The following is a 72,089-nucleotide window of genomic DNA, read 5'->3' on the forward strand; positions in this document are numbered from 1 at the left end:
ATCTTATAATGCTGAAATGTCTGAGGTTTCTGAGGAAGATGAACGCTCAGTCCACTCAGACAGAAAAAGGCATGATTTTAGACCAGTGACCCACTCTACAGCTCGACAAGCCGTGCCTAATGATAATAGTGAAGCGCTTTATGATAACTGGGTATGATCTGAATTATGAGTGGCAACAAAGTGAAGGCTAACCACACCTGATTTACAAAAAAGGCTGCGTCCCAAACAGGCCAGTGTATAAAGGTTGTAATGATCACTGGAGTGATTTGGGTTCTTGAGTGTTGGAACTGTTGTCGTGTGATGGTTGAACAGACATTGTGGATACTTTGGTGATTGAGAATAAGCAAAATTTATAAGCTGATTTCTGTATTAAGTTGATCTATGTCTCTCATGAGAAGAGGACAGTTGAGTTGTGTACAAATGTGTACAAAGGACATTATTGGTTGTGTCCAAAAGGTCAACAGTGAATGATTGTTTGTTGGCAGCTCCAGTGAATGAGCAATGTGAAAATGACACAGTGAAGCTATTGTCACCTAGCAAAGATAAAAAACAGCCTTTTAAAATTACAGTTAGTAAAACATGAAGAAGATGAATTCCTAGGTTAATTGATCTCTGTTAAAGGTAAAAGATTAGAAAATAGCAGAATAGAAGCCATTCGGAAAAAAAACCCGATGTTAATCACAAAAATGTAATAATGTCTTTCTAAGGTATGTGATTTTATTGCAGAACTTTCATCCCTAAGTTTGAAGTCCTCGAGGCTCCCTTAAGCGAAATTGCTGATGGGAAGGGCCTACAGGCCCACAGTGCACTTAGTTGGAACATCGAAGCGGACAAGGCCTTTGAAACATCAAAAAAAAAAAAAAAAAAAAAGATCTCTGAAGACAACAAGATGTATGACGGCAGTATTACTTAAGGGTCATGGAGGTAAACTAAGACCAATGAATTATTATATTTTAGCTAAATTACACCTTATAGAAGCAGGTCTCCAATGTGTTTGAGAGCTGTGCCAGCTGAATAAAAAAGTGGTAAATTATTTAATAAACTTAGTAAGTTACTGAAATTTGACCTTGTTGGTTGACTATGTTTCTCAATTGCTAAACAAAGAAACAAAAAATTGATAACATGACGGCAGCCAGATGGCGGAGGTATAACAATGTATTATTCGAAATGCCTAATATTACACTGAAATATGTAATGAATTTAATCCTGATACTTTTCTTCCTACAGAAAATGAAGGTGAAACAAATGATTGTTTTAATGTCGTTAATGAAGTTTGCTTTCCTAGACCAGATTTACAGGAAACTGCAAAATCCAGATATGGAGCTGTTTGTTGATGAATCTTCATACAGAAGCACAGAAACAGGAGGAAGCTGTGTGGGGTATGATGTAATGACAAAAATTGAAACCATTAAAGCAAAATCACTAACATCTCATCTAGCAGCTCAAGCTGATGAATTAGTAGCATTGTAAATTGGCTGAAGGGAAAAATTGCTAACATTTTTACTGTCAGTAGATATAAATTTGAAGTAGTAAATGAGGCTTTTTGACCGATTTAGGTAAACCTATCACACATCACAACCTGATTTCTGCACTCCTGGATGGAATCCTATTTTCCAAATGCTGTTGATGTATGTAAATGTGAAGCTCACACTTCATGTTCTGATTCCATTTCACAGGGCAACAACAGAGCAAACATGGCCAGGAAAAGACAGCAGTGAAATGTACAGTAGATAAATATTTTTTGTTGTGGAAAAATGATTTCTGTTTCAGCTGACCTGACAACCATCGAGTCCATCACCAAGGTGGAAGAAAAGGCCAAGTGGAAGCGAGCTGGGTGTAACAAAAAGGACGAGGTTTGGTATGGTCCAACTGGTAAACCGTCTTCCCAAAAAATTGATTGTAGATTAAGATAGTTTGCCACATGGTCGAGACCATGTGTCAAAAAGCGGGGATGCAGGTAGTATCTCAAGACATTGGTAGATACAGTGTATCACAAAAGTGAGTACACCTCTCACATTTCTGCAAATATTTCATTATATCTTTTCATGGGACAACACTATAGACATGAAACTTGGATATAACTTAGAGTAGTCAGTGTACAGCTTGTATAGCAGTGTAGATTTACTGTCTTCTGAAAATAACTCAACACACAGCCATTAATGTCTAAATAGCTGGCAACATAAGTGAGTACACCCCACAGTGAACATGTCCAAATTGTGCCCAAATGTGTCGTTGTCCCTCCCTGGTGTCATGTGTCAAGGTCCCAGGTGTAAATTGGGAGCAGGGCTGTTAAATTTGGTGTTTTGGGTACAATTCTCTCATACTGGCCACTGAATATTTAACATGGCACCTCATGGCAAAGAACTCTCTGAGGATGTGAGAAATAGAATTGTTGCTCTCCACAAAGATGGCCTGGGCTATAAGAAGATTGCTAACACCCTGAAACTGAGCTACAGCATGGTGGCCAAGGTCATACAGCGGTTTTCCAGGACAGGTTCCACTCGGAACAGGCTTCGCCAGGGTCGACCAAAGAAGTTGAGTCCACGTGTTCGGCGTCATATCCAGAGGTTGGCTTTAAAAAATAGACACATGAGTGCTGCCAGCATTGCTGCAGAGGTTGAAGATGTGGGAGGTCAGCCTGTCAGTGCTCAGACCATACGCAGCACACTGCATCAACTCGGTCTGCATGGTCGTCATCCCAGAAGGAAGCTGACGCACAAGAAAGCCCGCAAACAGTTTGCTGAAGACAAGCAGTCCAAGAACATGGATTACTGGAATGCCCTGTGGTCTGACGAGACCAAGATAAACTTGTTTGGCTCAGATGGTGTCCAGCATGTGTGGCGGCGCCCTGGTGAGAAGTACCAAGACAACTGTATCTTGCCTACAGTCAAGCATGGTGGTGGTAGCATCATGGTCTTGGGCTGCATGAGTGTTGCTGGCACTGGGGAGCTGCAGTTCATTGAGGGAAACATGAATTCCAACATGTACTGTGACATTCTGAAACAGAGCATGATCCCCTCCCTTCGAAAACTGGGCCTCATGGCAGTTTTCCAACAGGATAACGACCCCAAACACAACCTCCAAGATGACAACTGCCTTGCTGAGGAAGCTGAACGTAAAGGTGATGGACTAAACCCAATTGAGCACCTGTGGCGCATCCTCAAGTGGAAGGTGGAGGAGTTCAAGGTGTCTAACATCCACCAGCTCCGTGATGTCATCATGGAGGAGTGGAAGAGGATTCCAGTAGCAACCTGTGAAGCTCTGGTGAATTCCATGCCCAGGAGGGTTAAGGCAGTGCTGGATAATAATGGTGGTCACACAAAATATTGACACTTTGGGCACAATTTGGACATGTTCACTGTGGGGTGTACTCACTTATGTTGCCAGCCATTTAGACATTAATGGCTGTGTGTTGAGTTATTTTCAGAAGACAGTAAATCTACACTGCTATACAAGTTGTACACTGACTACTCTAAGTTATATCCAAGTTTTATTTCTATAGTGTTGTCCCATGAAAAGATATAATAAAATTTTTACTCACTTTTGTGATACACTGTAGTTAGATAGCTTTTAGCCTGAGTTTGTTTTGTGTCATTACTTTTAGCTGCTGGTGTCACTAGGTGCTCAATTCCAAATACTGTGGCCACCAGTATTATAAATATTGTCATAATCACTACCATAGTTATGAATTTAGTTCTACAGCCCAGTCGTTTTAACGACTGGACCAGCACATCACTCTCAGGATTGAATCTACAAGCAAAAAGGAGTTGTAGACCCTGCAGATGTGATGAGACATCACAGAGTCACCCGAGAAGTCAAACCTGGAGGCTCCTTCGACAAGACTGTCTGGATCGATCGTATAGGTGTCCCAAGGGGGGTGCCTGATGAATTCAAGGCCAGAAATCAAATAGCATCTGGCTTTGAGAGTGTGTTCTTTTGGTGGGCTACAATTAATAAAAATGTTGATTGGATTAATTACTTATACTATAATCAACAAAGATTTGTGAATTTTAGCATCCAAGCCATTGACGGACTAAGAGATCAATTGAAAAGACATCTCTGATGACCATCCAAAACAGAATGGCTCTGGATATGCTCCTGGCTGAAAAAGGAGGAGTTTGCCAAGTTGTAGGGACCTCTTGTTGTACTTTTATCCCTAATAACAGCACCTGATGGTACAGTCTCAAGAGCATTGGAAGGTCTAAAAGCATTGTCCAAAGAATGGAAAGAAAATTCAGGTATTACTAACCAATTCACCCAATGGATGGAGAACGTTTTTGGCTCATGGAGAGGTTTGATTACACAACTAGCTATGGCAGTTTGTGTAGGACTATCAATCTTGGTAGTATGCGGTTGTTGTTGTGTTCCATGCTTAAGAACCTTAACCGAGAAATTTATTGTAAGTGTGATAAGGAAAGGAGACCCTACTACTCAGGATAGACATGTCACTGAATTGCTCTTGAGGAGTCCACCTGATCCTGAAGACTGGAAGGAGTTGGAAGGGGGGTGGGCTTAAGAAGTAGGATTGTGTTTTGTTCACAGGTCTTCCAGCTGATCGATAGAGGGTCCACAACAAGGAGTGACAACTGCTGAGTCTGGTTCCTCTCAAGGTTTCTTCCTGTAATTTTCAGGGAGTTTTTCCTTGCCACAGTCGCCCTCGGCTTGCTCAACAGGGGTTTTTTGTATCTGTTGGTCCTGGATTTAGTAAAGTTGCTTTGAGACAATGTCTACTGTAAAAAGCGCTATATAAATAAAGTTGACTTGACTTGAGTGAAGAGAGAAAGCCAAAAAATTAATGTTGTTGTTATTGTTGCTTTTTCTTATTTAGTTTTGAAATGCTTAGCTCAAGACACTGATTTTCATATACATAACATTAGTTTATTAAGGTTAATTGCATACACATAAGCACATACTGCACACATACACCGCACCTGCTATTAAAGGTGTTAATCAAAGCACATTTGCATATGTTGTACTTCATGGAACTAAGAGTCTTTTGAGCTGATCTCATAACCATGTAATGTCAAAACTAACTGAGTGGAGGTGGCTGGCCCACTCTGGTTCGTCAAAGACATGGTTCATGCCAGTGAGTAAGTTCGGGGCTCTGACATTCTGAGGAGTCTAGCTTATGGATTAGGGTTTGTTTTCTTTGATTTTTATTAGTTTGCATAACAGCTGTTTTATTGTTCTTCAGTCACTGTGACCATGTAACCTAGCAGGCACCCAGTGATGTACAGTTTGGTCAGGGTGTTTTCTCTGTCCAATTTAAGTGTGGGAATATTTTATATTCCCAAGGGGGGAATTGTTAGGAAATTAAAATAATAGTGAACTGTTAAGAAATTAAAATTATAGTTGTTGGGAAATTAAAATAATACCCTCTAAATAATACCCTCTAGCGCAAAGTCTCGAATATCCGCCAGCTCCGTGATGTCGTCATGGAGGAGTGGAAAAGCATTCCAGTGGCAACCTGTGAAGCTCTGGTAAACTCCATGCCCAGGAGAGTTAAGGCAGTTCTGGGAAATAATGGTGGCCACCCAAAATATTGACACTTCAGGAACTTTCACTAAGGGGTGTACTCACTTATGTTGCCGGTGGTTTAGACATTAATGGCTGTATATTGAGTTATTTTGAGGGAAGAATAAATTTACACTGTTATACAAGCTGCACACAGACTACTTTTCATTGTGTCAAAGTGTCATTTTGTCAGTGTTGTCCCATGAAAAGATATACTTAAATATCTGCAGAAATGTGAGGGGTGTACTCACTTTTGTGATACACTGTATATATTTCCAACACTTTCCTTTGGGATTAATAGTTCTATCCATCTATCACACACATAAAATTTACAATTTCTTAAATGGTTCTATTGGATTTCCCCATCCTGTCTCATTAAACCGCAAGAAATAAAATTAAACCTTTCTTTCATTAAACCTTTAACACTGGTAAATATGCTTTTTTCGCACTTTTATTCACACGTGATTCACGTTTGTTCCAAATTAGTGCATTGCAATGAGCAAAGAAATAAATATTTTATATGTTGACAAGGGAAATTAACCATGTGAGCTATGCACATAATCACTCTAAAAAATTTCCTGAACAACTGCATTTTCCTTTCTGTATTATAGAGGACAAGATAGTGTTTACTTTTTCTGAAGAGCAGAGACTAATGGTACCATCTCAAATTATATCCACCGCCCTATGTAGTGCACTATGTTGGACATGATATCATAGAACTTTTACAAAAATCGTCCTTAAAACGGCTGGTTTAAAGCCCCTGATATCCAACAGTAGCTTAGATAACTACTTATTAATCATTCAGTGACTGTTAAAAGAAATGTTTTGTACTGTTAGGAAGTACCCTAAGTAGGGCATAGGCGACATTTGAGATGGGCCCACAGTCTCTTCTTAAATGGCGTTACTAACGAAGCAGAGTCACTGAACACTAACTTTTACTTTTCTACTCTTTGGCTATGCTGTAGTTCCTCACTGCCAAACAGGTTGTCCAGTTTCCTGCACTTTTCTGCATCTGCTTGCAGCTTTTTCTGTTTTTTATCACGGGCTTTTTCTGCACCTCCTTTACGCTTTTTCGAGCCTTTCTCTATCTCGCACTTATTCATAGTACTGGTGCTTGTGATTACGGTTTATCCTGGGGAGGGACATTTCTGTGATTGGCCAATGGACATGCAGTGAGGATACTGTGGTGGGCCAATGCACACTTCAGGATTATTATTCAGGAATATTTAAAACAATTTATTTTTCACTCCCTCAGCGGCCCACATAGAGTGGCCCACCGGGAAAACTCCCGACCCTCCCGATGGCCAGTCCATCCCTGGCTGTGATGATCTACAGCACTCGCCTTCGGCTTGTGCCTGCGACCGAATCACAGCCATGATGTTATTCGCGATAACACACTCCCTCTCGTGTTCTATTGCTTAATTATCACGGGGAAGGTCGTTTTGGCACGACGCGAAGCGGAGTGCCTAAAACGTCTTTCCCGTGATAAAATCATAGCAGTAACGCACGGTCTCGAGTGGCTTATTGCTTTTATAAAACGGCGGTCAACATAAAATATAATAAAATACAACAATGTTCAATAAATAAATGTTTTTATTTACAAAAACACTTACAAAAAGCATTCTTCCGCGAAATCACATAGTCCGTTAACAGTGTTGCTAGGCAACATGAGGGCGAACATAACATTAACTTTTTCTTTTCAGTGGCGTATTAATATGGAATGATGTGAGGTGATCATAGGTGTGCGTTTATCGGGGATTATACAACAGATAGTTCCGACCTTACAATCTGATTGGTTGAGAAGCGTTCTAAACGTGCTGATATTCGTGATAACAGCACGGTCTTTTCACACCACAATGGTATTACTCCGCTGACGTGTTGCCTTTAACGACAAGCTTCATGCACACAAACGCGCACGCAGGCAACACAGCCTTTTTTTCCCGGTCGCGTTTTAAATCCGTTATCTGATATACAATCTAGCGCACTGTGTAGGGAACATAACCAATTGTCTAATTCACTATCTAGTGCACTATATAGGGAACATATATCCATGATCTGATACACAATCTAGTGCACTATTTAGGGAACATTAATGTGTTTGTAACGCGAACAGTTAGTTAAGCCAGTTAGCAGCTCCTAGTAGTTCTGTTTTCATCCATAGCCTTTGGTGTGTGCGAGAGGTTTTTTTATTTCTTTTTTTCCCTTCGGAGGTTCTTGCTTTCTTCTTCTTCTTGTTCTTACCTCCCTGAAATGAGTTTTTGCAACTTGGGATGTCTGCTTTGTAGTGTTAAACTTTATATTCGTTGTGGAACTACTTTTTGGCGGAAGGTATTGTCAATATTAAAGCATATTTAATATGAAATTCAGGGCTTCTTTGATTTATTTTCTTTCTTTATTTTGTAAAAACTGTTGTATAAAAGCAATAGAACACGAGAGGGAGTGTGTTATCGCGAATAACATCACGGCTGTGATGATCTACGGCACTCCCTTAAAAGAATAAATAAAACAGCTAGAACTAAACCTTGAACTAGCGCGTACATGTGAGGAGATCCTACATCCTGATTTCTTCATGTTGTTGTCATAGGAGAGCTTTGGTAAGAGGAATTCTTGAATTGGAAAAGTTAACAAAGAACATGCTGAATGTATTTAATGTGAAGTCTTTACAGTTTTATGGTGTGATGCATAAATATTGCCTAATTTTAGCATTTTATGTTATATTTTGGGAGATATATAACATGTTTGTTTTAATTGATCTTGTTCATATAAAAATGGCGGCACCGCGTTATTCCTCGCTGTGCCGAGTGGAAATTCCAGAATGGTGAAGATGCAAGGGTGCTTGTTTGGTTTGTTTACAGTTCGTGAGAAGTTGTTTACTTTGTTAAAATGGTTATGGATGCGTTTTGATATTCATTTAAAAAGGAAAAAAGGGTGATCTTAAATGTACAGGGAAACCAATATAAATGCTATTAATATTTTATTGTACTTAATTTGTATGATTTGTGAAGCTATTTGATTTAATGTAAATCACAGATTCTTCTTTTAATTTTACTTCCATTGTGTTTATGTAAACATTTGACAAAGAGTTGGCAACCCTGATACGAAACACTCAATTGATTGCCTGTTTAATGTACAGGTCAGGTTTTTGGATTGTGGAGCCTCTTTCTGTGGCTTCGACGAACTTCCATGATTTTGATTTCTCCAGTAAGGAGTGGCGAGCCAACCAAAGACGAGTCAGTTGCATGCAGAGGATTGAAACTCCACCAGGACTTAACAAGTAACATTTACCCAATACCACTGGGACTGAATTGAAACAATACCACTGGGATTGAACTGAAACAATACACTGACACACACACAAGAAATCTAATTCAAACACGTTTTTTTTGTTTGTCTATTTACTCCTTTCATTTTCTTACAAGTTGTAAAGTTGTGAATTTAACATTGCTACTTAAATTAAACGTAAATATTCCCTGTCATTTGACTTTGGTCTCAGTCATCTGTTATTATTGCTACCTCTACACCGAACCTAGATTTGGCCCTAGTAGAGTAGCAGTATTTAGAATCATACCTGTTACATAAACTAGGAATATTCTTATTATTCTTTATTAAATATAAAGACATGGCTTTAAGAAGGGCATGTTAACGCTCAGTTAAGGCATCTTTCCATGCTAGCTTATACACTTTTAATGTAGTGGGCTGCCATTTGCACTCTTAATTGCAGCTTGTTTTAGAGCATGTGTGCGATCATTATAACATGGAGCAAGCTTTTTCTTTCTAATTGTTTTAATTTTGCTACATTATCTAGGGTTGTGTGAAATATGGACTCTCTGTGTTGGGTTACCTGTTCAAGCTTTTTGGGCTTTGTTGGTTACTTTGTCGTTAATTCTGGTAGACTGGTAATGAACGCAGCTGCAGTTGCAGACATAACAGTGTGCTTAAATTGATAGCAATGTGGTAGACAAACATAATTAGACAAACACAGTTCATGTATTAAAAGAGAGTGATCTAAGATTGAGTCATTTTGTGGTAAAAATAACCAGGTTGTCTATGTCAAGTCTAAGATATGTTTACAGTGGTGAGTAGGTTGCATTACATTCTGGGTGATACGAATATATTTTAAAATAAAATCAAATGCAGGTTTAAGTGGCTCATGCTTATTTTCATAATGAATATTAAAGTCTCCAACATGTCTTTCCGATTTATAGGACTAATTTGGAAAGAAGATCTAAACACAAAAATAGTTTTAAATTATATTTTATTGAAGAAAATATCTTTATTCAACACAAAAGTGCTCTGTGCAAAAAAAAAGATTTAAAGAGTAAGTGCTTTTATCTCTGATGAAATGAAAAAATCTTGGAACACTCATGAATAATCCCAGAAAAGACAGACATACCAAGATTTTTCCTGGAACTCAAATAAACATCTAAAAACCTTCAGGACTTGCCTGCCTCCTATAAGGTCAAAATGGATGATTCCACTGTGAATAAGCAGTTTTATAAATTAAGCAATTAGAGCCTGACTGCTGTTCTTTGCTGCTGACATAAAATAAATTGAGCACACTTGGGATTAGTCACACAATATGCAGCTGGATTATGGACTTTCTTACCTCCAGACCACAATCAGTTAGGATGGGCGACCACACCTCTCCCGTCCTCACACTCAGCACAGGATGCCCACAAGGTTGCGTCCTCTCACCCATGCTGTACACACTGTACACTTATGACTGCATAAGATCACAAAACACAGCTCCAACACCATCATCAAGTTTGCCAACAACATCACAGTAAGCAGCATCACCAACGATGATGAGAACCCATACAGGAAGGAAGTGAGGATGCTCACAGAGTGGAGCACTACTAACAACCTCTCCCTCAATGTTAGCAAGACCAAGGAGATGGTCATTGACTTGACGGGGGAGTAGAGTGCACACACCACTGAGCATCTAGGGGACAACGGTGTAAAGGGTGAGCGACTTCAAGTTCCTCGGCGTCCACATAGGTGAGGATTTCACCTGGTCACTCAACACATCACACGTTGTCAAAAAGGCACAACAATAGTCATTATGAAATATATATGCATATGTATTTGAATCTTTTTAAAATGTGCTGAGACTTTCTAGTCTGCTTCCTAGCCTGCTTGTCAGATAGGTTCTACCTAAGCAATGATTAGATTCAACAGGTCTGACAGTAATCATGCCTGTGTGTGGCTTGTAAAACCTAAATCAATTGTCAACTGCAGTTAAATTTTTGGTGGCAATCCCCTTTTTCACATAGGACCAGGTAGTGGAGTGGTTGAGACAAAGTTCTGACCTGAATCCTATTAAGATGCTGTGGCAAGACCTTAAACGATCATGCACAAATTCATTTACAATTATGGTTTTAGATGCAAGAGAGCTTAAAGTTAATACCCCTAACCTTAATCTCACTTTATAGTTGTTTTTATTTTAATCTAGATAATTAGCTTATTACAAATTACTTGTGTTGTTGAAAAAATGTGTTGTTTACAAATGGCATGGTAAACAGACACACCGTTTAAATAGTTAGACCTAGAAAGTTATAGGTAACGTCTGCTGCAGACTGTCAGTTTAGCTCAGGGGATTACTGTTCTTCAGTGTTTCAGGGGGCCGGACCGCAGATGAAATAGTAAACACACCCCAAAAAAAGCTATTTACTATGTATACTGGATGTATTGTCTGCTGTGTATAACTGTAGTATAATTTTACTTCATAATGATAATGCAGACATTTTATTTATTTTAATCATTTCCATTATCCCAACTCATACAGTGTTTCCCCAAAAATCAGTGTGAACTGTGAGTCTGCTTTTGCCTGACGAGACAGTAAGCATCAGGTTCCATATTTGTTACTGCCAGTCATAATAGGTAATAAGTGTTGATGAATGAGTCTGAATCTGGTTGGAGATTTAAGGTGTTTAAACTTCGATAAAGTCTGCTCACAGGTACAGTGGTTCCTTAATCCGTTCCAGATCCTTGGATTCATACCAAACAGGACGTATACCAAACAAATTCTTCCCATTAGAAATAAAGGGAAAATGATTAATCCGTTCCCATAAAAAAAAATCCTATTGTTATTGGCATATTATACGTTGATGGAGTTGTATAAAATAATGTATAAAACGGATAGTTCCGGTCCTAAAATCTGATTGGCTGAGCCGCGTTCGAAGCCGTTGTAAAATCACCGATATAAGCGCACCTGTGACCACCTCACATCATTCCATATTAATACGCCACTGAAAAGAAAAAGTACAAACTTGGTTGAACACTATTTTAAGTCATGTACTATACATGGAAATGTCCAGATTAATATAAACAGTAATCCTGATCATTAAACGGGTGTTTCGTCCAAGAAATAGTGTAATAATTTGCGAATGTTATGTTCTCATGTTGCCTAGCAATACGGCACACCGTTAACGCTCGTGGCTTTGTCTCGCGAGAGGTAAACAAGAGTAGCGTGCGGTGTTGTGACTCATTTTGACCCGTACAAGTTCTAGCACGCGAGTCGTATTCCAAACAAAGGTCGTATACCAAGTAAAATTGTTTGCGTCCAAACAGGACAATAATTTCTGAATCTGCATGTAGTTAAGAGCATTAGTTTTAATGAAATCAACACAGGACACAACGATTTTCATAATGAAATTCCATTTAACTGCTTTGCAACACAGTGCAGTTGCTGCGGTCAGTCATCTCTCTATTGATACGCACAATCACTCCTCTCGCCGAACCCACCATGCTTGGAGCGCCACCCGTTGGATCGCTGCCGTATAATCTACGGAGACTCCAGGTGGCCGATTTTTGTTTTTTCTGTTATTTTTTTCCCTCTATAATACTGTGAGTTTAAAGATGAACAGGGGCCAGACAACATGTATTGCTACTGTGGTTAAAGGGGCCGGTCAAATGAAAGCATCGGGCCATAGTTTGATGACCCCTGGTTTAGCTTGTCTGCTGCCTGCTCTCAGCTTTGGATAGTCAATTACCACTATCTGTGGCTACACTGACACCATAGAGCCTACCAGCTATGCTACAAAATTTTTTAAAAAAGGACCCTCCCACGAGGGGTTGACACTGTCCCACTTCAAAAGATCAGGCCTCCCCTCAAAAGTAGACCAGTTATCTACAAAAGCAGTGTTGTATTTTGAGCGCCATTTAGACATCATGCAGTTCAGTAACAATAACCTTCTGTAGGTTTCGCCACTGCTCAAAACTGGTAAGGAGCCAGAGCATACTACTGCATCTGACATTTACATTTTTTGCATTTAGCAGATGCTGTGGTTTAACATCACATTCACTGCCAATCATAACCTGATCTCAATACTTGTCATAATACAGGATTTGATTTGCCGACAGGTCCAGATATTTAGCATGCTAGATATTTCTTAATCCGCTCAGATCAAGTCGTTCCACAGTTCACAGTTTAACAGTTCTTATTGGTTGTAGCTTGACTCCGCACTCATTGCCTGATCGCAACACTTTTTACACTGCATGATTTTGAGTCACCGACAGGTCTAGATATTTAGCATGCTAGTGTAAGAATTACAGTATGAACCTGAAATGACTGGCTTACCAGTCATTGATTGATTTACAGTACGAACCTGAAATGACTGGCACTCAATGGCATTATTTAGGATACAAAAGAGAACAGGAAGAGCTGCAACAGCTCTCACTCTGGGAACCAGAAGTTCTAATAAACTTAAAGGTATTATTATAATGAGTGATGAACAACCTTTACAGACAGACGAAATTGACCTAGACATGAAAGTGACAAAACACAATTAGAACTGAGGTGACAGTTCCATATTGTCTGCACTCCTTTTGGTAATACACAATTGACATCACATCCTTCAGAGGAAGAGCTTAAATAATTATTTTTAAATGTACTGTATATATGGTGTGTTCTTCAGTTAGTGGGTGTTCAGTCCAGCTCCGCTGAACCCGAGTTACAGCCATGTACAGTGGGGCCAAAAAGTATTTAGTCAGCCACTGATTGTGCAAGTTCTCCTACTTAGAAAGATGAGAGAGGTCTGTAATTTTCATCATAGGTACACTTCAACTGTGAGTGACAAAATGAGGGAAAAAAAATCCAGGAAATCACATTGTAGGATTTTTAAAGAATTTATTTGTAAATTATGGTGGAAAATAAGTATTTGGTCAATAACAAAATTTCAACTCAATACTTTGTAACATAACCTTTGTTGGCAATGACAGAGGTCAAACGTTTCCTGTAAGTCTTCACCAGGTTTGCACACACTGTAGCTGGTATTTTGGCCCATTCCTCCATGCAGATCTCCTCTAGAGCAGTGATGTTTTGGGGCTGTCGCTGGGCAACACGGACTTTCAACTCCCTCCACAAATTTTCTATGGGGTTGAGGTCTGGAGACTGGCTAGGCCACTCCAGGACCTTGAAATGCTTTTTACGGAGCCACTCCTTCGTTGCCCGAGCGGTGTGTTTGGGATCATTGTCATGCTGGAAGACCCAGCCACGTTCCATATTCAATGCTCTCACTGATGGAAGGAGGTTTTGGCTTAAAATCTCACGATACATGGCCCCGTTCATTCTTCCCTTAACACGGATCAGTCGTCCTGTCCCCTTTGCAGAAAAACAGCCCCAAAGCATGATGTTTCCACCCCCATGCTTCACAGTAGGTATGGTGTTCTTGGGATGCAACTCAGCATTCTTCTTCCTCCAAACACGACGAGTTGAGTTTTTACCAAAAAGTTCCATTTTGGTTTCATCTGACCACATGATATTCTCCCAATCCTCTTCTGGATCATCGATATCCTCTCTGGCAAACTTCAGACGGGCCTGGACATGTACTGGCTTAAGCAGGGGGACACGCCTGGCACTGCAGGATTTGAGTCCCTCTCGGCGTAGTGTGTTACTGATGGTAGCCTTTGTTACTTTGGTCCCAGCTCTCTGCAGGTCATTCATCAGGTCCCTCCGTGTAGTTCTGGGATTTTTGCTCACCGTTCTCATGATCATTTTAACCCCACGGGATGAGATCTTGCGTGGGGCCCCAGATCGAGGGAGATTATCAATGGTCTTGTATGTCTTCCATTTTCTTACAATTGCTCCCACAGTTGATTTATTCACACCAACCTGCTTGCCTATTGTAGATTCACTCTTCCCAGCCTGGTGCAGGTCTACAATTTTCTTCCTGGTGTCCTTGGTTGAGTTTGGAGTCTGACTGTTTGAGGCTGTGGACAGGTGTCTTTTATACAGATAACGAGGTCAAACAGGTGCCATTAACACAGGTAACAGGTGGAGGACAGAAAAGCTTCTTAAAGAAGAAGTTACAGGTCTGTGAGAGCCAGAAATCTTGCTTGTTTGTGGGTGACCAAATACTTATTTTCCACCATAATTTACAAATAAATTCTTTAAAAATCCTACAATGTGATTTCCTGGATTTTTTTTCTCATTTTGTCTCTCATAGTTGAAGTGTACCTATGATGAAAATTACAGACCTCTCTCATCTTTCTAAGTAGAAGAACTTGCACAATCAGTGGCTGACTAAATACTTTTTGGCCCCACTGTATATTGCTACTGCTTCTTGTAATAAAGATTGACCATTTTTTTTATCAAGTTTGAAGAGACATCCTTTTTTTCCTTTCTTTCCTCCAGTACGTTGTTGAACATGCGGGCATTGGAACTGGCTATCAAGCATCTGAAAAAGGTCAACTGCTCAATCCTGCTTTCTCCAAGATTATCTAGATGGCTGGGCATGTGTTCATTGTTTTGCCACAGAAGAGATGGCACCATAATGTTGGACAATCTACTTTGCCGCCTACACAAGTTGAAGGACCTGCTGGTCCTGATACCAGATATCACAGGATTCATGGTCAAAACGTTTTTGACTAATAGCATAATAGATGAATGGTTTTGGCTAATTGGTGCATACAATCAGATAAATTGTGGATTGATCAATCAGTTTTAAAGTGCTTTCTGTTAAGTTTATTTTCAAACCAGCTATTTAATATTTCAACTTAAAAGATTAAATGTAAGTAAATTAAAAGAAAAACAGTTAGACAACAGTTAATCACCACAACTTTTTATAGATTCTTTAAACCATCTGAATAAGGTTTGGTTATTCAAAGGGGCTGTATCAGATGAAAAAAAGTAAAAGATAACTGCATGAACATAATATTGCCAAAAACAAGTACATGAATTTTGCATGCAAATGTATTTGTATAACAGTGGAATACAGCTTAAAAACAACCCTACATTCTTAAAAATTTCCACAATTTATTCATTTCCTCTGACTTATACCATCTTATTAATAAAATATTAATAATTTACATTTCTGAGTCCATTCAAAGCGCAAAACCTGCTTCTTTGTGTTAAAGACTTTTTAAAAATAATCCAACAATATTTCTGACTGACCAATTTCTTGCCACATTATGCTCCAAACTTTTTTATTAGCTTTCTTGCCTATAACTTAGTGTTTCAAAAGTTAGCCAATCTGAAAATAGTCTTAAATCACATGAATTGCTTCTTATGAAAGCTGCTTCATGTCAAACATGGGCACTTCTGTCTCCTCTGCTTTGCCCTTTTCTGCTTCTACCTGCTTAGGTAAGGGCTCTGTATTAGCCAAATCTGGACTAAGTTTACGGCCTTTGGGGGGAGGAATGGGCGCTACAGCCTCTGTGGTCCCCTCTGCCCCTTCCTGACCCTCAGCCACAGTTCTCTCCTTCCTTGGATTGAGCTTTGCTGGAACATTCTTGGCAATGGTCTCCTTGAGGCGCTCCCCAGACTGTTTCAGACGTTCACCTGACAGGCGAATCTTCTCACGGCGCTCAGCTGACACAATCCGCTCACTTAGCTTATTTACCTTGGTGCCTAAATTCTCCTTGGTCTTGGTAACATTTTCACGAGAAAAGGTATTCTTCAGACTTTCAATGCGTTTCAGGCCAGACTTTTTAAGCTTGGCTGCTGTGGAGTCAGCTTCTTCAACGACCATGTATTCCTCATCTGAGTCAGGAATTGTAATATCAGGTGCAGCTGGGTCCAGGGGCACCCCACCCCCTATTGCTCCTTCTGCACATCCCTTTGGGGCTGCTACAGCAGGAACTTCATGATCACCCTGTGAGGAGAAAAATATTTTTATATACAGTATAAGTTCATTTATATTTACGAAAAGCTTCGGCCTGTTTAGGTTCACTTTGGATGTGGCACCACTCCAAAGCAATGTGTGCCACCCTAAAATACTGGGTGCACATTTTCTTACATAATTACAGCTAAGAGCAATTCACTGCATCTAATTTTTCTGAAATATGAGGTGAGAGAAAACCAAAGTATTCAGATGGAACTCATGAGAAAAAATGACAGTATGGGAAACACCTCACAGACCCGAAGCAAGGATCAAACCCAGAGTCTCAGAAACCACAAGCCACATACTCTACCATACTGACCTACAGTACATGTGTACTGGTGCAATAAATATTTATAACCAAAAACTTTTCTGCAAAGCTATATTTTGCTTTAAATTAAGTCTTTATTGGTTAAATGAAATAGCAAATGAGCAAAGAAAATAAATGATGTATGTTATAGTAGCAAGATATTCTGTTAATACTGTCTTGTCACAATTATTTCACACTGTATAATACACCCTATATATATTCTAAAATCTTACTGAAAACCTGAGTCTATGACCTTGGTAACCACTAGAAACATAATAACGATTCGGAATTTGCTTCAGCCATGATGTGTTACATGAACACTACCCAGAGACCCAGAGACCAAAGCTTGGTTAAGGAATCAATCCTGGAATATTTAAATCCAATAGACATTTTTGGTGGAAAGAAAGCAGTGGCAGCTCAATAGACATCAAACCTTAATACGCTGGAGGCTTTTGCACAAGAAGAATTGGCAAAAGATTCCACATGTGATGTGGTCAAAGGGTTGTTAGCACCAAGTACTAAGGCTGGGAGTTTAATAATAGTGCACAATTTTGTACTACAGACCAAAGATAAAAAGGACCACCCACACTGTTATCAGCAACAAGTCCAAAAACCAGAGTCTGTAATGGTATGGGGTTGTGTCAATGCCCTTGGCAAAATCACTGTGTCCTACTCTATCCTCAAGGTGCCAAACTCTGCAGCACTATATTAGGCCATGAATCTTCACTGAGTAACTTCTCAGAATAACCGTCAGCTGCTGCATGCAAAAGCAATGTATCACAGCTGTTACTTAAATGGCTACAGCATAACTGTGTTTGTAACATATGAACTAAATGTGAATTTTATAATAAACACTATTCTATATAAATAGCAAACATATACAGTACAAACTGGGAGAGCAGTACTTCAGGTTAATCTAAAATCATAACAAAACTAAACCTATCTGTTATTATGTTATTATGTTATTATATCATGTTCTTTTTAACTTTTTTATTTATTTATTTGACTATGGTGTTTTAATTAGTGCACATGAACATATCACAATGATTATGAATTGAATTGAACAGAATGTAGTTTAGTGTAAGTATAATGACAATTTATATTGAGTTTAAATATATCATTACTTAATCAGGGAATACAATAGTTGATTTTGGCGTGATTTATATATTAACAGTCCTTATAAACTATTTATTTATGTCTATTTTTCTTTATTGTATGGCATATAAGTCAAGACACACACTAGGTGACACTGACAACTGTTTCTGCTTTATATCCATAAAGAATACTTCTTGTAAAATAATTATTATTTAGGCATCTATACATAATACACAGTATCATACAAATGCAATTGTTAAATAAAAACAGGCCTAACTGTAACTGCATTAACATTAACAAATTGAATTAATTTACTGACTTATTAATCAATAGATATTTTAATAATGCAGAGCGTGGGGCATTCTCATTATTATCCTAATAATCATAATAATTTCCTGAAAGCCAGCATTTATCTGTCACAATTTTTGTTCAGAATATTTTTAGTACTCTCTCTCTCTGTCTCTATAAAATTTAGGTGATGACTTACCTGGTAGATTACTACACGAAACTTGTTCTTGTTTAGCAGCTCAGCCTGGGTCTCTTCTACCTTCTTAACACGTACATTTTGCTTTTCTATACGAACACGAACATCCTTGATGTGGCAGCTGACCTTTCGTGTTTTCTCTAATAGCTTTTCCACAGTTTCACTTGCAGTAGTGTGCTCCTTAGTTAGCTTTATTACATCTGCCTGGATACTCCTCACATTATTCTCCAGCTCCAGCTGCCTCTCTTCCATGCGTTGCTGGCATGTCTGCACATTGTCAATGATCCCAGCCACACGTTCCAGCAGAGAGAGGACATTCAAGGCATTGGGTTCATCTGTAGCTGTCACAGTTCCAGGTGTGTCTGCCATTTCTAATTTACCAAATTTCTAAAGTCTGATTTTTTTCCCTCAAACGGTAAAGACCAGAATCAATGGTCTTCAGCTGTGATATGCTAGTGTTAGACTCAGGGTTAGGATGAAACACAAGATCATGAGCTTCAACAGGCCTTAGAGACACACTTGGGTAAGACACTCTCGTCCACAAGATCTATTTGCACTTGGGCTAAAGATATAAGCACTACCCTTTCAGAGGGGCTCAAAAGGCAAACACCATCCCAATCTAAGCCCCTAAGAGAGACAGAAAGCAACAGAGAAAGAGCCTTCACATAGACAGAAAAGGGAGGAGCACCAAGCCAGTGTCACACAAAGTCAGTTATAAATATACTGAGTAAAATGAAACTTTGATATATAAAAATTTGCAAAACTGATCTAATAAAATATTAACCTCCAACAGCCTAAACATTTAGCAGCTGTTTTATTGTCTTTAATTTGATTTGGTATAATTTAATTATACCCTTATATGTCTTTATTTATATTACCATAATGATTGACCTAAACAGCTGACCAGTGTGGTATGAAACCTGTGTGCTCCACCCTGTACATTTGAAGAACTCTAGTAACTTCATAAACTATGTGCACAATTTTAATTATGTGTTTATATTTACAAAATATTATGATATACTATAGTATTATAATATACTATAGTTTCTATATGCTATTTTCTGCACAGTTGATGTAATAATTGCAACTTTAATAATAATCGCAATATTTTTATTCATATAGTTTGTTTAATCTAATTCTAATTCAAGGTCACCCAAAACTTTATTGAACTTTGAATTCTTGTTGTGAGAAACACAAATCAAGTCAAATTCATTTGTATAGTGCTTCTTATGATAGACATTGTCTCAAAACAAATGTTCAGGATCAAAACCAAAAAAGGAAAGGAAAGGAGAAACTCCCTTAAAATACAAGGAGGCAACCCTGAGAGCAACCGGACTCAACAGGTACCCATACTCTCTGGGTGGCCTTGAATTAGAATTAGATTAAACAAACTATACGATTAAAAATATTTCTAACAAAAGTTGCAATTATTACATCAACTGTGCATAGCATTTAGAAAGTACAGTATATCATTCATTACAGATGATACATGACAACAGATGCTTTGAAATTGCCTGTAAGATGAAATTGTTAATAAATGGGTGTGTGATACCCTGTAAATGTTGGCCTGTTTACTGTATTCCAGCCTTGCACCCAGTGTTTCCTGGAAAAAATGAAAGGGTACAATTTTTAAGTTTATATATTTAATGTTATTTGGTTTTAGTTTATTATTAAAACTTTTGTGTACATGTTTTGCTGCAATTTTTTTATTGCTATTAATTACCTATTGTAATTTTTTTTATTAAGAATGGCATGGTAGCTCTGTGGGTAGCACTGTTGCTTTACAGTAAGAAGGTCCTGGTTTCAATTCCCAGGTGGAGCAGCCTGAGTCCTTTCTGTGAGGAGTTTGCGTGGGTTTCCTCCCACAGTCCAAAGACATGCAGTCAGGCTAAATCAGGAGATACAAAATCGCCCTTAGTGTGTGTGAGGATTTTACCCTGAATCAAATAAAGCAAATGTAAAACAGGCATTAAATGAATTAATGATTTTTTTTATTATTACTTTATTACTATTGTTGGGCGGCATGGTGGCTCGGTGGGTAGTCTGTCGCTTCACAGCAAAAAAGTCCTGGGTTCGACCCCCAGATGGGGCTGTCCGGGTCCTTTCTGTGCAGAGTTTGCATGTTCTCCTCATGTCTGCATGGGTTTCCCACAGTCCAAAAACATGCAGTCATGTTAATTGGAGACACTAAATTGTCCTATAGGTGTGTGTATGTGTGTCTCCCCTGCAATGCCCCGTCCAGGGTGTTACTGTGTGCCTTGCGCCCATTAAAAAGCTGGGATAGGCTCCAGCACGCCCCCCCTACCCCCCTCGACCCTAACTGGATAAGCGGTTAAGAAAGTGAGTGAGTGAGTGAACTCTATTGTTCCATGGTTACCTTTAGGATACAGTTATTAGTTTTAGCTTTACCTGATAGAAATCAATGAACATTATGAAAAATTATAAAAATATTTCAGAAAATATTTGATTTTGTATTTGATTTAGTACTTTTAAACTATCACATAAAGTAAAGCTTGTTTATAGAGGCGTTTACATCAAATATTTAAAAACAAAGGTAATGCTTATTCTTGGTTTAATTCTCATAGAAACCAGGGAAAGAAAATCCACTGCCAAACACATTGGCTGTCCAAACATCTAAAATTAGATGCAGGCTATTCTTAACCTCTTAGCCTCTTCTGGGCCTCCATGTGTTGTGCCAAATACAAAGCAAAGAGCTTACTTAATTCAAGTCAAATAATCTATTTGACACTCAGATCCTAGGGCTTTCAGTGTAAGAAAGCAGCACTATTTCCATCTTTCTTTCCCCTGTTCCCTGATGAGGAAGGTGTGCAACTAAAAAGTATGAGATTATATACAATGCTGTGAAAAAGTATTTGCCCTTCACTTGATTTCTTCTTGCTCATTTGCAACAAACTGCATGTAAAAAAATTTTTTAAGATAAAGATATTTAAAAAAAAATCTTTATCATGTGAAAAAGGTAATTGCCCCCTAATTCTAATAACTGGTTATGCCACCCTTTGTGATAACAGCAGCAATATAACGTTTGCATCACAAATTTTGGACCACTCTTCTTTGAAGTATTGGTTTAATTCAGCTACATTCGAGCTGGGTTTGTTTTATTGTCATTACTCTACTACACTTTCAAGCAGGGCCGGCGCTAGGGGGGGGCTGAGGGGGGCATTGCCCCCCCAAATTGTGTCTTTGCCCCCCCCCCCAAGCACAATGCAAGCAACGGCTATTTTTAAAATTATCTCTGAACCAATCACAAAAATGCATTTTGTTTTACAGTGTGAAGATATTTCCTTGCTTATTCCTGATTGGCTCTTTGAGTCATATAAAAATCGGCAGACTGCCCCAAACAGTTCAGTTCGGCAGTATATGTTCTGTTAGTGTGAGCGAGAGGCAGGTATACTGGTAAACACTTTTTTTTTACAGAATTAGTATTCTTTTGTTTTCTTTATATTTTAATTTCCCAATAATATAAATATTCTCACTCATTCCTATTTCCACGTTTGAATATTCTCAGTCTGTGTGTAGGTACATTTGTCAGCTTAGACTTAAATTTGTTTTAAAGCCTTTCAAGAAATAGAGTTGTTCTATTAGTAATGGCAATTTAATTAAGGGGGCGTATTAAAATGAAATACAATTAGATAATCTTTTTTCTCCATTTACATAATCAACATGTATTTTTTAATCATTGGGTTTTAAGTTTAAGTTCGAAAACATGCATTTTTATTTCTTTACCTCATACATCACTTTAAGCCAGTATCAATAGCTTGGCTGTCATCATTCATGCACAAATCAAGCCTTGAATATATTTCTGGCTTCAAAAACATGACTATCAACATGCCCCCTCATTAGGTTTTACTGCCCCCCCAAGCAAAGCAGTCCAGAACCGGGGCTGCTTTCAAGTAAATTTTTTGCTATGTAGAAATATCACTTCTACTAAAAACAGTGATTTATCAGGTCAATGGTGTTGGACTGCTATTTTTTTTTAACACCACTGTATCTAAGGATTATATTCCAGTTCTCTGCATTACACTTATGTGGGGGCAAAGCACATAATCATGTGGACAACAATCTCATCTGGGTAGCTTACTTTGAGACTTGAGAGAGCTAGATGGGACTTAGGGGATTGTTTTCATACCTTATGGGCACATAAAGGATATTCTACTGTACATTACTAAGGCTTATGATTTTTAAATTATTACCTGTATCATAATTCAGAGATGTGTCCTCCAGCCAATACAGTGTGGTTTTAGCTGTGTGGTTTGGGTCTTTGTTGTGCTAAAAGGTGAAGCGTCACCCTAGTCTAAGTTTACATGTGCAAGATTTTCATCTCCTCAGTTCTTACTAGCCACTGAAAAGCACCACCATGTTTCATGGGCTGTCATATGCCTGATGCGGCAGAGATGGATGTCCATCTAACAGTTTTCCTAATCTCTGCACAATACCTTTGGAGCACTTTTAAAGTAAGTTATTTTTATATTTGACATCTGTATTTGAAGCCTATATTTTAAAAATCTGAGCTTTAAAAAAAAAAAAACATTGTATATGACAGAGAGAATTAAAAGCACCCTTTCTTAATACTTGGTTGCACGAGCTTGTTTTTGTAACCATCTGTGGGCTTCTTCCACCTGTCTACTGGTTGTTGTTAGAATATATTTATTTCTTTAGTTAACTTTATAACCATGAGTTACATTACAACCATATGTACGCGTTTGCACCCTGGAACTACCTACTGTTCCTTTGATCATTTTGCTACTTCCACATCCTGAAAGTATTCACACCTTTGTACAGCAGCTGCCAGCTTTCATTGTCTGCCAACACCTCCTTTCCTTAAGTATTTATTCTTGCTAATTCCCCAATAAAGTTAGAAGATTTTTGGTACTCGGCCATGTCTGTGCCATCGTCTTCCTTTAAGTTTAACAACGAAACCAAGCAGAAAATATTCCATCAAAAAGCCTAAAATCTATCAGTTGTTTTTTTCACTGCAATATTCTCAAGCTCAGGGTTTTCAGGGTTTTTCTTCCTCCAATAGCAGATTTCATCTTTCAAGATTTTCAGTTAGATTGAGATCAGGACTCATTGCTGTGTATTAACCTTTCTTGTGTTCTTCTGGGTGTGTGCTTTGTTTATTACCCTGCTAAAATCACAGAAGCACTCTACAGAAGCCTCAAATCTTGTAACGTATGCAGAACCATACTGCATTTGTTTGACTAATTGGTGGCTATTGTCATATGCTGTAGTAAGCTGGGGCAGCAGGGTGAAAGCAGCAAATGCTATTAGAACTCGGTAAGCTCATTGGGAGAGCAGGTTCTGTCCTGAGTGAAACTGAAGTGTTCAGAGGAGGTGGTGATGTGGAGAATGCTGGGAAAACTACTCAGTATTTTGGACAATTCCTCTCATTCCCTGCGTATCACACTAGAGCACCTTCAGCTGCACACCGAGACCACTAATGTGTACTACAGAACATCACAGGAATTCTTTTATACCAATGGCTATAAATTTGAATAACCCCACCCCCTTCTGTACATCAATATCATGAGCAATATTACTTTTTTTGAATAATGTACAAGAATGAATTTTATTATTTTTTTAAAAATCACTGTTACTATAATCTGCAATGTAGTGCACATGCTTTTTATGTTACCTTATTCCTGCTAAATTTATCTTTTAGGAACTATTTATTATGTTTTTTTTTTCTTATGTTGCAATTTTTTTCTGTACTACTTTTGGCACAAGAATTTCCTTCGGGATAAATAAAGGTTTATCTCAGCTGTATGTACTTGGGCATCACAATTGATTCACGTTTGTTATGCTCACATAATTAGACTTGCTTTCTTTTATCTTAATAATATTACCGAATAAAATATACTTTCTTATTAATGCAAAAAAAAAAAAAAAAAACTATATAACTATACTTATAACTATATATTGTTATAAAAGTTTTAATAAATTTTTACCCATCTAGTTAAATGTAATTGTATACAAATACCCTTTTCACCACCCAAGGAGGATGGATCCCTAATGAGTCCCTAATTAATCTCATGTCTTTTTCTTATGATCTGGAATTTTTGGACCTGGAATCTGAAAAGTTACTTTGAGAGACTGCCCATTGTAAAAACTTGAACATGGATGTCCAAAAGCCAGAAGAAAATGTTGGTTTAAAGACCTGATAGGGAGAAATATGATCTTATTAAATACAGCCACACTCAGCAAAAATTTATTAAACTGGAAACTCAATACCCTTATCCCAAAAGAAACCGTAAACTCATAAAAACGAGTCATAGGGGCATTTAATTTTAATAAATCTACATCACTGGACAATTTCATGCATTATGCGGTGGCTTAAATTATTGACAATGATCATTTAACAGTAACAATAGTAATAACATTAGAACTTAAAATCTACAAACATTTAAACACTGACAATATTAGCTAGTCATCTAAACTGCATTCCATTTTTTTGAAATTACCCTTGTAAAATAACCTGAATGCTGTCATTTTGTCTTACATATGACAGCATTTAAGTAATAACCAATACGGTTTGGTTTTCAGCTGCTTTTCATTCTCTAAGCAAAAGACAACTAATAAGAAGAAAGGAAAGTGATAGACTTTTTGCTTCCTCATAGCACATTTCATGAAAAGGAAACATGTTTCTGTAAGACAGACAGTGTGAAATACATTTAACAAAAAATGGGTAACAAATAAAGGTCAAAAAAGCTGTCAGTGTCCATAAATAGAAACAGGTACCATCCAAAAAATGTAAAGAGCTAAATGTATTGTTAATAAATAATAAAAAAACAACAAATAGTACATTTAAATGCAATGTACATATACAAAAGGTATAAAATAACAAATAAAAACAAGCTACATCATCCTGGATGAGGTGTCTGAGGAAAAATGTCCCAAATTTTGCTTTTGTCGTCGTCCTCTTTTATTCTTGGGGCATTTCCTATAAAAAAAAAGTCATAACTGTAAATATTTTTATTTACCACAATACTCCATTTGTTAATGATTGTCAGGTTTTCTCTAGGTAAACAGATTTTCTTCTTTATAATAAGCAATCATACACCTCCTTCAAGGGCATATTTTGGATATTACTAACCTGGTGATGCACATGACAACAGCCACAATAATGGCTATCTGGACAGCTCCAATAATAGCAGCTATCAGAACATAGTGTAGTTTTTGACCACTGGGTACCACATACAGAATATTGAAATCAGCAACCTCTTCACACCGCGGCCCAGTAAATCCAGAATCACACCTAAAGAAATGCAAATTTATGTAAAATGTATGTGTCATATACAAAGTTTTAGGTCTTAATGTAAAGTCCAAATACCAAATCCCATTGCTTACCGACAGGAAGCAATGCCATATTTCAATTCACATTGACCATGAGCACAAAAGTTGAGGTAGTCATCTGGGCATGGAACTGCCATCCAGCCATATCCTTTTCCTTCTCCTGGGTCAGCTGAATCTAGCATTTGTAAACTTACAAACTTAATATTGAATGACTTAACACCAATTAAAAATGTTCTTTTTTAAAGTGTGCATCTGTTCATGTTACAATAAACACATCTCTGTACATCTGACAAAAAATGCAAAGTGATTTATAGTTACCAAAAAGATCAGGTTTGTAGGATAATGTATCATCAACTTTTTTCCCTTTTTCTTTATCTGAAACATGACAAAAACAGTGGGTTAAAAATAGTCTTTACATTTCTAAAAAAAAGGAAGATACATTTATTCATTAATTCATCCATCTTTAGTAACTGGGATGTGGTGGCTTTGCCTGCCTGAATATATGGTGATGGGAAGATGGTTACAAATATAAAGAAAATAAATGCTTTAGTAAATAATAAGCATAAACCCACACTTAAAATGCAACCAATCCAACAATAACTGGAAGTACATTTTAGAGAAAAAAATAATTTTATTAAAATTCTCCTCCTACCAAAACTAACCACTTTTAACAGTGATGATTAGGTCATATTTTTCCTAACAATTCTTACTTTTATGCCAACATTTGTTGCCACATTTTTTTCTGTCTTATTTGAGCAAAGAACATGGTTCAGAAACATTTTGTGAACTCCAAGTGGTAACATTTGTATTTTGTACAATGTTTTTTTCCTGGCATTTAAATACTTTGTTGGCAGAGGCGGTATCTAATTATTCAATTTTTTTCCCTTTAACTACCCTCATTACTGCGTGTGTTGGGGAAAATAATATCTTACAGGGAGACTGATTAAAGCTCTAGTTGTTTTAAACTTTTAAATGATTGTGCTTACAGGTGCTTAAGTCTAATTAAAAATATATATATTTTAATAAAGAATATTTAGAGGAATTTTGGTACACATTATAAGTTCATAATGATCATTACAATAAGCTTTTCTTATCAGTTAATTAATCATGAAGACACTTTTACCCATCTTCACCAAGTATGCCAATAGTTCTGGAGTTGACTGTGCACATTTAACCAAGAGAACTAACAAGAGAAGTATTCTACAAAAAAACAGGTCCTAATAACATTTTAATTGGATTTAATGTTCTTACCTTGACATCTCCCCAGGTGTTTAACATCAATCTGCTCCTGTTTTAAACATGACGCTTCCCGCACAAGACAGGGGTTATTGTAAGAGTTTCCATCTGTACCACACACTGGGTTTTCATTGTGCCCACTACAATCAATTTTACACGAACACCTGTTTGTTTGTTTTTAAAAAAAAGTCAGACTTAGATTTAGTAATTCCACACAAAAGCTCTTGGTTTAACATCAAAGGACTTAATACTATTTAAATTTTGCAGTAATTTTTTTTTCACAAGCCTCAGCTCTCAGGACCTTGATTTTTTGTCTGACTTTTTATTTATTTATTTAATATAGAGAACATTTTCTTTACGATTACAAGGAATATTGCAAACCAACATCTTGCCTCTTGTTGTAAATGTGATTTATTTTACTAATAGAACAGCATGGACCTTCTTGTACCTTAACATAATGCAAATACATGCTTAAAATATGAAGATTCTTTAAAAAGTTTGCGCACCTTTTTAAACTATTTATAAAGAATTTCAAAAACAAATTACATCACTTTTCTACATAGTCACTTTGTGTCAGTGTCGTACCAACTTTTTAATGGCATCAGCAAAAAATGGTTTTGGTTAAGTGCTTAGCCATGGTAGCACCGCTGCTTTCACATCGTAATCACATGAAAATCTTCTTTGAGCAGTCAAAAAAGGTGAAAATCAGATGGCGCTAAATCAAGACTATAAGCTTTCTCTCAGTCTGTCAGACACGACCAATTACTACTCCTCCCGTCCTCACAGTTTCCAACAAAAATTTAAAAGTGCGTCAGTAAATATCTCCTATCTCAGCTTTTCTCAGCTCCTTAGTTTTCAGTGTGGTCGCAGCACACCTTAAACACAACTATGGGTGGAGTTTATATAACACACAACAGCAAATTAAGGGTAATTATTGAGTAAATTATTGAGTAAACCAACGTTTAATCATGATGTAACTCAATATTGTGTCATACAGACTAGCAGTACGTTTTAAAATCAGCAACATTATATAGGGGTTGAATAATCATTAACAACAGCAGTAGCAACAACCAGGCAATTTTTGCAGTCATGTACATCAACAAATTCTGTACTGAAAATGTAAGTAGATGTAAAATGTGGACATGTTTGGGTCCAATAGTTTATTTGGAAAAATCTAAAAGCACAAAAACATCGATTAAATACTTACGAATCCTCATCTTCTGAATCCTCATCACATTCAGCTCCGTATTTGCAGTTGCTACATTTGGGGGGTTTTATGCTTAAATCTGTACCAGATCCGTCATCATCTATAAGACATTAGGATAGATAAGTTTTTTTCTTTTTTTAAAAAGGTAAATAATTTCACATGCTGCTACTAAATATAAAATATAAATGTTTTCTTACCCCCATTCCCAGACCCCGAGCTATCTGCAAAAAGATACAGCACTGTTACATACAGAACACATATACATAGGGAAGGAAGAGATTTTTTAGATTTTAAGCTTGAGTTAAAAGACTTTGAAGTAGGACATTTGTGTCCATTCGGTAAAAAAAAAAAAAAAGGCTTCTTTTTTGAACAGTAAGTGGTATTTATGTAAGGTATTTAAGTGGTAATTTGCTAATGTAACTCCATATTGTACTGCTTTACAAAGCTTTGCCAAAGTAATCCCTTGCCCATGTTTTTATATCAGCTATTGATGAGTGATGGTTCTTGATGCAGTGCCGTCTGAGGGATCGGAGATCACAATGTTCAGCTTAGGCTTGCACCCTTGCCCTTAATGCACTGAAATTCCTGCAGATTCCTTGAATTACTTAAAGATAGTAGAGGGAGAAATATGCAAATCCCTTTTAATCTTTCTTTGAGGAACATTGTTTTTAAAAAGGTTTCTCACACAATTGTTGACAAATTAAAGATCATGGGCACATCTTTGCTCCTCAAAGACACAATTTTATGCTGCTGTTGTTCCAAATCATGATTACACTGGGTGCCCCCTAGCAGGCACAACTGACAGTGCCTGCCGCAGACAAAATTGGCCACTAGTCTTCTGGGTTGGAAAAGATCAGTGTGAGACTCTGTGCACGAGACTGGCATTATGCGTGAATCCAACAAAGTATGGGCAAAAAATTTGTAAAAATAAAAAAAAAGTTAACTTGGTTACATTGCAATGCTCTGAGTTATCAAAAGTAGTTGTAAACGAGACGGTTTTACTATAAATAAAAGAAGATGAGCTCAGAAATACTTAACACAGTTTGTCACTACAAATGCAAGTTAAGACTTTACTCTTAGCCTGTTGCTCTGTACACTTTCTCACCCCTTGTGCCCCATTTATCAATTAAAAGGACACACTAATCAGACACTGAGTGGTAGACCATTCTCATCACTAAAATGACACTATGATGGTAATGACAAAATAGCATGTTTTGTTCTGGTTAAAATGTATCAGGTTCAAGAGTTTTGGGGAATTTTGAATACTTTTAAACGTAATAGCCTTTTTGTTAGGAAAACATACACTTCTAACACTCATTGTAGGTGTACAGTTGAGAGACTTGAGCTATTTTCTATTTTTCCACACAATGTATTAAATCTTCCTCTAGTGAATCATCTTTTTTTTCAAAGCAGTGACATTAAGATGTTTAGAAAAATTCCACAACATTGCACCTGTTAGGACTTACACAAGTACAATGATGTCAACAGCAAGTTAGTGTCAATGCAAAGCAGAGAATTTTAGGTTAAGTTTGGGTTGCCAGAACTAAAAAAATAACAATTTCAGAATTATAAGGACAAAGCTTTATCAGGAAAAAAGTCATTAAAAAATGTACAGGTATTCTGTACATTTCCACTGTGTGATGGTCCATCCTAGATGTCCCTGACCCCAGAGAAGTCGACGCCACTTCTGGACATGATTAACATAAGGCTTCTTTTTTTCAAAGTAAAGTTTTAGGTGACATTTGTGCATGTAACTTCGTATTGTAGTGCTTAACAAAGGTTTGCCAAAGTAATCCCTTGCCCATGAGGTTATATCAGCTATTGTTGAGTGGTGGTTCTTGATGCAGTGCCATCTGAGGGATCGAAGATCACAATGTTCAGCTTAAGCTTGCGCCCTTGGCCTTTACACACTGAAATTCCTCCCGATTCCTTGAATCGTTTAACGGTATTATGCACTGTAGAGGGAGAAATATTTCTTTGAGGTACATTGTTTTTAAACATTTCAATAATTTTCTCACGCATTTGTTGACAAACTGGAGAACCTCTGGCCATCTTTGCTTATCAAAGACTCAGCCTTTCCTGGATGCTGCTTTTGTACCAAACCATGATTACAATCACCTGTTGACATCACCTGTTTGGAATCACATCATTATTTAGTTTTTTCACCGCATTACTAGCCCTAAATTGCCCCCGTCCCAACTTTTTTTTGAATGTGTTGCAGGCCTGAAATGCAGGAATGGAGGTATAATAATAAATAAAATGAAGTGCTGTGCTGGAATAAGTCTGCCCATGGCTCTGCTGCAGGGCTCAGATTTTGTACAGATTCACCAAATTGTTATTGTTGAGAATGTGGTTGGATTTGTGGTGAAGAAGTGTGCAGCGTAGTATAATGACACTGTGATATTAGCTGCATACAGTGCTGGAGGGAAATAAATATTACTCTAAAATTGATATTCCATTCTAACAGATCAACTTTAAGTGTTAAAAATTAACTGCCTGTCTAAACTGTTTTTTTTTCTTTTTTGGACCAGACTTACAAACTGTCACCAGCAACAATTGGAGTGATTATTAAACATGATTTATATAAATTAAGCCTACCTTCTGGGATTTCTGATACAGCTGAAGAATTAAAGAGGGTAGTGAAATAGGAATTTATTTTTGTACCCTTTGCGCTGCACTACATGGATGCAAATTTTGGAGATTTTTTTTCATTCACTTTTACAGCCAGTTTGAAAAACAAAGACACCAATAATGTTGTTTTTGTAGAACCTTTGCTCATGACCTTAACAGTGAGTGACAACCCACAGGCTAAGTCCACTCCATCTCAAGATGCCCTATCTTCATAAACCTTATCAGATGACACATTGTTACTGTTCCCCGAAGGTTACGGTCACATTTACATTTACATTTTCAGCATTTAGCAGTCACAACATTGGCTAGCTCAATTCGACATTCCTGAATTTCCATTTGACACAGAGCTTATTCTGCAGACAGGAAATGAAGAGTTCTCTAAAATGTAGTTTTTATGTAGACTATACATTAAAAAAAAAAAAAAAAAAAAAAAAAAAAAAAAAAAAAATAGAAAAAGCAGGGACCTGCATGCAGCCAGTCTCACCATGTTTCAGAGCATGGCCACTACAAGAGGGTCATGGTGGACATACTGACAGCGGCCCCACTGCTGGTCTGGATACAATGTGTTATGGCTGCGGGAAGACCGGACATTTTCAAAGAACTGCCCAAACAGTATCAGTCACATGCTATAACTGTAGGAAAAAGGGACACATAACCAAGAACTGTTCCTGTGGTGATGAAGGGGCCAACCAGCTAAAGGTCCCCAAGACAGACTGAAGGGTGAAGTCTAGGGAAGCGACTGAACTGAACACAAGCACAGACACACACCACCTGAAACTCTCTCAGTGTACTTCAATAGTGTGTCCAATATTCTACTTTTCCTTTCACTCAGTTACTATGTCCATGGGACACCCAACTGTAGAATATTTGTTTGAACCACCTGAGTGTGTAGGATTGGGAGTAAGGCACTTTCTGCATCAGAGTCTGATTTCCCCACTGTGAACAATGAAAAATCAGCTCTGATGCAGTAACCAAGATCACTAAATATATTGTAGGTTTGGCTAGAGAACAAGACAGTAATGAGAGAGTAGTTTTCATATCACCAGATGAGATACATTGCACAGCACATGTTAGTGAAGGATCAGATGTAGATTTCAGGGCAATATGGTAAAGAAAAAAAATGTCTTGAAGAATAATTTTTTTCTAAAAAACATCTATTGGTCTAAAACTAGTGTATCTTGTTTTTGCCAAACTCCCAGAATATTCTTTGCTCTGTCTTGGTAATTGTCGTCCAAGAGATTTGTTTGATGTACTGGGTTCCGTACCGCATGTTTCGTTAGCAAGGCCTGAACATGGCAAATGGCAAGAATTGGGCCCTGAGCTCTGTGAAGTCAATAAGTCATACATGTTAAAGTGGAAATTAACAGTTTTTTTTTTTTTTTACCAACCAGAGTTGGTAAAAAATCTAACCAGAGTTGAAAAAAGGCTTTCGATTACTATGCATGTCAATAGAACAGTTTAGTAAACAACCAGGTCTGTAGGGATTTCTCACATGCACCGCCATACTAGGTCTGTTGCCTACAGACATACACCTAAGGTTGGCAGATGTACAAAGCCAGTTGTTGGCTAAAGAAAACAAAAGATGTTGGGTTGGTAAAGGGGGCGAAGCCTGTGAGAATTAAAAATCTGATTCAGTAGGATTATTGTCCATTTCAATCAGTACTCATTGAAGCCGGAAGCAGTCAAAGAGCCTTAAGATTCCCTGGTCTGAACCCCTAATTTTTTATTTTATTTAGGTGAAAATGTTGGTGTGTCAACCAGATGACTGGAGATTCATCCAAGACTTTCAGGCAGTGAATGCAGCAGTGGTATATAGAAACCCACATGCTCCAATTGCATACGCAATTATTAAAGAGAGCCACAAAGCTAGTTTGTGTAAATTATAATCTTTCAAAAAAGCAGGTACACTTTTTGAGGCATGATATTTTAGCATCAGGCAAAACTCTCTCACCTTTTTGGTAATGTGCTCATACTGTGACCTTTATCCCTAATTATTCAATGGTGGAGGCACCACTGAGAGAAAGTACTTTTCAATTTACTTTTTTTTAGGGATATCATTGCTTGGGTCTCCTGGGTTAAATAAGAAAAAGGTAAAATGGTACAGGCTGCTACTTGAGTTTAAAATGTCATATTATTCTAGCCCACTACTGCTCCTATCCAGGGTTTAAATCTGCCTCATTGATGCACTAACATTTCAGCTATTAAAACATGTTTTCTCACTGGGTGTTCCAGTCAGGGGCCTATATGATCTTATGATCTTTGCACATATCATATGCAGTTATTATAAAACATGTAATTGTAGCAAAAAGCAACCATTAATTCAAGCAGACATTATGAAAATGGTTAAAGTTTAATAGTACAGCATCTACACAGTTCATAGTTCACAGTTCATAGTATATATGCCATTTTGACAAGAAACATTCAAACTAAAAAATTAAATTGAGATGTAAGCAGTAACTCACCAAGATAGCAGGGTCCCACACTGGTTAAAGAGATAGGGCGCTGCTGCGTACAGGCTGCCTGTCTTAGGAAGCACTCATTCTGGTAAGTGTCCCCATTAGATCCACATACTGGAATATACTTATCATGGCACTGTGGCAAAAGCCAGAAATATTTTACTACAAACAAATGAATACTAACCTTAACTTCATCACATAATGTAAGCTACTTATAATTATCATCGTAATTTGTATGTCTAGGATAAATACAATGGAAATGTGAAAAGTCACATACAGGTCCTTCTCAAAAAATTAGCATATTGTGATAAAGTTCATTATTTTCCATAATGTAATGATAAAAATTAAACTTTCATATATTTTAGATTCATTGCACACCAACTGAAATATTTCAGGTCTTTTATTGTTTTAATACTGATGATTTTGGCATACAGCTCATGAAAACCCAAAATTCCTATCTCAAAAAATTAGCATATTTCATCCGACCAATAAAAGAAAAGTGTTTTTAATACAAAAAAAGTCAACCTTCAAATAATTATGTTCAGTTATGCACTCAATACTTGGTCGGGAATCCTTTTGCAGAAATGACTGCTTCAATGCGGCGTGGCATGGAGGCAATCAGCCTGTGGCACTGCTGAGGTGTTATGGAGGCCCAGGATGCTTCGATAGCGGCCTTAAGCTCATCCAGAGTGTTGGGTCTTGTGTCTCTCAACTTTCTCTTCACAATATCCCACAGATTCTCTATGGGGTTCAGGTCAGGAGAGTTGGCAGGCCAATTGAGCACAGTAATACCATGGTCAGTAAACCATTCACCAGTGGTTTTGGCACTGTGAGCAGGTGCCAGGTCGTGCTGAAAAATGAAATCTTCATCTCCATAAAGCTTTTCAGCAGATGGAAGCATGAAGTGCTCCAAAATCTCCTGATAGCTAGCTGCATTGACCCTGCCCTTGATAAAACACAGTGGACCAACACCAGCAGCTGACATGGCACCCCAGACCATCACTGACTGTGGGTACTTAGTCTTCCTCCAGACTCTGGCACCTTGATTTCCAAATGACATGCAAAATTTGCTTTCATCCGCAAACAGTACTTTGGACCACTGAGCAACAGTCCAGTGCTGCTTCTCTGTAGCCCAGGTCAGGCGCTTCTGCCGCTGTTTCTGGTTCAAAAGTGGCTTGACCTGGGGAATGCGGCACCTGTAGCCCATTTCCTGCACACGCCTGTGCACGGTGGCTCTGGATGTTTCTACTCCAGACTCAGTCCACTGCTTCCGCAGGTCCCCCAAGGTCTGGAATCGGCCCTTCTCCACAATCTTCCTCAGGGTCCGGTCACCTCTTCTCGTTGTGCAGCGTTTTCTGCCACACTTTTTCCTTCCCACAGACTTCCCACTGAGGTGCCTTGATACAGCACTCTGGGAACAGCCTATTCGTTCAGAAATTTCTTTCTGTGTCTTACCCTCTTGCTTGAGGGTGTCAATGATGGCCTTCTGGACAGCAGTCAGGTCGGCAGTCTTACCCATGATTGCAGTTTTGAGTAATGAACCAGGCTGGGAGTTTTTAAAAGCCTCAGGAATCTTTTGCAGGTGTTTAGAGTTAATTCGTTGATTCAGATGATTAGGTTAATAGCTCGTTTAGAGAACCTTTTCTTGATATGCTAATTTTTTGAGATAGGAATTTTGGGTTTTCATGAGCTGTATGCCAAAATCATCAGTATTAAAACAATAAAAGACCTGAAATATTTCAGTTGGTGTGCAATGAATCTAAAATATATGAAAGTTTAATTTTTATCATTACATTATGGAAAATAATGAACTATCACAATATGCTAATTTTTTTAGAAGGACCTGTATATGACAAAATTGACATCTATAAAGAAATTTTACCTGAAACTGGCATACACATTTAAGGTCTGAACCGCTGTCCTTGCAGATTCCTCCAAAGCGACATGTTGAAGTGTCACACACTCGTAAATCACTCTTCTTCTCAGAGAAATCTGGAACAGTCACACAAATAAACTATATATCACCAGTAGTGTACACAGACACAATCGAACACATACTCTAACACACTAAACCTATGCACCCCATAATTTCAGGTTTTCAGTCAAAACCAACAATAATAAAATAATAGTATAACATTTTTCTACTAAAAACATCTTTTTTGTTCCCGCCTGCATTACCCAAATCTGGAGGATGTTTTAAAAAGTAACGGTCACACATTAACAAATTTGAGTGATTAACCATCATCTTACTAAACAAATTTCACAAGTGTTTATAAATTCAATGAGTAAACTAAAAAAGTGAAAATGGGAATATTGATTAAATAAAATCAATTAGCAATATCACACTTCATCAGCATGTAACTATTTCAGGCAACACATGCAGCGGATGGCATATTTTGTAACAAATATCATCCTAACTGCTAAAATAATAGATTTAACCAGTGCCAAGGCTATTTCTGGCACACTGTAGGATATTGTGTGTGGACTGAGACATAGCTCTCCTCTGATAAACAGTCCTTACTCTAAGGATTTTTTTTTTTTTTTTTTTTTTTTTTTTTAAACAGTTTAACTTTGTACCTTTACAGTGAAGTCCTAATCATGTAATCACTTAAAATAAGTCTGTATATTCTGCTCTTAACACCTCCTCAATATCTTCAATTTATTTATATCCTGCATTTTTCTTTTTATTATTTGGTGGGTATTAACTAAATATTTGTAATTAAAGCCTATTATTTAAGAAGTAGATTAAGGCCAATTAAAGTAATGCAACTGTAATGCAAAGACACCATAAACAATCTGCACAAACTGTACACTCTTTCTTTTTAGAAGCTTCATTAACAACACTGCTGCTGTGCAAAATGTTTGATTAATCAGTACCTTTAACAGCAGGTAGGATAAAATATACTGTTGTCAGTAACACTGCTGCCCTACAGTGCCTGTTTTTGCAATGTATTGCAGTCCATTAATTGTGTGTAATCTGAAATATTATACATAATGTTAAATACAGCTGAAATTCATACTTAAAACAATAGCATCAGCCCTGAATGCTTGCTTATAAGGTTCTTTAAAAACTTTATTTTGTGATTATACTAAAGTTTAAAATGCACAATTATAAAACGGATAGTTCCGGTCCTAAAATCTGATTGGCTGAGCCGCGTTCAAAGCCGTTGTAAAATCCCCAATAAACGCACACCTATGACCACCTCACATCATTCCATATTATTATAAAACGGATAGTTCCGGTCCTAAAATCTGATTGGCTGAGCCGCGTTCGAAGCCGTTGTAAAATCCCCGATAAACGCACACCTATGACCACCGTACATCATTCCATATTAATACGCCACTAAAAAGAAAAATTTAATGTTATTTTCACCATCGTGTTGCCTAGCAACACTGTTAATCGAACTACCTGGCGTCGCGGAAGAATGCTTTATTTATTTTACATTGTTGTATTTATTGTATTTTATGTTGACCGCCGTTTTATAAAAGCAATAAGCCACTCGAGACCGTGCGTTACTGCTATGATTTTAGCACGGGGAAAGAAGTTTTAGGCACTTGTGCCAAAAACGTCATCCTCGTGCTAAAATCACAGTAATGCACGGCCTCTCGTGGCTTATTGCTTTAATACGCCACTGAAAAGAAAAAGTGAATGTTATGTTCGCCCTCATGTTGCCTAGCAACACTGTTAACAAACTACCTGGGGTCGCGGAAGAATGCTCTTTGTATAAATTGAACATTGTTGTATTTTATTATATTTTATGTTGACCGCCGTTTTATAAAAGCAATAAGCCACGAGAGACCGTGCGTTACTGCTATGATTTTATCATGGGGAAAGACGTTTTAGGCACTCCGCTTCGCGTCGTGCCAAAACAACCTTCCCCGTGATAAGATCGCAGTAACGCACGGTCTCTCGTGGCTTATTGCTTTAATATTTCTAATTAATAAAACCTGAAAGGGGCACCCAGGTGGCACAGCGGGATATTCCGCTAGCACACCAGCGCTGGGATTCTGAACTCCCCAAGTTCAAATCTCAGCTTTGCTACCTGTTGGTTGGCTGCCCCTAGCAGGCACAACTGGCAAGGTCCCAGCAGCAGAGAAATGATTGACTATGCTAAATGGGGGGGGACAAAAGGGGGGAAATGCATAAATAAATAAAACCTGAAAGAATTATGGTTGGCAATCACTTAAAGCAGGGTGTTCCAAAATTTTTTTCAAACAACCCATATTTTGTCCATGATTTTTACATGACCCAGGCAACACATGAGATGCATCTTACTCTCTGTGGTGTAACATAAAAGCCTCCACATAGGTGCGTTCATGTACAGGTTTATTTAATTTTTTTTTTTTTTATTCTTTTCGACCCTTTTTTTCTGGAAAAACCCTGACTTGAATACAAAGTTGAATCATAAAAAGAGTAACAAACTCACTTTACACCCACACATGCAATGAGAACTTAAAGCACAGGGACAAAACAGTGTGGCCATAAACTTGTTAGTGAGACTGGAATAAAGGCATACATTTTATATGAAGCATAAAAATTTGACTATAGAGTAACTGAAAGGGGTCATGTGGTCTGAAGAATCCAGATTTACCCTGTTCCAGAGTAATGGACATCTAAGGGGAGGAAGGGAAGGGCATGAAGTGATGCATCCAGTATGAAAAAGTCCCGACTGCACACGCCCTTATGATCGTTATGATCTGAGGTTGCTTATAATTGGTCAAATTAAGGCTCAGCAACATTGGCAATGAATTTAAGTAATCTAATTACCTAAATGTACTGAATGACCAAATCAATGTTTTTTTCTAATGGCATGGGCAGAGATGACAATGCCTAGATTCATCAAGTTCAAATTTTTAAAAATGGTTTAGGGAGCATGATTTGGCCACCACAAAGCCCTGAAGTTTACCCCAAAGTCTCAGGTGCATGCTGGAGAAGACTTTATGGAGTGGATCAGCCAAAAATAACACAACTCTTGACAGAAATAAATGTTATGACATTGTATAAGGCTGTTTATGCCATGGCAAATGAGGGCTGTAATCAAAGCTAAAGACAGTCCAACCAAATATTAGTGACTTTCTTAGCCAGGCAGTGTATTAAAGTTATGTACTATTTATGCATTGCCTTCTATATGAGCATGCATGGGTAGGTATACCTAAATCCAGCATACATACATGAACTGGTCAAAAGATCAAACACAGCACCCAGGTGGCTCAGCAGGATATTCCGCTAGCACACCAGTACTGAGATTCTAAACACCCCAGGTTGAATCTCTGCTCTGCTACCGGCCATTGAGCCTGCTGGGTGGGGTCTTCAAACACTGTGCAAGAACCCTGGTTAGCAGACCGAAGCACCTGTGCAGAACTGGAGGTGCCTCATGTGCAAATCCACTGATGTACAGGCAAAAAAGAAGGAATCGAAGGACTGCACACTCGTCTGAGGGGGCGTGGAGAAGGCCAATATACCCTCCTCGAACGCAATCGGGATCCCCAGCAGCAGAAGACTAATTGGCTTCGGGAGAAAATGCATAAATAAATAAAAAAATAAAAATAAAAAAAACAGTTACATGCTCCTTAGACCCAGCGTCCACATCACCTATTAAAGCCTTCCTCCATTCTGCTGCTCCCTTGTCTTACTTAGTAATCTGCTCTGTAATCCTAGTAATCTTACTGGCTTTTAGTTTTAGCTTGTATCCAGTTTAAAATACTCTGGATACAACCAGGGCAGTGGTAGCTTAATCATTAAATACTGATCAAGTAATCAGAAGTGTGCTGGTTCAAGCCCCACAACCCCAAAATTGCCAGTGTTGGGCCCCTGAGCAAGGCCCTTAACCCTCAATTGTTCAAACTGTATTTACTTTAGATAAAAGCATCTGCTAAATGTTGTAAATAAGCTCTGCCATCATGTAAAACATCATATGGATTTCTCCTACACACACCAGCCTATTAACTTAAGCAACCTTATTAGCAGGCCTTCTTACCATCTCTCTTACTAAATTACCCACTACTGGTGCCAACTGTGCCACGAGAGCTTGCAGTCTTTCCTCCTTTAAATCATAGGACAATGGTTGCCTAGTGGGTAGAGCATTGGCTATCAATCATAAGATTGTCTGTTCAAATCCAGCCTTGCTATGCAGCCACTGTTAGGCCCAAGAGCAAGGCTTTTAACCCCATGTGCTCTAGGGACACTGCACAATGGCTGACTCTGCGCTCTGACTCCAGCTTCCAAACAAGCTGGAATATATGAAAATGAAGAATTTCATTGTACTTTACATGCATTTATGTATATATAACAAAAACAAGCATTCTTTAAAACTCGTTCTCCTGAATCAACCCCTTTGGATTTTTATTTATCAAGGCACTTGTTCATCCTAAAGATGTAATTGTTGATGCTCTTACTAATATAGCCAAATGTTTTAGTGAAAGTTCATCAGGAATGGGAGAAAAGTATAGCCTTAACACTTGGAAATAGTGTACAGCATATTAAACACACCTTCTGTAGATCTTAAGATCAATTTTCTGGCTTCACATAAAATTACTGTTTTAAAATAAAGTTACAGCACCATTACGTTTCTGGTGAATTTCTCCACCAGTTTGATGTGTCCCACATCTAACTTTCCATTTAAAAAACTGATATTGAATCCAAGATGGTGGCATTCAAGATGGCTGCCATGTTGGTAACATGGCCTAATAGGTTTTCCCCTTCCCCAACAGCTTGTCTTAACCATTCTGTTTTTATATGGGTGTTTTCTTATTTTTAAGACACCCTGTATATGTAAGTATACACTATATGGACAAAAGTATTGGGACACCTGACTATTAGCTTGTTAGACATTCCAATACAAAACCATGGGCATTTATATTAAATTGCTCAATCTTTGTATGAAGAGGAATTAGTGACATTTGAAATGCAATCACTACAGTGAAAAAATTTGAAATCCAATACACGCATGTCACTGCTTTTTCATAGTGACATGCTGTAAATGTGACAAAATGAAAAGCTATACCTCTATTACGTAGTTTTTGCCACTTAACCTCTTTACTGAAAACAATACACAAGGATTTGCATAAAAAAATGCTAAATGTGTGTCAGAATTAAATACAAATCAGCTTGAAATTGCAATCAATTCGCAGCTGTATTGCATTTCAATGTGTTCTGCTTTGAATAAGCATTGTATTTCAGTCTCAGCAAGCAAAGAAATTTAAGGCGTGGTTAATTGAGCTGTAGAGACACAATTGATCCTACTCGATCAAAGATTACTTAAGACTTAAATACAAGGCACATTTTCGGTGTGGTGTTGGTCAGTACACAGTACTGAGTAAATGAAACGTGAGGAAAAGAATATACTGTATAACATACATTAAAATAAAAGCAACAGTGCAGGGTTGTGTGTTGAGCGAGTGTGTGTGAGTTTGTGTACATGTGGGTTTGTGTGTGAGAGAAAGTGCAAGTGCGTGAGTGTGCATCCATAAGTTCAAATTGTAATGAGGTGTCCATTCTTGAGCTATGTTCCTGTGTTTTGTACCAAGTTGTCTAAAAGCCACTCAGCTCTGAAAAGAATGTAATCAACTGTAACTAAACAGTCCTCAGCTCAGAAGTGTAAAGTGTATATTTCCTCTTTTACTCTTCCATAAAAAAGTTTTTCTCTTGATTAAGTTGCTGCTAATTCTGTCTGGTTTCTTAACCAGCGTCTAATTCAGTATAGGATTATGATTGCACAGTGATGACTTTTCATTTTGTCACTAACTGTTTACTGGCTGAAACTGAAATACAACCCCTGGCAAAAATTATGGAATCACCACTCTTGGAAGATGTTCTTTCAAATGTTTAATTTTGTAGAAAAAAAAAAAATCACAGACATGCCACAAAACTATCATTTCTCAAACTGTCAACCCTCTGGCATTAAGAAACAATAAAAAAAGAAACAAATATAATAGTTGTGGTCAGTCACAATTGCTTTTTTTTAGATCAAGTAGAGGAAAAAAATATGGAATCACTCAAATCTGAGGAAAAAATTATGGAATCATTAGAAAACACTGCACCATTATTACTTTGTTGCACCACCTCTGGCTTTTATAATGGTTTAAACTCTCTGAGGCATGGAGTTAACTAATGACAAACAGTATTCTTCATCAATCTGCCTTCAACTGTCTCTTGCTGTTGCCAGATCAGCTTTGCAGGTTGGAACCTTGTCATTGACCATTTTCTTCAATTTCCACCAGAGATTTTCAAATGGATTGAGATCCGGACTATTTGCAGGCCATGCCATTGACATTATATGTTTTCTTGAAGGAAAGTTTTCACGTCCTTTGCCCTATGGCAAGATGCATTATCATCTTGAAAAATGAAGTCATCATCACCAAACATCCTTTCAACTGATGGAATAAGAAAAGCGTCCAAAATGTCAATGTGGACTTTGGCATTTATTGAAGACCATCTCCCCTGTGCCTTTACCCGACATGCAGGCCCATATCATCAACAACTGTGGAAATTAACATGTTTTCTTTAGGCAGTTATCTTCATAAATTTTATCGGACAGACACCAAACAAAAGTTCCAGCATCATCACCTTGCCCAATGCAGATTCGCGATTCATCACTGAAGATCACTTTTATCCAGTCACCCACAGTCCACGATTGCTTTTCTTTAGCCTACTTTAACCTTGTTCTTTTCTTTTTAGGTGTTAATGGTGGCTTTTGTTTGGCTTTTCTGTATGTAAATCCCATTTCTTTTAGGTGATTTCTTACAGTTCAGTCACAGACATTGACTCCACTTTCCGGCCACTTGTTTCTCATTTGTTTTGTTGTGCATTTTCTGTTTTCAAGACATATTGCTTTAAGTTTTCTATCTTGATGCTTTGATGTCTTACTTGGTCTACCAGTATGCTTCCCTTTTACAACCTTCCCATTTTGTTTGTACTTGGTCCAGATTTTAAACACAGCTTACTGGGAACAACCAACATCTTTTGCGACATTCCACAATGATTTATCTTCTTGAAGGAGTTTTATAATCCTCTCATTTGTTTCAACTGACATATCTTGTGTTGGAACCATGATTCATGACAATCTGCTTTGTGCAACAGCTCTCCGAGGTGTAAGCACTCTTTTTAAACTGAAGAATAATTAGCAAATCTAATCTGCTGCAGATGTTTTGTTTTTAAACTGCAAATTACAGAGTGATTCCATAATTTTTTCCTCAGATTTGAGTGATTCCATATTTTTTTCCTCTACTTGATCTAAAAAAAGCAATTGTGACTGACCACAACTATTATATTTGTTTCTTTTTTTTATTGTTTCTTAATGCCAGAAGGCATTTTTCTACAAAAATTAAACAATTGACAGAACATCTTCCAAGAGTGGTGATTCCATAATTTTTGCCAGGGGTTGTACAATGCTTAATCAAAGCAGCACACAGTGAAATGTAATACAGCTGCAAGTTGACTGCATTTCAAACGTATTTGTATTCTCACACAAATTAAGCATTTTGTTTTTTTAATGCAAATCGTGTTTTGTTTTTAAGTAAAAAGGTCAAGTGATGTAAAAACATAATAATAGAGGTATTGCTTTTCATTTTGTTACAACATTTGTGTGTGTGCCTGTGGGAATTTTTGCCCATTCACTCAAGAAAGTCAATGAGGTCAGACACTGAAAAAGCAAATTGACAAAAGTGACTTATTAACTGGTTAACATTCCCCATATTATACATTTTCAGAAATTTTGTACAATGTTCATTACATATCACAATATCAGCCTAACAATTGTAATGATAATCTTAAGTTAAAAAAAAACCTTTATATTCGAGAATTAAGTATTTGGCTCTATTAAAAACAAATAAGCATGTGTCAGATAACCATTAATCTTAACCTTTCCATTAAAGCACATGGACAGTCTTTATACAACCCCTTGCAAAAATTATGGAATCACCACTCTTGGAAGATGTTCTGTCAATTGTTTAATTTTGTAGAAAAAAAATAAATCACAGACATGCCACAAAACTATCATTTTTCAAAATGTCAACCTTCTGGCATTAAGAAACAATAAAAAAAAAGAAACAAATATAATAGTTGTGGTCAGTCACAATTGCTTTTTGAGAAGCCAATGTACATGTGTACATTGTAACGTGTACAGAGCTTGTTTGGAAGCCGGGGTCAGAGCACAGGCGCAGACATTGTACAGTGCCCCTGGAGCACACAGGGTTGGGGCCGTGCTCAAGTGCCCAACAGTGGCTGCATAGCAGAGCCTGGATTTGAACCAACAACCAAAAATCTGATGTATTGGATCACTGTCAGGCCAGACAGATTTTGCTTAAAGATATTCTGGTTCATGATGCCATATACCCCTACAAGGTTTTCAGGGCCTCTGGAGGCCAGTCCCACATCATTATATACCCTACACCATAAATAACAATGGGCATCAGATTATTTTGTGTAATCATTGTTCCTTTAGCATCAAACCTATCTTGAGTGATTGTTTTTAAACACATACAGTCATGTGAAAAAGTTAGAACACTCCATGATAACCTTTGTCTTTTTGAACATATTTAAACATACATTTAAGATTCATTTTAACCAGTATTGATAGATGGAGCGTATATAACTAAACAAATAAAACTGAAAAAAATACTTTGTAGTTGTAGTTGTAAAATGTAATGAACAAAAATGGACATTCATTGTGAGGAAAAAGTTAGAACACCCTATGCCCTAATAGCTGGTATTTACCCCTTTGGCTGAAATAATCTCAATTAGATGTTTCCTATAACCATCTGGGCAGCACAGTGGCTAAGTGGGTAGCACTGTCGACTCACAGCAAGAAGGTCCTGGGTTCGATCCCCAGGTGAGGGCCTTTCTGTGTGGAGTTTGCATGTTCTCCCCGTGTCTGCGTGGGTTTACTACGTGTCTGCGTGGGTGCTGCGGTTTCCTCCCACAGTCCAAAGACATGCAAGTGAAATGAATTGGAGGTACTAAATTGTCCATGACTGTGTTCGATATAACCTTGTGAACTGATTAATCTTGTGTAATGAGTAACTACCGTTCCTGTCATGAATGTAACCAAAAAGTAAAACATGACAGTAACATCCTAATAAACAAACAAAATCCTATAACCATCTACCAGTCTCTGACATCAACTGGGAGAAAGTTTTTCCCACTCCTCCATGCAGAATTTCTTCAGCTGGGTGAGGTTTGAGGGGTTTCTTGCATGCACAACCCATTTCAAATCACCCCACATCATCTCAATAGGATTAAGATCTGGGCTTTGACTTGGCCATTCCAGAACTCTACATTTCTTTCTTTTGAGCCATTCCTTGGTGGATTTACTGGAATGTTTTGGGTCGTTGTCATGCTGCATGGTCCACTTCCGCTTCAGTTTTTTGACAGATGGTCTTACATTTTCCTGAAGCACCCTCTGATACAGTGAAGAATTCATCATGGATTCTATAATGAAGAGCTTGCCAGGCCCAAACCATGACATTTCCACCTCCATGCTTCACAGTTGGTATGAGGTTCTTGTGCTCAAATGCGGTGTTTGGTTTGCGCCAAACATGACATGCAGAAATCCTGGTCTAGGTGTTCTCTGGCAAACTTTAGTCTTGCCCTGATGTTTTGTTTTTTTTACAGCAAAGGTTTCCTCTTTGCACACCTCCCATGAAAATCAACTCGTGCAGTCTCTTTCTGGTGGTAGATGCATGTACCTTGCTATCAACTGTGGCAAGAGCTACCTGTAGGTCCCATGATTACATTGTAGGAGTATTGGAGACTTCTTTACGCATCTTGCGGTGTGCTCTTGAGCTGAACTTGCTAGGACGGCAATGTTGGCAGTTGTTTTAAATGTTCACCACTTGTAAATTATTTTCCGGACAGTGGAATGGCTGATTTGTAATTGTTTTGAGATGTTTTAAAATCCCTTCCCAGACTCATTTGCATCTACAATCTTCTTTCTGAAGGCCTCAGAGAGCTCTTAAGATCTTACCATGGTGATACCACTCACTTCAACAATCAAGAGCAAACCAAACTAATGTCTGAGGTTTAAATAAAACTCCAATGTCCTTTAACGTTGGTCTAATCATTGCAGCTGATGCTGACATTTTAAGTAGTAATAAATGTGGGAGTGTCCTAACTTTCTCCTCACAATAAACTTGTGTTTAAAAGCAATTTTTAACATTTTTTTGTTTGGTTATTTAAGCTTCACCTGTCAGTACTGTTCAAACTAAGTCCAAATGTCCATATGTTTAAATATGTTCAAAAAGACAAAGGTTTTCATGGGGTGTCCTAACTTTTTCACATGACTGTACATTATGGTTTCACCTGCCAAGAGAACATTATTTCAATCAAAGTCTGAGCAGCATTTAGCAAACTCCACACACTTACATTTGTGGTTAGATGACAGGAAATGCTTTTTCCTGGCAAGCCTTACAAATAATCTGTTGGTACCAAGATGCTATTTTGTTTGTAACTCTTAAACAGTGATCATTTTTGTCTCTCTCTTACCATCCTCAGCACTGTGTAAAGGCAAAACAAACTTGGCTCCTCATCCAGGCAAGTTTGTCACAGTTCCAATTGATTGGAACTTTGTATTTATTGCCTGAACTGTTAATGGGCATTTTTAGGCTAGAAACTGTTTTTATAGACATTCCCTAACTTATGAAGTAAAGAATTACTGCTTGAAAGTTCCAAGACACTCTGATCAACTTAAGATAAATATAAATTAAATGAATGCTTTAACAACATTTCGTTTTCCTCATCTTTACTATGGGTGCCAATAATTGTAGAGGTGACTATACACCGACCAGGCATAACATTATGACCATTGACAGGTGACGTGAATAACACTGATTATCTCCATCACGGCACCTGTTAGAGGGCGGGATATATTAGGCAGCAAGTGAGCATTTTATCCTCAAAGTTGATGTGTTAGAAGCAGGAAAACTGGGCAAGCGTAAGGATTTAAGTGAGTTTGACAAGGCCTAAATTGTGATGTCTAGATGACTGGGTTAGAGCATCTCCAAAACTGCAGCTCTTGTGGGGTGTTCCCGGTCTGCTGTGGTCAGTATCTATCAAAAGTGGTCTAAGGAGGGAACAGTGGTGGTTGTTGTAATTTAATTCTTAATGCCATGTCAGCTGCTATGCCTATTATCATGGCTAGCTAATGATCTTTAGTCAAAGTGGTGGGTGGATTTGCTTTCTTAACAACTCCGTATGGTGGTTAGAGTGATTATGTAACAATGAGGGTATAGACTTTTTATTGTTCTTTTCTTTATCTTTCCTTATATGGTGTTTCTATGTGTAAGTGCTTCCAAGAATTTAAGCAGTTTTTGGGAGGGTACTGAAGTGAAGATTTCCTTGTAGCTGTTTGTAATGTACAATTTTGTTCTGATGTTGTTCATCTTGAATAGAGAATGTGTTTAATTGAAGTTCTTGATCCACAGAATGGTCAATTGGGGGCCTTGTCTCCTTTTAGCAAGTATGTATGGGTCATTTTGGTGAGTCCTATGCGGCATCTTGTCCTGCGACATCAGTGTCCTAGGATCCAGCAGAACTTTGTCATGGCCACAGCTTAATAGTTGCTTTCGTTTTTGGGTTATGACTGCTATTATCGGGTGTGTGGAATTATAAGATGCTAAATGCTAATTGAATTGAAGATGCTAATTGAAGGCAGGCTTTTGAATCTATGAACATTAGAAGGTTGAGCTGCTGGTTATCTTGAATGTGGTCCAAGACTAGTTTTGCCGTAAAAATGGAGTATTGCCATAAAAATGAATCAGTGATTTGAAATTTTGATTCCTTAGCTGAACTGGCCGATTGTTATGGCAGCAGTGACGGCTTGATTTGTCTTGGACCCGTCTGTGTAGATGGGTATGTGAGAGGTAAATCTATTTCTAATTCCCATGAAATGTTGTTTATATAGTATTGGGTTGGTTAATCCTTTTTGGTTTTTCTGTTAGGTCGAGGAGGATTTCTGTCTCTTGGAGGTCCCAAGGGCTTTGGCATATTTGGGATAGCAGATGATGGTTGGAGCTTATTTTCTTTGTTTTGGAGAGATTGAAGCCGTTTTCTGTTGCCCATTTATGAATTTTATTTAGGTTGTTCTGGAGTTGGAGTGTTATGGAGTTCATGTTGGTGCTTCTTGTGCAGATGCAAAGATCATCCATGTAGAGGCTACAGATTATTTTGGAATCTATTACTTTTGAAATTATCTTGATACTAAAGAGGGTGACCGCCAGGATACTGCCTTAAGGGACTCCCATCTCTTAGGTGTATTTTTGATATACAGTTGTGTTTACTTTAACTTTGAAGTGGCAGTCAACAAGAAGTTTTGGATAAAAATAGGCAGTCTATCTCTAAAACCCATGTGGTGTAGGTTCCTGAGGATTCCATATTTCCAAGTAGTGTCATACGCCTTTTCCAGATCGAAAAAGACAGCTATTGCGTGGCTCTTCTGGACAAAAGCGTTTTTGAGGTAAGCTTCTAGTCGGGTGAAGTGGTCAAGTGTGCTTCTGTGTTTTCGAAAGCCACACTGGGCATAGTTAAACTTGTTCACCAATTCAAGTATTCAGATGATTCGATTATTTACCATGCCCTTTAGGATTTAACAGAGACAACTTGTGAGAGATATAGGGTGGTAGTTGTTGAAATCATTGTGATTTTTTTCCTGGCATTGGGATGATAATAGCTTCTTTCCAGGTGGTTGGAATATTGCCTGAGATCCAAACTAAGTTTAGGAAGTTTAGAAGAGTGGGCAGTGTCACTGGGTAAGTTTTTCAAGTGCTGGTTATGGATTCTGTTGTGTGATCTTTTTAAGTTCTGTTAGTAAAAAGGGTTTGTTGTAGGGTTCAGAGTTGTCTGATAAGAATTTAATTTGGTTTTGTTCTTTCAGTTTTTTAACCGGTTGAAGTTCAGGTGAGGAGTTTATGCCAGAAAAGTTATTTTTAAATGTCTCTGCAAGTTTATTTGCTATCTCAGCCTCTTCTGTGATAAAGTGTCTTGGTATTTTAGGTGTTGGATTTGGTTTTCGGATGGTTTTCCTTTCATTTTTCGAATCATGCTCCATGTGGTGGTTAGGGAGGTTTGACAAAGCTTCTCCAACTATGTCTTTTTGCCTCATTATTTTTCTTGCTCTGGCTCGACAGATTTTATAGTTAGTTAAATTTATGGTTGATGGGTGGGTGTTGAATAATCTTAGAGCTTTCTTTCGAGCTGTGATAGCTTCTTTGCATGCTTCGTTAAACCATGGGTTTCTTTTTCTGCTGGGTTTGGTTGATGTTATGGGGATGCTATCTTCTGCTGCTGTTAGGATACAAGTTGTGAACAAATTGATCGAGTCTTGATTGAGTTTGGGCTGTTCTTTTAGTGTCTCCCTGCACAGAGATTAGAAGTTGGGCCAGTTAGCTTTCTTAAGGAGTCATCTAGGGGAGTGTTTGTGGTTGCTTGCTTTCTCGGTGGTTAAGAGAATAGGGAAGTGATTGCTCCCACAGAGATCATCTAGTGTTTTCCAGGAAAAGTCAAGAAAGACTTCAGGGCTGCAGATGGTCAGATCAATTGCTGGGTGTAAATATGTGTTTGTCATTTGTTTTAAGACACTTAGAGAGTTATTTGATAAGAATTATTCAATAATTCTGCCTTTGGTGTTCGTATGGTTGCTTCCTCACAATGGGTTGTGACTGTTAAAGTCGCCCATGAGGATGATGGGAGAAAGGAGCTGATGAAGTAAGGATTCTAGTTCATGGCAGTTTACTGGGTACTGAGGAGGGATGTACAACCCCAAATTAGAAAAAGTTGGGACAGTATGGAAAATGCAAACAAAAAAATGCAGTGTTCCTTACATTTACTTTGACTTTTATTTGATTGCAGACAGTTTGAACCCAAGATTTCATGTTTCATCTGCTCAACTTCATTTAATTTGTTAATATACCTCCATTCCTGCATTTCAGGCCTGCAACACTTTAAAAAAAAAGTTGGGATGGGGTGGCTAGAAATGGGGTGAAAAAAACTAAATAATGATGTGATTTTAAACAGGTGATGTCAACAGGTGATTGTAATCATGGTTTGGTACAAAAGTCGCATCCGTGAAAGGCTGAGTCTTTGATGAGCAAAGATGGCCAGAGCATCTCCAGTTTGTCAACAAATGCATGAGAAAATTATTGAAATGTTTAAAAACAATGTACCTCAAAGAAAGATTGGAAGGGATTTGCATATTTCTCCCTCTACAGTGCATAATATCATTTAATGATTCAAGGAATCGGGAGGAATTTGTGCGTGAAGGCCAAAGGCACAAGCTTAAGCTGAACGCCTGTGATCTTCGATCCCTCAGACGGCACTGCATCAAGAACCGCCACTCAGCAATAGCTGATATAACTACATGGGCAAGGGATTACTTTGGAAAACCCTTGTCAAGCACTACAATACGAAGTTACATGCACAAATGCCACTTAAAACTTTACTATGCAAAAAAAAGAAGCCTTATGATAACCATGTCCAGAAGCGGCGTCAACTTCTCTGGGCTCGGGGGAATCTACAATGGACCATCACACAGTGACAACGTGTATTGTGGTCAGATGAATCAGCATTCCAGGTCTTTTTTGGAAAAAAATGAACGCTGTGTGCTCTGGATGAAAAGGACCATCCAGACTGTTATGAGCAACAAGTCCAAAAGCCAGAGTGCATCATGGTATGCCCTTGGCAAAGGTAATTCACACTTCTGTGATGGCAGCATTAATGCAGAAAAGTACATTGAGATCTTATAGCAACATATGCTGCCTTCAAGGCGTCATCTTTTCCAGGGAAGTCCCATGCATTTTTCAACAAGACAATGCAAAACCACATGCTGCACACATTACAAAGGCATGGCTGCGGAAGAAGAGGGTACGGGTACTGGACTGGCCTGCCTGCAGTCCTAAACTGTCCCCAATAGAGAATGTGTGGAGAATTTTGAAACGAAAAATGCGACAACAATGACCCCGTACTGTTGCACATCTTAAGACGTAAAAGTGTTTGCTGGAAGAATGGGACAAAATAAAACCTGAAACACTAAATCGCTTGGTTTCCTTGGTGCCAAAATGTCTTTTGTTGAAAAAAAAAAAAAAAAAAGTGTGGTGAAAAGGAATGGCAACATTACAACATGGTAAATGCTTTACTGTCCCAACTTTTTTTGGAATGTGTTGTAGGCCTGAAATGCAGGAATGGATGTTTGTTAATAAATAAAATGAAGTTGACCAGACAAAACCATTTTTATAAATTTAACGTCTTGGTTATCTCTTGATTGTTGGGTAGATTTTTCTTTGTTTTGTTTTGTGGTTGGCTGGTTTGTACTGCTTGGGGAATGGGCGGTGTCTGTGAGCTTTCTGTTTTGCTTTTACTTTTGCTGTCAATGATGTGCTGAGGTTTGTCTTTATGAAGCCAGGTCAATTCCGTTTGGGTTTCGGTTGTTCTAGAGGTTTTTAATACTGTAGCATATGATCTTGGTAGGAAAAAGATTGAGAGGCCTTGATCTAACTTCCAAGCTTCTGGGTAACTGATTTTCCTGGTATACTTTGTACGTTGTATTTCTTTTTCTCTTTGCCATGCTGGGCATTCTTTGAAGGCTGTGTTGTCTTGGCCTCCCAAGTTGCAGCATTTTGGAGAGTGATCACAGTTCGTTTCATGGCTTTCTTCCCCGCAGTTATAGCAGATAGATTTGCTTTTGCAGTGGGCCGAGCTATGGCCGAATTTCTGGCAGTTAAAACATCTTAATGGGTTGAGGATAGATTTGGGCGATTTTGCCCAAAAAAGAAATCTCGATTACTTTAAAATTATAACCGATTGTCGATTACGATTTCGATTTTTTTTTGTTCTTGTATAATACAATTGAAATAAGACTCAGATTACTTTTTTTTGCATTGTAAATTAAAATGACTGCAGAAGTGCAAAAATAGTACCACCACCACCTATAATTATCCTTTTAAGGATCTAAAAATTTATAACAATAACGATCACAATAATTAAAAACAAAATGGAAATCTGAATTATCTATATGCTTTATAAGAATAGCTCACAAACAACTCTTTTTTTTTTTTTAATAATGTGCAGCAAAACCTTACATTAGGAAAAGGACTAAAAAAAAGTTCTTTACAGGTTTCTTAAAAGAAACACGAGTCTGTGCTGTGCTGTTTCCACCACTGAGTGAGTCTGTATCAGTATCTATACTGGGGGAGGGGGGGGTGAAGTAATCACTCAGCTCAGCTTTGATTTTGTCCTCTTGTGATTGGGGGGTGGATGGAGGGGGCACGTTCTGCTTCTAACTATATAGACTACAACTCCCATGTTTCCACGGACCGTCACATGTCCCCGGTCAGCCAATCCGCGCCGGAGTTTTGATTCAGTTCAGCGGTGTTCGATTCAGTGAATCTTAATTAAACTCTTCTGTTTGTGTCTCGTTTTACCGATCGTGTTTACGCTCCTTATTTCTGAATCTAACCGTTACCATGTACAGTGTATCACAAAAGTGAGTACACCCCTCACATTTCTGCAAATATTTCATTATATCTTTTCATGGGACAACACTATAGACATGAAACTTGGATATAACTTAGAGTAGTCAGTGTACAGCTTGTATAGCAGTGTAGATTTACTGTCTTCTGAAAATAACTCAACACACAGCCATTAATGTCTAAATAGCTGGCAACATAAGTGAGTACACCCCACAGTGAACATGTCCAAATTGTGCCCAAATGTGTCGTTGTCCCTCCCTGGTGTCATGTGTCAAGGTCCCAGGTGTAAATGGGGAGCAGGGCTGTTAAATTTGGTGTTATGGGTACAATTCTCTCATACTGGCCACTGGATATTCAACATGGCACCTCATGGCAAAGAACTCTCTGAGGATGTGAGAAATAGAATTGTTGCTCTCCACAAAGATGGCCTGGGCTATAAGAAGATTGCTAACACCCTGAAACTGAGCTACAGCATGGTGGCCAAGGTCATACAGCGGTTTTCCAGGACAGGTTCCACTCGGAACAGGCTTCGCCAGGGTCGACCAAAGAAGTTGAGTCCACGTGTTCGGCGTCATATCCAGAGGTTGGCTTTAAAAAATAGACACATGAGTGCTGCCAGCATTGCTGCAGAGGTTGAAGACGTGGGAGGTCAGCCTGTCAGTGCTCAGACCATACGCCGCACACTGCATCAACTCGGTCTGCATGGTCGTCATCCCAGAAGGAAGCTGACGCACAAGAAAGCCAGCAAACAGTTTGCTGAAAACAAGCAGTCCAAGAACATGGATTACTGGAATGCCCTGTGGTCTGACGAGACCAAAATAAACTTGTTTGGCTCAGATGGTGTCCAGCATGTGTGGCGGCGCCCTGGTGAGAAGTACCAAGACAACTGTATCTTGCCTACAGTCAAGCATGGTGGTGGTAGCATCATGGTCTTGGGCTGCATGAGTGTTGCTGGCACTGGGGAGCTGCAGTTCATTGAGGGAAACATGAATTCCAACATGTACTGTGACATTCTGAAACAGAGCATGATCCCCTCCCTTCGAAAACTGGGCCTCATGGCAGTTTTCCAACAGGATAACGACCCCAAACACAACCTCCAAGATGACAACTGCCTTGCTGAGGAAGCTGAAGGTAAAGGTGATGGACTAAACCCAATTGAGCACCTGTGGCGCATCCTCAAGTGGAAGGTGGAGGAGTTCAAGGTGTCTAACATCCACCAGCTCCGTGATGTCATCATGGAGGAGTGGAAGAGGATTCCAGTAGCAACCTGTGCAGCTCTGGTGAATTCCATGCCCAGGAGGGTTAAGGCAGTGCTGGATAATAATGGTGGTTACACAAAATATTGACACTTTGGGCACAATTTGGACATGTTCACTGTGGGGTGTACTCACTTATGTTGCCAGCCATTTAGACATTAATGGCTGTGTGTTGAGTTATTTTCGGAATACAGTAAATCTACACTGCTATACAAGTTGTACACTGACTACTCTAAGTTATATCTAAGTTTCATGTCTATAGAGTTGTCTCATGAAAAGATATAATGAAATATTTGCAGAAATGTGAGGGGTGTACTCACTTTTGTGATACACTGTATAACCCTTGTTGTCTTCCGTTTACTGTTTTAGTTTATCCTCTGGTTTTGGACTCTGACCTGGTTTTGTACACTGTTTTTGCCTTTTTATATTAAACTTTCCCTGATTTATATTCCGCGAGCGTCTGCTCAGTTTCTGCCTCGTGTCATGTTGGTATTTTAGTAAAAATATAAAGTATGTAAACAATCGCGATTGTCACATTCTAACATCGGGTGAAAACGTTCATTCTGATTAACCGAATTAATCGTGAAAATCGCCCAGCCCTAGTTGAGGATATACACCGATCAGCCATAACATTAAAACCACCTCCTTGTTTCTACACTTACTGTCCATTTTATCAGCTCCACTTACCATATGGAAGCACTTTGTAGTTCTACAATTACTGACTGTAGTCCATCTGTTTCTCTGCATGCTTTGTTAGCCCCCTTTCATGCTGTTTTTCAATGGTCAGGACTGTCCCAGGACCACTACAGAGCAGGTATTATTTGGGTGGTGGGTCATTCTCAGCACTGCAGTGACACTGACATGGTGGTGGTGTGTTAGTGTGTGTTGTGCTGGTATGAGTGGATAAAACACAGCAGTGCTGCTGAAATTTTTAAACATCTCACTGTCACTGTTGGAGTGAGAATAGTCCACCAACCAAAAATATATCCAGCCAACAGCGCCCCGTGGGAAGCGTCCTGTGTCCACTGATGAAGGTCTAGAAGATGACCAACTCAAACAGCAGCAATAGATGAGTGATTGTCTCTGACTTTACATCTACAAGGTGGACCAACTAGGTAGGAGTGTCTAATGAAGGGGACAGTGAGTAGACATGGTATTTAAAAACTCCAGCAGCGCTGCTGTGTCTGATCCACTCATACCTGCACAACACACACTAATGCACCACCACCATGTCAATTGTCACTGCAGTGCTGAGAATCATCCACCACCTAAATAATACTTGCTCTGTGGTGGTCCTGTGGGGGTCCTGACCATTGAAGAACAGAGTAAAAGCAGGTTAAAAAGTATGCAAAGAAATAGATGGACTACAGTCAGTAATTGTAGAACTATAAAGTGCCTCTAAGTGGAGCTAATAAAATAGACAATAAGTGTAGAAACAAGGAGGTGGTTTTAATGTTATGGTCGTTCAGTGTATAAGTCAACTGTGACTGTATCATATTAGGATTTTTTCAGGAGGTTGTGGACAGCAATTTCCTCCACATCAACACCCTCTAGGTCTCTGGTTTGGATTACTTATTTGCTGATGTTCAGTGTAGGGTAAGGGAAGACCCTGATATTGATTCCTGCAATCTGGATTGCATGGAGGAGTTGTTCCGTTTGGGTCTTTTTCATGCATTCCACTAGAATCTGATCCGATCTCAGTTTTCTGGCATTCTTTATTAAGCCAGCAATTACCATGATGCCTTTATGGATGGCAAACGGAGAAAGCTTGGTCAGTGGGAATTCTAGAGACAAAGACTCTACTCTTTAATGGCCATATTTAAAAAGTAAAGATTCATCATCTCTACTCCCCGCCCACCTTGGAGCCAACAAAGGGAAACACAGAGCCACAGACATCCAGCAGGATATAGATATACCAGGGATATAGAGATGATATACTCGAGCAGGCATTAGACAGCAAAAGGGGCACCAACACAATATTCGGAAGGTGGTCATAATGTTATGTCTCATCTGTGTACATATGTATATGTACACACACAAAGTTAGAACATTTTGTAAAATCTAACAAAAGCAAGAATCTGTGATTTGTTCAATCTCTTGAACTTTTATTTAACTAAACAAAATTTTCCAATGTTCTCACTACCAACTTATTTGTATTTTGTAAATGCATAAAATTAGCAATTTGATGCCTGCAGCAAACTCAATACTCGAATAAAAGCCAACTAGGTTTGGGAGTACTTCGGAAAGCTGTTGTCACTTAACACAGTCCACTGCAAGGTATTTAACCTGAAACTCAATTACGCCACAAGAAAGCCATAGATCAACTCTGTGCAGAAACCCTGCCAAGTTCTCTTGGCCCAGGCTTATCTCAGGTGCATCAAAAGACAAACGTGTGACACATTTAAACTTGTTTTCTTTAAACTGGACGTAGAGGTCTTCATGCCAAAAAGGACCATCCAGTACATTGTATGGCACATTATAAAGAAAAATCTGAAAGCCGGAACTATGGACTCATGAGCTGTTGCAAAACTGCAACAATCAGTATCCCCACCTCTCAAAGAGTGTAAGTATTAGGAAAGGCAATGTAACAGTGGCAAACATGCCTCGGTCACAACATTTTTAAGTGTGTTGCAGGCATCAACTATTAAATTTGTTAATATTTAAAAATTACAATTAATTTAGTCAGGGAAACCACAAATATGTCTTGTACATGTATTAGTTCAAAAGGTTAAGAGAAGTAACAAATTACATTTTAGTTTTTATTGCATTTATGTTCCAACTTTTACATATGTTTTTTAAAGTTAAAATATTACTTAATTATTGGGCTCAGAGTGCATAGAAGGAATTAGATTTATTCTAATTGTAATGCAATGTATTGGACAGTAAGTTACCACAGTCACTACAACAGTAACTAAAACAATAATTTTACCATACATTTTCAATCATTATTGTATATCCTATTTTATCTCAGTGTGTCACTCATAGTGACCCTTGTAACCTTGGGGAACTGAAAACTACTGTATTTGCCACAGGAGATGGATCAACTGCAAAAAGCAAATTATTTCTCAATCTAGACGTCTTAAAGCAGGTGTCTTGCCAACAACAAATAAAGTGTTATTATTATTTTGTGGTGTCTAAATACTTTTTTTTTTTAGAATACAGATTGTATGACCTTTTACCCTCTTTTTGAAGGTTCTCTTAATACAAAATAAAGATAAACAAAAATAGTTTAGTTTTAAAATGAATACAACTATGAATTTGACTCAGCCTGTGATCAGAATGTCAAGCCCAATTGATTTATGCAACAAGACAACAATCCAGAACAGGAGCACCAACACAACTGCCTTGTTTAGTCACAGCATTTTACTGGGTTTAGGACAGAACTTTGACTAGGCCATAATAAAACGTTAATAATGTTCATTTTAAGCCAGTAAGATGAAAAAGCATATTCAAAAGCATTTATGTTACATAACCCATTTATGCCTAACTGGGCTTCATCTTAAAGTGACTACATTATTCTTTATAATTTTCTAATAAATAGTGGAATTTATCCTTCACTCAATATAGACAAATCATCCATGGAGTAAAGCAAAAAATCACCCCCTACACAATCATCAACATGTTGAACTGTTGATATAATGTTCTTACTAAGAAATGCTGTGTTTTCAATAATGGAAACAACATAAAAGATTTAACTGTCATTAGAACATTGTCAGACAAGCACAAACATTCCTCTGGATTGGCTGTGGTTTCCTCTTTATTAGCATCAAAGAAATTTCTTTTTTGCTTAGGTTCTTTTGTATTGTGGCGTTATGAACACTAGCTTTGGCTAGAGATATCCGCAGTTGTTTAGATTAATTGCTGGACTCTTCTGTGAATTTCTGAATAAGCTGTAAGTTTCAGAAGACCAAATTTAAGAAGACCACACACAGGGTAGTTGCATATATAATTGCTATAACAGGTAATAAGAAAGGGGGGCGATTTATATTTCGTACTATTCGTACTACTAGTCATAATTGTAAGTCGCTTTGGATAAAAGCGTCTGCTAAATGCCAAAAATGTAAATTTACTATTGTACATAAGACACTATGTATAAGACAGTATAAAGTATATAAATAAATTTGCTGTGTAAAAGCATGTCTACCAGACACAAGCTTTGGTTGTCTCTGGAGGCTTACTCCTTCTGCCTTGTGCACATTAGACTCCACTCTTCAAAAAGCCAGTGATTTTTCCCCTGATGCTCTTTGAAACCAGTAAAGCACAGTGACTGCACTAGTCACTTCATTCTGTCTAGTGTTTATTAATTACACAATGAAGAAGTCTAATTCTTTTAAGTAGATTTGCAAAAAACATAAGGTTAGATTATTTAAAAGACATAGCATGTCTAATAATTCTGAAATCATTTCAGGCTATTACTATGTTACTCAAGCCTAAATGATATTATTGAACCCTAAACAGTTGGGCAGCCTTAAATGATTTTAATGTCCAAATCTCAAGGTAACTGTCACTAACTCCACATCATTGCACCAAAATAAAACATTACTAATTCTAAATGCTAGACAAATTATAATTCTATAAAATGTACGACATATACTTTGGGAACACATTGAGAACGTATAAACAAGTTAAAGGTAATATACTGTTGTGTATATTAGCTCTAGCACTTTAGCCATTATAAGCCACAACTATTCGAGAAATATTCAACTATTCGAGAAAAAACTAATAGTTTTACACATTTTCATACAGGTTCAACGAGAAAGATAGTATGATGGCACTTGTGTGTAAGGGTGTGGTTTAGGGTGTCTTTTAAAATGTGATTTTCCTGATCCCGTTTAAGACAAATGGCAATTCATAGCGCTATCATCAACTTTGTCATAACAGCATTGTGTAAATAAAACAGTTTGTTCATACTGTAGTAAATTTATATAAAAATAAATATTTGTATTTTAATAAGTGTGTGCTAGTCACACCAGGCCACAAAACGCATCGTAACATTATGATTATCTTCGTTTAGACGTTTTTATCTCACATGCAAGAACACTAAAGTTAACGGTATGATATCCCTACCTGAACAACCTTTTCCTTTAACTGCAGCACAATCGCTGCTTAGAGGATACGATGACTGAACGCCGAGCACCGTAGCAGTGGCCAAGATGCAAAAGAATATGCTGTGAAGATGGCTGCATTGTAGGGCTCCAATTCTAACAAAATGATGGCCCAAAAACATGATGACAAGGGGGTACCAGATGTATATTTTGCTTCGTTTTAACGAACGTAATTAAGGATTATGCAGTGAAGCAAAAACAAAACAGTTATCACCTAATATAATTACCACAGTGTAATAGATTTCCTAAAACTAATTGATTTGGGTGTTTGTCCCACTTGAAGTAACGGAAAGGTCTAACCGCATCACCTCAGATCAGAAAAATAGTGCATTTAAATCCAGGCACATTTCATTCCAATCATGCAGCTAGGCTTCGCTATCTTGACTCCTGTATTTGCTTACAACGCTTCCTCAATTGTTCCTTCGGTCTTGCCCTTTGTGTGCATTTCAACTGTAAATCCTCGACTGGTTACAGTCACAAAACTTAATGTTTTCATTCCATGTACAGCGTGTACTGATAAAAATGCACATATGTAACAAGAGGATATCGTAATAAAACTCGGCCACGACGAAAAGCTAACAAAGACTCCTCGAGGTAGATTTAAAAGTCACGTGACGTAGAACCACATCCCCCAAAACACTTTGGAAAGCAAAAGCTGTCGAAAACGATGTAACGTGAAATTCGTCGTTGATTTAGAAAGTGGGGTGCATCCTATTTTTGTTTTAATTTTGATTTTTTTTGTATTACTTTTATTTTTGCTCCTTTTTCTTAAATCTTACTTTCTTACTCGATCAATTAAAACCGAATTTGTCAAAAGATACGCTTATGAAATGCCCATCTCTACAATGAATAATTGATTCATATAAACAACACGAAACCAAATAGCATTATTCATAACAATAATGAAGTTTAAATATTCTTAAACGGTGAGAATTCATGTTGCCACATCTTCCAGGGGTCGATTAAAATTAAACTGCACGACTTATAATTTTGTGGTTGTGTTGCATTAGGCTTCCTATTTTGTTCAAACAAGATTAAAAAGGTTTACAGTGTTGATTGTGTCATACCAACACACAAAAAGTACCAAATGTGACACACAAAATGCTGTATTTGATATTGTAAATAAAATAACTAGAAAAGGCAGTGAGTTCGAAGTTGTGTCCCCCAAGAGTCTTTCCAAAAAGGGCAAACAGTGACATCCGCATGCACAAATCTGGATACAATTCACAAAGCCAGTCACAATGGCATAACGAGTGTATCATTCTGCCCACATAGCAGCTGACTCAGATCCGGGCTGATTCTGACAAAAATCTCCCCAAATCCAAGAGTGACATCAGTGACCATCTGTTCCACGTCCAAATGGATGTGAGCACTGTTTCAATCAGTGGTATGAACACAATTTTAAATTCAAGCATTCCTGCAAGTGCTATTTTAGAGCTTTTGGGGCAGAAGGATCTGAAGAGAAACACAAAACTAAGGACGTTGGCTTGGTGGGTAGCACCCAGAGATGTTCACAAGTCACAAAATATGAGTCCAAGTCAAGTCACGAGTCTTTAGTCTAGAGTCCGAGTCAAGTCACGAGTCAATATAATATACACAAAACATATATTAGAAATGTAGCGTAGAAACAAATAATATGTAAGTTCAGATAAAAAAACAACAACAGATTACTACTGTATTTTGCCGTTTTACTTAGTGCCTTTACTTTCCTAGGTACCGGTTAAAAGCTTAAACTGATAAGTTTTGTCTGCATTACAAAACAAAAGCGCGCAATAAATCAGGCACAGCGGCCAAAATCCAAAACACAGCAAAAAATCCAACCATTAGCGCCAATTCTGTAGGAGCGTTTCATTCACACCAGCTGTTCCAGTGAAGTGCACTACGTAGGGTATTCCACCATTTTAAGTGAGATTTCAAAGGTAGGGAGCGACGCTTCATCGCTACTCCGGAAGCTGTCTGGAACATTTACCCATTGCGTGCGTTGCAAGTTAAAACGGCTGAAGCTTTATTAGAGCGCAGAAAATGACACGATCAGAATATAATATATAATTAATTGTCATAGGTAACTAATGTTAACACATGCTGACGCTAGGGACTCTTGTTGTGCACAAGTCATTTTTTGTGAGTCACGAGTTGAGTCAGAGTCATTTGAAACGAGTCCAAGTTGAGTCTGAAGTCGTGTGCGACTTACATGCGAATCCTCTGGTAGCATAGAGTTTGCATGTACTCCTCATGTCTGTGTGAGGTTTGCTCTTGGTGCTCCGCTTTCCTCCCACAGTCCAAAGACATGCAATCAGGTTAATTGGGATAATACAATTGCCCTAAGTGTGTGTGTGTGTGTGTGTGTTTGCCCTGTGATGGATTGGCAAAATGTCCACTGTGTTTTCTACCTTTTGCCCAGTAAATTGTACCCGCTGTAACCCTGAATAGGAAAAGTGGTGGTAAAACAGACAATTAATAAATGAATGAATTATTATTTTCATTACATATAAACCTCAGTGTTATTAATTTATCATTTATTTTTATTAATTAGCTACACGGTGAGGTTAACACCAGCAAAAGGTCGCCTCCATGTCAGGTATAGTTTAGACACAATGTTGATCTAGAAGTTGATCTTTGTAAACGGTACCTGAGTTTCCATGTTTCCCAAAAAAGCTATAAATATTTTTATGAAGCTATAAACATTTACTATGTGATAGCCCGAAGACTGGAGGGAGTGTGGTTTAAAAATGTTTTTTTTTTTATGTAAGGGTGTTATGAGCTGTTGAACTATGATATTTTTTATGACAAAATAATTGCTAAAAAGGCATCTACATATTACAAGCACACATCATTTACTATTGAGATCTGTTTCATCATTATACATTTAATGTTGAGCCTATGTTAGTTAATAATTCTACAGAGACTTTCACAATGGATTAAAGAATGCAATCACCTGATCAAAAATGTATAGCAGCATGTGTGTTAAACTTGGCAAGAATCCTTGTCCAAAACGTATTGTCTTGCCCCACTTTCAAAGGTTTGAGTTAAGTTTATTTATATAGCGGTTTGTACAATAGACATTGTCTTAAAGCAACTTTACAGAATCCAGGACCAACAGACCAAAACCCCTGTTGAGCAAGCCAAGGGTGACAGTGGCAAGGAAAAACTCCCTTAAAATTACAGGAAGAAACCTTGAGAGGAACCAGACTCAGCAGGGACCCATCATTCTTGGGTGGCCCGGAGAATAATAAGAAAAAATAAGATTTACACAATATCATACACACACAAATTAAAATGAAGTAAAAGTTATAACTTTCAAAAATAATTGGAGTTATTATTCAGTCCAGTCTGTGATAAAGTCTGTATTGAGTTCTTGACATTCTTGGTGCAAACACGCCAGGTGTCCGTCACATCTGGCAGGAGCAGCATTGTTGGCACGGCAGTCTTGACTTCATTCCTTAACCTCGGGTGGGTAAACAGGTTTCCATCAGAACCACCTTGGGGTAAAACAACAGAAAATGTAGTTAAAAATGTAAAATGTGAATTAAGTAAGTATGTCAGTTTTGCAGAGAGTAGCTTTAGACTCTGGCACCCCTAATTAGAGAGCGAGCAGGTAACAAGGTCATGAAGGCTTTCACAGGACATCAGCGCCCACCTCCCCCACCATCATCAAACCTGAGTGATCGGACAAGAGAGGCAGAACGACAGCAACCCAACATCCCTGATCACCACATGTTTCTATGACCAAGAACCCCCAAGCTCTGTGCCTTTGTCTGTATTCTCTGTGCTCATTGTGTAAGTCGCTTTGGATAAAAGCGTCTGCTAAATGCTGAAAATGTAAATGTAAATGTAAATATTCGGGGTGGACAGCTCTGGTCCCAGAGTCCAGAAGCCGGACGCAGCCAGAAGCCAACACGCAGCGCCAGCAAATCTGACAAAACATGCGAGCACCAGACCACCCAGACCCCAGATCTCCAGGACCGGAGCCACACACCCCTAGTGAAAAAACTAATCAGAAGTCATAAATAAATATGTTTGCAGTCTAGACTTAAACATTGCGACTGTGTCTGAATCCCAAACAGAGGCAGGAAGATTATTCCAAAGTTGTGGAGCTTTGTAAGAAAATGCTCTTCCACCAGCCGTGATCTTTTTAATTCTAGGAACAATAAGTAACCCTGCATCTTGTGAGTGAAGTGGATGTGCTGGACTGTAGTGATCAATAAGTTCACTCAGATACTGTGGAGCCAGACCATGTAGCGCTTTAAAAGTTAGTAAAAGTATTTTGTAATCAATGCGGAATTTAACTGGCAGCCAGTGTAGAGACGATAGAACAGGAGTAATATGATCAAACTTTAGTTGTAGTTAGCACTCTCGCTGCTGCATTTTGAACCAGCTGGAGTTTGTTTATGGATCTACCAGAGCATTCAGTGAGAAGAGCATTCAAATAATCTTACCGAGAAGTTATAAACGCATGGATCAGTTTTTCAGCATCATTAACAGATAGTATATTTCTTAATTTAGAGATATTATGCAAATGAAAGAAAGCAACTCTAGTAATATTATAAACATGTGCCTCAAAGGAGAGATCTGAATCTGTTGTGACACCCAAGTTTTTTTTACATCTGAGCTGGGAGTAACAGAGAAAGTGTTTAGGTTTAGCACCAGGTTAGACAACTTGTCTCTTGCAGCTTAAGATCCAACAAGTAAAATGAGAATTATGTAAAAGAAAGTTACACGACATCCAGTTTTTTATGTCATTTACACAATCTTCTATTTTACTGATTGTGTCAGTATCATTTGGTTTGGCTGATATACAGTGTATCACAAAAGTGAGTACACCCCTCACATTTCTGCAAATATTTCATTATATCTTTTCATGGGACAACACTATAGACATGAAACTTGGATATAACTTAGAGTAGTCAGTGTACAGCTTGTATAGCAGTGTAGATTTACTGTCTTCTGAAAATAACTCAACAGGGCGGTGAGAAGTACCAAGACAACTGTATCTTGCCTACAGTCAAGCATGGTGGTGGTAGCATCATGGTCTTGGGCTGCATGAGTGTTGCTGGCACTGGGGAGCTGCAGTTCATTGAGGGAAACATGAATTCCAACATGAACTGTGACATTCTGAAACAGAGCATGATCCCCTCCCTTCGAAAACTGGGCCTCATGGCAGTTTTCCAACAGGATAACGACCCCAAACACAACCTCCAAGATGACAACTGCCTTGCTGAGGAAGCTGAAGGTAAAGGTGATGGACTAAACCCAATTGAGCACCTGTGGCGCATCCTCAAGTGGAAGGTGGAGGAGTTCAAGGTGTCTAACATCCACCAGCTCCGTGATGTCATCATGGAGGAGTGGAAGAGGATTCCAGTAGCAACCTGTGCAGCTCTGGTGAATTCCATGCCCAGGAGGGTTAAGGCAGTGCTGGATAATAATGGTGGTCACACAAAATATTGACACTTTGGGCACAATTTGGATATGTTCACTGTGGGGTGTACTCACTTATGTTGCCAGCCATTTAGACATTAATGGCTGTGTGTTGAGTTATTTTCAGAAGACAGTAAATCTACACTGCTATACCAGTTGTACACTGACTACTCTAAGTTATATCCAAGGTTCATGTCTGTAGTGTTGTCCCATGAAAAGATATAATGAAATATTTGCAGAAATGTGAGGGGTGTACTCACTTTTGTGATACACTGTATACAGCTGTGTGTCGTCTGCATAGCAGTAAAAATTGATGCCACATTTATGCATAATTTCTCCTAGTGGTAGCATAGAGTGTAAATAATAGAGGTTGCAGTACTGACCCCTGTGGAACACCATACTTTACTTTTGTAGTTTCCGAGTATTTATTATTTACATAAACGAATTGAGAGCGGTCAGTCAAACAGGAATTAAACAAAGAGTGAGCGAGTCCTTTAACACCTACTGTATTTTTTAGCCTCTCCAGTAAAATGTTATGATCGACAGTATTAAACGCTGCACTAAGATCTAATAGAACAAGAAAAGAGACACATCCATTATCAGAGGACATTAATGAATCATTAACTACCCTAATTAATGCAGTTTCGGTACTATGGTTGGGCCTAAATCCTGATTTAAATATTTCATTCAAACAAGAACATAACTGTTTGGAAACTGCATTTTCTAGTATCTTAGAGACAAAAGGAAGATTTGAAATTGGCCTATAATTAGATAGAACGTGTGGATCAAGATTAGGGATTTAATAACAGCACTTTTAAACAATTTAGGTACGTACCCAAGGCTAAGGGATGTACAATGGACCCTTGACTTATGAATTTAATTGGTTACGAAGGGCTGTTCTTAAGTCAAAATGTTCGTTAGTTAAACCTATTTTTCCCATAGGAAATAATGTAAATAGAATTAATCCGTGCCAGACCTCCCAAACCACCCCCTTACCTAACCTTTCTAATGTCTTAAATTGTCTTATTTGTTATAAATACAAGTATATTTGCCCTTAAATCTTAAATTATAGAATAGACATTCCTGTAATAAACAATAATAAACAACAATACACAGTAGTACTGTACTGTACGTGTACAGTTACATACACCGTAATACATTTTCTTTGTTTTTATAAAATGTATCTACCAGAAACAACAACTCATATTTCTCTATTATTTCTTTCTTTATTTCAATAGCGTTGTATTTTGTAGATGTAATTTCACGAAAGAATAACTTCCTTCTTCTCTCTTACTCAATGTCCCCTCTGTCTGATACACAGTGACAGCTACTGGCAGGAGTAATTATACAACAACAAAAAACACTTTCTCTGCACCTTCGCTGGGGACATTTTAATATAGAATTTTACAAAATATAAAGAAAACACCGTCTGCTGCCCAAATGTTCGCTCACTGTATATACAGTATATACGTATATATACTGTATATATATATATATATATATATATATATATATATATATATATATATAGCTGTATATAGCCTGTATATAGCCACTGTTGGGTCCTTGAGCAAGACCCTTAACCCTGTCTGCTCCAGGGGTGCCGTAAGGTGGCTGACCCTGCGCTCTGACCCCAGCTTCCAAAACAAGCTGGGATATGCGAAGAAAGAATTTCATTGTACTGTACAACCGTATGTGTATATATGACAAATAAAGTATATCTTCTTCTTTTTCTTCTTATATATATATATACAGTATATATATATATACAGGTCCTTCTCAAAAAATTAGCATATTGTGATAAAGTTCATTATTTTCCATAATGTAATGATAAAAATTAAACTTTCATATATTTTAGATTCATTGCACACCAACTGAAATATTTCAGGTCTTTTATTGTTTTAATACTGATGATTTTGGCATACAGCTCATGAAAACCCAAAATTCCTATCTCAAAAAATTAGCATATTTCATCCGACCAATAAAAGAAAAGTGTTTTTAATACAAAAAAAGTCAACCTTCAAATAATTATGTTCAGTTATGCACTCAATACTTGGTCGGGAATCCTTTTGCAGAAATGACTGCTTCAATGCGGCGTGGCATGGAGGCAATCAGCCTGTGGCACTGCTGAGGTGTTATGGAGGCCCAGGATGCTTCGATAGCGGCCTTAAGCTCATCCAGAGTGTTGGGTCTTGTGTCTCTCAACTTTCTCTTCACAATATCCCACAGATTCTCTATGGGGTTCAGGTCAGGAGAGTTGGCAGGCCAATTGAGCACAGTAATACCATGGTCAGTAAACCATTCACCAGTGGTTTTGGCACTGTGAGCAGGTGCCAGGTCGTGCTGAAAAATGAAATCTTCATCTCCATAAAGCTTTTCAGCAGATGGAAGCATGAAGTACTCCAAAATCTCCTGATAGCTAGCTGCATTGAGCCTGCCCTTGATAAAACACAGTGGACCAACACCAGCAGCTGACATGGCACCCCAGACCATCACTGACTGTGGGTACTTGACACTGGACTTCAGGCATTTTGGCATTTCCTTCTCCCCAGTCTTCCTCCAGACTCTGGCACCTTGATTTCCGAATGACATGCAAAATTTGCTTTCATCCGAAAACAGTACTTTGGACCACTGAGCAACAGTCCAGTGCTGCTTCTCTGGTTCAAAAGTGGCTTGACCTGGGGAATGCGGCACCTGTAGCCCATTTCCTGCACACGCCTGTGCACGGTGGCTCTGGATGTTTCTACTCCAGACTCAGTCCACTGCTTCCGCAGGTCCCCCAAGGTCTGGAATCGGCCCTTCTCCACAATCTTCCTCAGGGTCCGGTCACCTCTTCTCGTTGTGCAGCGTTTTCTGCCACACTTTTTCCTTCCCACAGACTTCCCACTGAGGTGCACTCTGGGAACAGCCTATTCGTTCAGAAATTTCTTTCTGTGTCTTACCCTCTTGCTTGAGGGTGTCAATGATGGCCTTCTGGACAGCAGTCAGGTCGGCAGTCTCACCCATGATTGCAGTTTTGAGTAATGAACCAGGCTGGGAGTTTTTAAAAGCCTCAGGAATCTTTTGCAGGTGTTTAGAGTTAATTCGTTGATTCAGATGATTAGGTTAATAGCTCGTTTAGAGAACCTTTTCATGATATGCTAATTTTTTGAGATAGGAATTTTGGGTTTTCATGAGCTGTATGCCAAAATCATCAGTATTAAAACAATAAAAGACCTGAAATATTTCAGTTGGTGTGCAATAAATCTAAAATATATGAAAGTTTAATTTTTATCATTACATTATGGAAAATAATGAACTTTATCACAATATGCTAATTTTTTGAGAAGGACCTGTATATATATATATATAGAGAGAGAGAGAGAGAGAGAGAGAGAGAGAGAGAGAGACGCTCGGAGTCAACTTGTTCGTGACGTCACGTATTTCACGAATTTGTAATCCGATATTTGTTCATACGTTAAGTTGAAAAAGATCGTTCGTAACCCAAGGGTCTACTGTATTTTTTTACGTAAGCAGGGGCTCTACAATGGCTGGGAGTAAATCTTTATGTAAACGAGTTGGAACAAGATCGAGTATACACGATGACTTTGATGATTTAATCAATGCAGTTAGTTCATTTTGGGAGATTGGATTAGAGGAATTTAGTTGGATTACCTTGTTAGATAAGTCACTATTATCACCAATGCTGCCCAGAGTGAGTTCATACTTAACATTGGCAAGTAACACACTCTGACTTTGAAGTCATATTTTTTCTATCTTGTTATTAAAGAATTTTAAAAAATCATTGCTGCTACAGTCGGATGGTATATTAGATTCAGTTTCATTGACATTTTTAGTTAGTTTGGACACTGTCTTGAAAAGGAATCTAGGATTATTCTTATTTTTCTCTATTAAGGAAGAATAATATAAAGCTTTAGCTTTTATGAGTGCATATTTATAGTCAGTTAGAGCATCTTTCCATGCAATTTTATACACTTCCAGTATAGTGTGCCGCCACTTGCATTCTAATTTTCGTGCTGCTTGTTTAAGCGCACGTGTGTGGTCATTGTACCATGGAGCAAGCTTTTTCTCCTTAATCAATTTAGATTTAAGTGGGGCTACATTATCTAAGGTTGTGCGAAATAAGGTCTCTAAATGTTGAGTTGCCTGATGTAGATCTTGAGGCTCTGATGGTTGGTAATTCTGGTAGGCTGTTTATGAATGCTGCTGCAGTTGCAGACATAATAGTGCGCTTACATTTAAAACGATGTAGTTGCTGTATATTATTGGAAAGGGACACTTCATACATTAGGAGAGAGTGATCAGAAATCATGTTATTCTGTGGCAGAACTACCAGGCTGTCTATGTTCATTCCATAAATTAGTATTAAGTTTAAGGTGTGTTTACAGCGGTGAGTGGGTCCTGTTACATTTTGGGTAATACCTATAGATTCTAAAATAGAATCAAACGCAATTTTGAGTGGATCATCCTTATTCTCATAATGAATATTAAAGTCACTAACAATTAAAGCTTTTTTAGTTGATAAGACTAATTTAGAAAGAAAATCGGCAAATTCGTTAAGAAACCAGGGGGTCGATAAACAGTAACCAGCTTAAACATACTAGTTTATCAAATAAAGATTAATGTCAGAAACAAGGACTTCAAATAAGTTTGTTATAGGAGTTTATTTTACAGTAAGGCCTATGTCTTTTCGTTGAGGAGCACAGGATGTGCTGAAATGGCACCCAGCACACACAAAGCCATGACAAAAATGCACCCCTGTTGATGCATACTGTGCATAAATTTCACTTGCATGTCTTCACAATCTTAGCCACTGATGTATATTATTTACGTTATAACGCCAACAAACCAGCTTTGGTCCTACACAGCAGCTATACACTGATCAGCCATAACATTAAAACCACCCCCTTGTTTCTACACTCACTGCCCATTTTATCAGCTCCACTTACCATATGGAAGCACTTTGTAGTTCTACAATTACTGACTACAGTCCATCTGTTTCTCTGCATGCTTTGTTAGCCCCCATTCATGCTGTTCTTCAATGGTCAGGACTCTCCCAGGACCACTACAGAGTAGGTATTATTTGGGTGGTGGATCATTCTCAGCACTGCAGTGACACTGACATGGTGGTGGTGTGTTAGTGTGTGTTGTGCTGGTATGAGTGGATAAGACACAGCAATGATGATGGAGTTTTTAAACACCCCACTGTCACTGCTGGACTGAGAATAGTCCACCAACCAAAAATATATCCAGCCAACAGCGCCCCGTGGGAAGCATCCTGTGACCACTAATGAAGGTCTAGAAGATGACCAACTTAAACAGCAGCAATAGATGAGTGACCGTCTCTGACTTTACATTTACAAGGTGGAACAACTAGGTAGGACTGTGTAATAGAGTGGACAGTGAGTGGACACGGTATTTAAAAACTCCAGCAGCGCTGCTTTGTTTGATCCACTAATACCAAAACAACATACACTAACACACCATTCTGAGACCCTTTGTCTTCAGAACATCATCTGTTATTATCATATCACATTAACACAAGTGTGAAAGGTGAGTGAAAATCTTGGATGCATAGTCCCTCACAGTTGTAAATACACATTAAATACAAAATCTACACATTAACTTACATACAGCAGCACAATTTGTTCAATATACTGTATACAGGTTGTATATACATCAATTTCTCTAGGTATACTTGCACACAGTTTTTGAAGGAACTTGACAGGAAGGTTGTTTCAAACATCTTGGAGAACCTGCAGACACAGATTATTGTACTGCTCTTCAGATCTCTGGCAAACAAACTGCCTTGTGTTACAGCCAAATATTTTGAATTTTGACTCACTCCAAAGCACCTGCTGTCATTTTTCTGCACCCCAATTCCTATGTTTTCATGCATAGTTCAGTCGCTTGGCCTTGTTTCCACACCGAAGGTATGGGTTTTTTGGCTGTGATTCTTCCATGAAGACCACTTCTGGCCAAACTTCTTCGAACAGTAGATGGGTGTACCTGGGCCCCACTGGTTTCTGCCATTTCTGAGCTGATGGCACATCTTCTGATTTCTAAGTGAAGTAAGCATGTCTTTTATCTGCTGCACTAAGTTTTCTTGGCTGACCACTGTGTCTGCGGTCTTCAACATTGCCCAGTATCTTTGTGCTTCTTCAAAAGAGCTTAAACAACATATCTTGAAACACCAGTAAAAACTTTGCCTGAGATAGACCTTGCTGATGCAGTATAACGACTTTGTGTCTTCTTGTTGTTCTTGCCATGGTGTATGACCTGTGACATGAAACTGTCTTTCACAACCTCATCTTTGAAGCAGAGCTTGGCTGTTTATCACCCAATTTTAAACCTCTTACATAGCTGTTTCTGTTTCAGGTAGTGAGTGTGTTTTAACCTACTAATGAAAAGGATGATGATTATCACCTGTTTGGTATAATTGGTTAATCATACACCTGACTATATTCCTACAAAGTCCCTGAGTTCGTGCAAGTGTACCTAGAAGAATTAATGCCGTTTTAAAGGCAAAGGGTGGTCACACCAAATATTGATTTATTTTATTTTTTGTGATTTGTTCATTCAGTTTGCATTTTGTTAATTGACTAAACTATTAACACTTCTATTTTTGAATTATTTACTTTGCAGTATTACACTATATACAAATTTTATATGAAAGACAAATTTACAATGCAAGAACAAGGACACAGGCACAGAACAAGGAACAGGGTGAATACAACAATACACATAGTGAACAAAAGGAGGAGCTCCACTATCAACATGGATGACTAGGCTAAAGGCTTGTGCTAAGCTAACAGCTATGCTAACACTAAATGCTAACTCAGTGCTCAGAATGTAACAAGAACACAAGGAGCAAGACAACATGGAAGGCACTAGGACAAGGACAAGACACAGACTAGGACTAAGACTCTTTTAAGGTCAAGCTAGTACAAAGAACATGGATATCTAGGTCAGGGTACAACAAGGAACATGGATCTCAAGGTCAGGCTAGAATAAGATGCATGGACTAAGGCTAACTATAGCAAAGAACATAGATCTCAACGTCAGACTATAAACATGAACATGGGCATCAAGGTTACATAAGCATGCTACAACAAGGAAAGCTTAAGGCTAAGCTTTCCTATCCAACTTCAAGTTAAGACCATCAGCCCTTAAACTTAACAGGGGAGCATAGATAACAAAAGACATTGATTACACAACATGGAACAGGTGATCATGATAAAGGTGCGCACAAATTAAGAGGTAGGGGTGAAGACAAAGGAAACATGGAATATCAACAACAAACAAAAGTCCATATGCTGTGGGAGCCAGGCAAGGCTGGAGCTGTAACAGATCCCCTTACCTTAGGGCGCTACTCCCGATGCGCCAAAATTGGAATCAGAGGGGGTCCCCCCGGGTCTTGGGGTTCAACCTTAACATGGTTTGGGCTGCTTGGAGGCTAAGTTAATATGGTGTTCATGGAGCCGCCCAGCAGTGGCGACCTCTATAAAGGAACCTGTAGCAATGACATGGCATCTGTGGAACCAACAGGCAGTGGCGGTATGACCTCTTTGGAGGAACTTGGCAGCAATGATTGTTTGTTTGTTTGTTTATTAGGATTTTAAAGTCATGTTTTACACTTTGGTTACATTCATGACAAACACGGTAGTTACTCGTTACACAAGATTCATCAATTTACACAAGTTTATATTAAACACAGTCATGGACAATTTTTGTGTCTCTAATTAACCTGACTGCATGTCTTTGAACTGTGGAAGGAAACCGGAGCACCCGGAGGAAACCCACGCAGACACCGAGAGAACATGCAAACTCCACACAGAAAGGACCTGGACCGCCCCACCTGGGGATCGAACCCAGGACCTTCTTGCTGTGAGGCGACAGTGCTGGCAGCAATGACGTGCCATCTATGGAGCTACCTGGCAGTGGCAGCATGACCTTTCTTTAGGAACCTAGTAACAGTGACATGGAAACAAATGTGGAGCTAGGGAACCAGCTGATTCCGGCTGAGCCTGGGTCTTGGCCAGAAGAGGCAGTCTCTAGAGCATGGGTCACCAACCAAGTGCCCGCGGGCACCTGGTCGCCCGCAGGGACAGTCGCCCGCAGGGCATGTTCTCAGATTAGTGCCAAAAGTCGAGAGCACATTTTACTCTCTTTACAACGGGAAGTTGGGGCTCATTGGTCGAAGCCGAAAACACATTTTGATTGGTCGACGACTTTTGGCACTGTTTTAACATGCAAACTCCGAGCTCGAGGGCAAGTGCAGTTATGAGAGCGAACAAGAAATATTTGAGCACGAGTGCAGTTTGTTTTGAGTGCGCGCATACGATTTGAGCGCGAGAGCAGCGTTTCGAGCACGCGCATGCAATTTTGTGCGCGAGCACAACTTATTCGTGAGCGAGCAGGGTGAATTCGTGCGAGAGCAGAGAAAATCCTGCTCGCGCACAAATAAAATGTGCTCTCGACTTTTGGCACTAATCTGACGCCATACACTAGTGA

At 38.4% G+C, this 72,089-nt stretch overlaps 2 protein-coding genes across 3 annotated transcripts; both read right to left on the reverse strand.

The window, feature by feature from the left end:
• Positions 1 to 15,579: 15,579 nt before the first annotated feature.
• On the reverse strand, positions 15,580 to 19,120 carry cavin4b (caveolae associated protein 4b). Its single transcript, XM_062991983.1, has 2 exons — positions 18,506 to 19,120; positions 15,580 to 16,607 (listed from the first exon to the last, which is right to left on the reverse strand). Exons 1-2 carry the CDS (start codon positions 18,869 to 18,871, stop codon positions 16,020 to 16,022), a joined length of 954 nt encoding a protein of 317 aa, XP_062848053.1. The 5' UTR covers positions 18,872 to 19,120; the 3' UTR covers positions 15,580 to 16,019.
• A 5,669-nt stretch (positions 19,121 to 24,789) lies between these two features.
• Positions 24,790 to 58,668, reverse strand: tmeff1b (transmembrane protein with EGF-like and two follistatin-like domains 1b). Of its 2 annotated transcripts, XM_062991985.1 has the most exons (11): positions 58,469 to 58,668; positions 58,123 to 58,256; positions 35,226 to 35,335; positions 33,350 to 33,479; positions 28,454 to 28,477; positions 28,257 to 28,356; positions 27,065 to 27,213; positions 26,132 to 26,188; positions 25,868 to 25,988; positions 25,614 to 25,775; positions 24,790 to 25,460 (listed from the first exon to the last, which is right to left on the reverse strand). In XM_062991985.1, exons 1-11 carry the CDS (start codon positions 58,489 to 58,491, stop codon positions 25,376 to 25,378), a joined length of 1,095 nt encoding a protein of 364 aa, XP_062848055.1. In that variant the 5' UTR covers positions 58,492 to 58,668; the 3' UTR covers positions 24,790 to 25,375. The 2 variants fall into 2 exon arrangements, with proteins under 2 accessions (XP_062848055.1, XP_062848054.1); XM_062991984.1 differs by lacking the exon at positions 58,469 to 58,668 and having other exon boundaries at positions 58,123 to 58,439.
• Positions 58,669 to 72,089: the final 13,421 nt, after the last annotated feature.

The sequence above is a fragment of the Trichomycterus rosablanca genome, chromosome 3, assembly GCF_030014385.1.
Source record: "Trichomycterus rosablanca isolate fTriRos1 chromosome 3, fTriRos1.hap1, whole genome shotgun sequence".
NCBI classification, from domain to species: Eukaryota; Metazoa; Chordata; class Actinopteri; order Siluriformes; family Trichomycteridae; genus Trichomycterus; species Trichomycterus rosablanca.

Bases quoted from the DNA above. Each gene is read 5' to 3' on its own strand.
- cavin4b (XM_062991983.1), bottom strand. From the start codon at position 18,871: ATGGCAGACACACCTGGAACTGTGACAGCTACAGATGAACCCAATGCC. The intron at 16,608-18,505 runs GTAAGTCATCAC...TTCTCCTCACAG, and splicing joins TTCGTGTAGTAATCTACCAG to GGTGATCATGAAGTTCCTGC.
- tmeff1b (XM_062991984.1), bottom strand. From the start codon at position 58,282: ATGTTTTTGGGCCATCATTTTGTTAGAATTGGAGCCCTACAATGCAGC. The intron at 28,478-33,349 runs GTGAGTTACTGC...ATCTTTTTGCAG, and splicing joins TGTGGGACCCTGCTATCTTG to ATAGCTCGGGGTCTGGGAAT. The intron at 25,461-25,613 runs GTTAGTAATATC...TTTTTTTTATAG, and splicing joins GTTGTCATGTGCATCACCAG to GAAATGCCCCAAGAATAAAA.